This window comes from Phoca vitulina, unplaced genomic scaffold, assembly GCF_004348235.1.
Source record: "Phoca vitulina isolate PV1807 unplaced genomic scaffold, GSC_HSeal_1.0 scaffold4, whole genome shotgun sequence".
NCBI classification, from domain to species: domain Eukaryota; kingdom Metazoa; phylum Chordata; class Mammalia; order Carnivora; family Phocidae; genus Phoca; species Phoca vitulina.
Genome location: NW_022589707.1, coordinates 51543743 through 51610901, shown reverse-complemented (window position 1 = coordinate 51610901; position 67159 = coordinate 51543743). Strand labels below are relative to the sequence as shown.

At 35.3% G+C, this 67159-nt stretch overlaps 1 long non-coding RNA gene across 1 annotated transcript; it reads right to left on the bottom strand.

Annotated features, from left to right (window-relative positions):
- Nucleotides 1–12661: 12661 nt before the first annotated feature.
- On the bottom strand, nucleotides 12662–48261 carry LOC116630531. The gene is made up of 3 exons (XR_004298979.1): nucleotides 48250–48261; nucleotides 15078–15086; nucleotides 12662–12672 (listed from the first exon to the last, which is right to left on the bottom strand). It is a non-coding gene; the product is annotated as an uncharacterized LOC116630531 (long non-coding RNA).
- Nucleotides 48262–67159: the final 18898 nt, after the last annotated feature.

The following is a 67159-nucleotide window of genomic DNA, read 5'->3' as shown; positions in this document are numbered from 1 at the left end:
AGAACGAAAAGAAAAGAAAGAAAGAAACAAGTCCTTCTGTGGATTTCAGAGTGAATATTTACATAAGTGAGACTATTAGTCTTGGTTACTCTATTCATAACCACACACACACACACACACAAAGCAAATACAGTGTCTGATATTATCATCAATGCGTTAAGCTATTGGTCTCTGTACATTTTAGCAATAAAGTGTGCTCTTAGCAGTAAAATGCACATGAATATATGTGACTATCTTTGGTTTTACTGAAAGGCTTGTTGCTGGCTGACACCCTCTCTAATAGTAGAACCAACTCATTTGGCAAATTTCTTATTTTTATTAGAAATAGATACTCTGGAATCAAAACATGAAATACCGACAAGAAAAATTAAATAAATGCTTTTTCGCAATACTTTGGAAGGGACAAAAATAAAATTAGAACCAAAATAAAGAAAAAAACTTCAATAGATAATGTTAACGGTTACGTTGTTCAATTACAATGTTTTATTTCAGTGAAAAATGAAGCTAAATACGTTAGGAAAATTGTCTAGCATCATATTTTACTAAAACAAAACAAAAATTTCAACAGAAGATGTTTCAGTCAAATCTCTCATCTCTCTTTTTTTTAAATTCAATTAACCAACATATAGTACATCATTAGTTTCTGATGTAGTGTTCAATGATTCATCAGTTGTATATAACACCCAGTGCTCATCATATCACATGCCCTCCTTAATGCCCATGACCCTGTTACCCCATCCCTCTACCCATCTCCTCTTCTGCACCCCTCAGTTTGTTTCACAGAGTCAAGAGTGTCTCATGGTTTGTCTCCCTCTCTGATTTCTTCCCATTCAGTTTTCCCTCCCTTCCCCTATGATCCTCTGCAGTACTTCTTATATTCCACATACGGGTGAAATCATATGATAATTGTCTTTCTTCAGTTGACTTATTTCACTTAGCATAATCCCCTCCAGTTCCATCCATGTCAATGTAAATGGTAGGTATTCATCCTTTCTGATGGCTGGGTAATATTCCATATGAACCACATCTTATTTATCCATTCATCTATCGAAGGACATCTTGGCTCCTTCCACAGTTTGGCTAGTGTGGACATTGCTGCTATGAACACTGGGGTGCAGGTGCCCCTTCTTTTCACTACACCTGTACCTTAGGGGTAAATACCCAGTAGAGCAATTGCTGGGTCGTAGGGTAGCTCTATTTTTAACATCTTGAGGAACCTCCAGACTGTTTTCCAGAGTGGCTGCACTAGCTTGCTTTCCCACCAACAGTGTAAGAGGGTTTCCCTTTCTCCATATCCTCGCCAACATTTGTTGTCCCCTGTCTTGTTAATTTTAGCCATTCTAACTGGTGTAAGGTGGTGTCTCATTGTGGTTTTGATTTGTATTTCCCTGATGACAAGATATTTGCAAATGACATATCAGATAAAAAGCTGGTATCCAAGATCTATAAAGAATTTATCAAATTCAACACCCCAAAAACAAATAATCCAGTCAAGAAATGAGCAGAAGACATGAACAGACATTTTTCCAAAGAAGACATACAAATGACCAATTAGACATATGAAAAAAATCTCCACATCACTTGTCATCAGGGAAATACAAATCTCATCTCTTTTTATCTAAAATTTTGGCTGGGCTTTTGTAGCCTCTATGTTAGGGAACGTAAGCAATTCTGTAGACAGTTATAAATAACTTTTAATGAAAAAGAAACCTGATATGATAAAAAATTATTTTCACTGTAATGGAAACTATAAATTTCAAAGAAGACAATGTTTATAATGTATTGCCTATATTTTAAAAAGGTAAGAGTAATTCAAATAATCTTCCTAAAATAAACGATGAGGAGTTGTGTATACTTATGTATTCTGGTTAATAGAGAAATGTGACTCATATGAATTATCACTTTTCAAAGAATTAGACTGACATTGGCCACATGAAACAACACTGAGATAATTAAATCTTTCTCCATTTTTCAGAAAGCTCCTTCCTTCCTTCCTTCCTTCCTTCCTTCCTTCCTTCCTTCCTTCCTTCATTTTCTTTCCTTCCTTCCCCAGGGACCTCTTGGGGAGCTCTCCTCCTGTATAACTACTGACCTCTTGGAGCTATGCTCTTAGGGATGATTATAAGGGACTATTTTCACTTTCAAAGAGGATTTGTGGGCATAGTAACACTCTAATCTAGATGAGGAAATGAGGATTTTTCTAATAATGCAAAAGGCACAAGATTTTAAATGTCTCGAGTTCTAGTATAAACTAACACAAGTCTTTGCATTTCTTTTATTTGAATAAAAGAATATATATAATATATGTCATATATATATATTCAGTTTCTTCATTAGAGAAACACTGGTATTTTGGAAAATGTTTGTAGAAGTGCACTGTATCAATAGGACTTGCTATTCAGTCGCACAAACACTCTCATGCCTAGGAATAGGCTGGCTCCTATTTGGTATGGAACAGTTACTCCAATAACATTAGCCAGTAAATTTATATTTGAATATATGAACAAAGGAAAAAGGAGATGAAAAACAAAGAAAGGAAGGAAGGAAGGAGCATTAGCCAGTAAAATTTATATTTGAAAATTTTAACAAAGGAAAAAGGAGAGAAAAGGAAGGAAGGAAAGAAGGAAGGAAGGAAGGGAAAGAGAGAGAGAAGGAAGGAAGGAAAGAAGGAAGGAAGGAAGGAAGGAAGGAAGGAAGGAAGGAAGGAAGGAAGGAAGGAAGGAAGGAAGGAAAAAAAAGAAAGAAAGAAAGAAAGAAAGAAAGAAAGAAAGGGAAAGAAAGAAAGAAAAAGAGAGAAAAGAAAGAAAGAAGGTAGAAAGGGAGGAAGGGAGGGAGGAAATGAAGAAGAGAAAGAAAAAAAGATGAAACTGGTAATCAAGTATTAAATTTTATAGAGTTATTACAGAGTTATTATCTAAGAATTCATATCTTGGCTCTTAATTCTTCACTATAAGTTAAGGATTAATATCCTACTTAATTTTGTACATGGATCTCATAGCTTACTTTTGCTCTATCAAAACCAAAAATTAAATTATGTCCCTTTTCATTTGATGTGTATTACACAATTTGCATAAAACTTTTTCTTAATATCATCTTCTTTTGTTCTCCCAGTTATAAAATATTCTGGTCCACTAGTCCTTTATCTCACCTGGATGATAGTTCTAGTATATTCTTATTTCTTGGTGTACCTTCTTCTTACGTGCTTTCCTTGGAGTAGCTATATGACATATGTGTGTCACCTAGGCTCTTTACTTGTTTCTTTATTCTTCTCACTACTATGTATGCAATCCATGGACACTATCAAATTTTCACACAGAGAAGAAAAGTGGAGCTGCAGAAAGAGTGAATAACGTGCCCAAGGGCACAAATCAATATGGTGACAAATCTAGACTAATACTACAAATAATCATCTCTTACATAGATGTAACAATTTACAGTGAGCCATATGCTTCCCCATACTTTGCATATTACAATCACACTCTCAGCAAATCAACTATAATAGTCTCCAGAATTTCATTTCTGTGTCTTTCCCATATATCATATTGGATGTGGATGACATTTTTTAAATATTTATCTTTTATCTATCTCTCCGCCTGGACAATTCTAGCTCAATACTTTCTCAGTAGGATAAAATTCTATTAGAAGACAATGTTCTAGTCATCTCACTCTCAACTCAATTTGTTTCAATAAACATTATCTGTGCACCCTCTATTTGTAAAACACTGTGTTCATCCTACACTAAAAATAAGTCTAAATTGATCAAAGTCCTTCTCTGAAGAAGATACACAGACCAATAAACACATGAAAAAATGCTCAACTTCATCAGTCATCAGTGAAAGGCCAGTCAAAACCATAATAAGATACCACCTTATATCTATTAAGATTGTTATAATCAAAAAAGTAGACAGTAACAAATGCAAATGCACTTGTGTAGAGATTAGAACATATACATTGCTGGTAGGAATGTAAAATGGTGCAGCTGCTTTGGGAAACAGTTTAAAATTCCTCAAAAAGTTAGAGAGTTACCACAAGAGTCTGCAATTCCACTCCTAGGTATGCACTCAAGAGAACTGAAAATATGTGTTTACATAAAACTTGTACACAGATATTCATAACAGCATTATTTATAATATCCACAAGGTGGAAACAGCCAAATACCTCCCAGCTAATAAACAGATAAATAAAATGTGGTATATCCATATAATGAAATACTACTAAGCCATAGAAGAAATCAAGTATTGATACATGTGAATGTATCTGTGTGGATTAACCTAAAAACATCATGCTAAGTGAAAGAGGCCAGATGCAAAAGGCCAGATACCATTTACATGAAATGTCCAAAATAGTCAACTACATAGAAACAAAGTAAATTAGTGGTTGCCATGGTCTGAAGGGAGGGAGAATGGAGAGTCACTGCTAATGTATATGAGATTTCTTTTAGGTTGATGAACATGTTCTGGAATTAGATAGTTGTGATAGTTACACAACCTTGAGAATATGCCAAAAGTCACTGAATTATACATTTTCAAAGGGTAAATTTTATACCTAGGTCCTGGGGTGGAGCCCCATGTTGGGCTCCCAGCTCAGCGGGGAGTCTGCTTTTCCCTCTCCTTCTACCTCTCCCCCTGCTTATGTTCTCTCTGTCTCTGTCTCTCTCTCAAATGAATAAATAAAATCTTAAAAGAAAATATCCCCTCTAGTCTACAGAAGGTAAGGTTTGATATCAGGCACACTGGAGTATATTTTTATTCTATTCATGTGCTTGACTGATACTTCACTTAAGTATATGATTTCAGGCTGGGAATAATTTCCCTTCAGAATTTTGAATGCATCAATGCCACTAACATCTATTAGCTGGTGAAAAATCTCATGACATTTGTATTCCATTACTTTTGGATATCTGACCTGATTATTTTCACCTTTCTAGAAGACATTAATCTATGCTTTTATTTCCAATGTTCTGACATTTCATGATAAAACGTTTAAGTATGGGTATTATTTTCATTCACTTGGCTGGAGCATGCTAAATTTGGAAACTTCCAACCTCTAAGTCTTGAAAATTTTCTTGATTTATTTATTTGATGATAACTTTCTTTTCACTTTCTCTGTTTTTTTTTTTTTTTGAGAGAAAAAGTTGGTTAATCAAAACCACCCACAGATATTACAAGAAAACCACAGACCAATATTTCTCATGTGAAATCCTCACAAAATATCAGCAAATTGAATCCAACAATGTGTAAAAGGAATTATACACCACAACCAAATGAGATTTATCCCAGGTATACAAGACTGGTTCAGCATTCAAAGAGTAAAATAACCCATCATATTAACAAGTTAAAAAAGAAAAATCATATCAATAGATGCAGAAAAAGCATTTGTCAAAATCCAATACTCATTCATGGCAAAAATTCTCAGGAGCCTAGGAACAGAGGGAATCTTCCTTAACTTGATAAAGAATATCTACCAAAAACCCCTATAGCTAAGATCATACTCAATAGTGAAAAACTTGAAGCTTTCCCATGAAGACCAGGAATAAGGCAGGAAGTCCTTTCTTACAATTCCTTTTCAAGACTGTAATGGAAGTGCTATCTAACACAATAAGACAAGAAAAGGAAACAAAAGATACACAGATGGAGAAGGAAGATATAAAACTGTCTTTATTCACAGATGGCATAATTATCTATATGAAAAATCCAACTGAAATGACAAAAGAAGCTCTGGAACTAGTAAGAGATTATAGTAAGGCTGCAGGATACAAGGTTAATATGCAAAAGTTAATCGCTTTCAGATATACCAGCAATGAACACGCAAAATTTGAAATTAAAAACCCAAGGCCATTTACAGTAGCACCTCCCATAATGAAATAGGTATAAATCTAGTAAATTATGTACAAGATTTATACAAAGAACACTAAATAACAACAAAATCAAACAAGAACTAACTAAATGGAGAGACAGCGTTATTTCATGGGTAGGAAGGCTCAATATTGTCAAGATGTTAGTTTTTCTCAACTTGATCAATAGAATCAATGCAATAACAACCAAAATCCTAGCAAGTCCTTTTTTATAGATTTTGACCAATTCTAAAGTTTATATGGGGAAGCAAAGGACTCAGAATAGCCAACACAGTATTAAAAGACACTGTTTGAAAAATGACACGACCTGACTTCAAGACTTACCACAAACTACAGTATTCAAGAAAGTGTAGAATTGGTGAAAGAACAGACAAATAGATGAATGCAACAAAATAGCCCAGAAATGGACTCACATAAATATAGAGAACTTTGTTCTGTGACAAAGGAGCAAAGGTCAAACAATGGAGCAAAGATAGTTTTTTCAACAAATAGTGCTGGAAAACTGGACATTTACATGCAAAAAAAAAGAAAAGAAGAAGAAGAATCTAGGCTCAGACCTTACAACTCTTCACAAGAATTAATTCAAAATACATCACACACCTAAATGTAAAATATAAAGCAATAAAACTCCTAAAAGATAAAATAGGAGAAAATCTAGACAACTTTGGGTATTGCAGTGACTTTTTAGATACAACACTGAAGGTATGATCCATCAAAGAACTGATAAACTGGACTTCATTAAAATTAAAAAAATTCTGTTCTATATGAAAAACAATGTCAAGAGGATGAGAAGACAAATCACACTGGGAGAAAATGTTTACAAATGACACATCTGATAAACGACAGTTGTCCAAAATGTCGGAAAAAAAACCTCCTGAAACTCAACTATAAGAAAACAATGGGCCCAAGACCTTACCAGCCACCTCATAAAAGAACATATACAAATGACAAATAAGCATATTAGAAGATGCTCCGTATTACATGTGATCAGGGAAATGCAAATTCAAACAACAATGAGATACGACTATACACCCATTAAAATGGTCAAAATCCAGAACACTGTCAACTCCAAATGCTGGTGAGAATGTGGAAAAACAGGAACTTTCATTATTGCTGCTGGGAATACAAAATTGTATAGCCACTTTGGAAGACAGCTTAGTAGTTTCTTACAAAGCTAAACATACTCTTACCATATGATCCAGCAATTGAACTCCTTGGTATTTACCCAAAGGAATTAAAAACATATTCACACAAAATCCTGCACATGGATGTTCATAATTATAAAAATTTGGAAGCAACCCAAATATCATTCAGTAGGTGAATGGATAAACTGAAATATATATGAAAATATATGAAGGAAACTCACATACATATTAATAAGTGAAATAAGCCAATCTAAAAAGGCTATATTATGATTTCAGTTATATGATTTTTTGGAAAAGGCAAAACTATGGAGATTTAAAAGGATCAGTGGTGGCCAGGGGTTGGAGTGGGGCGAGGGATAAATAGGTGGAGCTCAGAGGATTTCTAGGGCAATGAAAATACTTTGAATAATATAATGATGGATATATGTCATTACACATTTGTCCAAACCTATATAATGTACAACACCAAGTATGAGCCAGAACATAAATTATGGACTTTGGGTGATTATGATGTGTCAATGTAGGTTCAAGTGTAACAAATGTACCACTCTAGTGGGCATGTTGATAATGGGGAAGGCTATGCATGTGTGGGCGCAAGGATTACAAGGGAAATCTCTGTATGTACCTTCCTCTTAATTGTTTTGTGAAGCTAAAACTGTTCTATAAAAATAATGCCTTAAAAGAAAGTTGATTACACATTAGGCCTTTGGGCTAATCCTCTATTTTTTTTTTTTTTAGCTTATTTCTAGTTTTTTTTCTTTTGTGTGTGTGTGTCTGGTTTTTTTTTTTTTTTTTTTTCTTTGGAAGATTTTCTCAACTTTATCTTCCAAACCATATTTGGAGTATTTTATATCTGTTCTCAGATATTTTATTTGCAAGAATTCATTTTTTCTTCTATATTTCTTTTATATAGCATTCTATTCTTGTTTCATAAATGCAATATCTATACTTCCTTCTTTAAAGACATTAATTATGATAGGATTTAAAAACAGTTTTCTTCTGCTCCTTGCATGTCTCTGTTTCCCCAATTTTCTTTCTTTCTTTCTTTTTTATCATTTGCAAATATCTTCTCCCATTCTGTCAGTTGTCTTTTGGTTTTGTTGACTGTTTCCTTTGCTGTGCAAAAGCTTTTTATCTTGATGAAGTCCCAAGAGTTCATTTTTGCCCTTGCTTCCCTTGCCTTTGGCGATGTTTCTAGGAAGAAGTTGCTGCAGCTGAGGTCGAAGAGGTTGCTGCCTGTGTTCTCCTTTAGGATTTTGATGGACTCCTGTCTCACATTGAGGCCTTTCAACCATTTGGAGTCTATTTTTGTGTGTGGTGTAAGGAAATGGTCCAGTTTCATTCTTCTGCATATGGCTGTCCAATTTTCCCAACACCATTTGTTGAAGAGACTGTCTTTTTTCCATTGGACATTCTTTCCTGCTTTGTCGAAGATTAGTTGACCAGAGAGTTGAGGGTCCATTTCTGAGCTCTCTATTCTGTTCCACTGATCTATGTGTCTGTTTTTGTGCCAGTAGACATATCAGATAAAGGGCTAGTATCCAAAATCTATAAAGGACTTATCAAACTCAACACCCAAAGAATAAATAATCCAATCAAGAAATGGGCAGAAGACATGAACAGACATTTTTCCAAAGAAGACATCCAAATGGCCAACAGACATGAAAAAGTGCTCAACATCACTCATCACCAGGGAAATCCCCAATTTTCTTTTGTTGCTACTGCTGTTTTGTTTTTTAGTTTGAACTCTATCCTTCTCAGACACTTTGAATATCTATAGGTCAGGGAGAAATCCTTTCATTGTTGGCCTGGAGGTTATAAGAATAATCCAGAAATTCTTGAATCCAGTGGAGAAAGATTGCCTCAGTTTTCCTGTGTTCAGTTTAGTTATTTTGCCTTCAACTCTACCTGCTATTCCCATGTCCAAGGACCTTCTAGTTCACTGCAATCAGAAAGTAAGCTGTTTGTCTTTTCCTGAATAAGGGAATAAAATTTGCTCAGGTGTTCTGGGTTTCTGGGGATCATAAAATGCTTCTACAGAATTTCAACTGATCCTCTAGTTCTGAACTCCAACTAACCACCCTCTTCAGATTTTCTTACTGTCTCTAATTCTTGAGACTTTCTAGGGTTCTCTGGTACAGACTATCTTTATATTCAATATTCAGTCATTTAAAAAATAAACTTTAATGTTCCAATGAAAGTTTGGGATTTTTTTATTTCAATTTTTTGGTTATCAATTTTTCCAACAAAGAATTTGAAATATTGATATTATGTTTCAAAATCAATGCTTTCTGAAGTCTACCAGCCATTAAGCAGTCAGGTAATTTTATAAATGTATACCCCCCTCTCAGAGATGCATGACGCTTATCAAGATAACAAAGATTCAGAGTAAAGAAACACATTTAACTTTGTTTCAACTTGTGTTTCCTAAACTTATCTCACAAATAGACAATGTTCCTGCAAAATTCTAAGTAGAATTGTAAAAAGTAGAATATTTGTTCTGTGAAATACATTCTGAGGAACTCTGTTGCAGGCTTAATATTTACCTTGTCATAGTTGTCACAAACATAATGTGTAATTAATGTTTATTTCAATTATTATCAATTCTTTTGGATGTGTTAGAAAAGAGCTATAGTGGATTAGCTTGCCATGGATATATAACTACAGTAGTATTATTAATATTTGGACTCCAGTTATCAAGCGTGACAGTTATATTTTATGCAGAACACACAATTACGAAGAATAAATTATGCCTGCCATCTATATACCTTGACCTAGCTCTATAGGTAATATAGAAATCATTCTCTTGCTGTTTTAGTCTTAAGCACAGATACACAAATGTTGAAAATCTAACCCACCGGTGATACTCAAAATTGTTATTTAATTATGTAGTCTATAATGAAGTAAACTGGGTTAAATTTACATAGTAACTATTCAGAAGGAGGAAAAGAAAGGAAAAGAAAAAGGTTATTTAGCTCATAGGGCTGCATACTCTCTCGCTTGCCTACAAGGAAGCGTCACTTGAATTACCAAAGTAGCTATTTTTCTGCTATGAGCTCTTAACCAAATATTGGCACCTAAGAGCACCGTCTCTCCTTCAGTGGATCAAGCCAAATACAACTACAGCCCAAAAAAGACATCCTGTCCCTCCTTTAACAGCCAGCAGTCTCCTCTCACAGTTCCAAAGAAAAACAAGAACAAATATTTGCAAAGATTTTTGTGTTGTACCAAAAATGGGCATTAATAAAATCATGCTTGGAGAAAAGCACTGAGAGAGTATATAAAAACGATACTGTAATGTCAAAGTGGGAAGCATTAATTCATAAGATGCAGGAGTATTTTTAGATGGTACTGACAGTTTGCATGAAGCGTGGGAGTGGTGTGACTTGCTTTCATAGGAAAGGAATGGCTTAGCCTGGGAATTTTATTGGCAGATAGCATAGCTTAAAAATGCACATGGGATGTCTGTCTTATAAAGCAATAAGTATAATATTTTATATTTTCTTATTTTATGAAAAGAATCAGTTATTATACAAGAGAAAAGTTTTCTTGCTTTTCTCATTATTCATCTTGCTTTTGCTAGACAGTATTAAACAGAAGTCTGCATATTATCTTGGATTTTATGGTTCTCTATGGTTTTCAAAGCACTTTCACATACGTCACCTACTTTAATCCCTGTAACAACTGTTGAGGGTGTTATTAATTTCTCTGCTTTATCTAAGAGAAGACTGAAGACCAAAAGGGATTAGTGAATTGCCTAAGACTACACAACCACTAAATAATAGAGCCAAGTGTGGAACCCCGAACTTCTGCTTCCAAATCCAAAGAGGACACTCCCTTCTACCACCCCTGTGACATGTTCTTCCTTCTTTTAACTAGCTTAACATAACTCCAAACTTTATGAAACATCGGCCTACACTGGGAGTTATTTTGCATCACATGTCAAGATTGAAGCACACAAAATTTGTGGGTTTTTTTTTTCAGGTCAGAAGCAGGTGAATATCAGCAATTTCACATAGTTCAATCTAATACATAAAGGATCCCTGTAAAGATATTTGATAATTTGCAACACTGCTCACATATAAGTGTCCTGCTTTAAAACTATACCATAAAAATTGTTTCTTTTTTTTTAAAAACGTCAATTCTAGCAATTGAAGCCATGTCTAATGCACACACACTAGTTTTGTCAGTTTGATTGACTTAGTTCAGCCGATGCAAATAAAATTGTCCAATGGGTTGTTTTGGCTAAAAACTATTTGTTTTTATTTTTCAATGAATAAATCAATAAAGTTAGTTGAAAGGGTTCATTTGTGTAAAAACAGTGTAAGTGAGGCAGTGAGAAAAGGTGCTTGCGGGCAGGGGTTCCAGGGAGTTCTCAGATGACAGAGGCCCTTTGCATGGCCTCAGGATGCTGAGAGGAGGGGGAGGGTGGTCATGTTCAGAATGCTCTCATTTCCTGCCCTCTCCCCAGGGAAGCATAGATATCATAAAAGGTCCTGGAATGAACTTTTCTGAATCCTAAAATAATTCTTTTTCAACTTTTAAGGGATGGGTAAAATTTAGGATTGATCTTTCTTTTTTAAAAAATGCGACTGCTGGTCATTTCAGAAAAAAAAAAATCATAGTGACCAAGCCATGAATTTAATAACTTGTGTCCATAGACTTTATAATGGTTCTAAACAAAGTAATGCTTTTTTTAAAAAATGTATAATTTTACTTGGTTTAAACTCAGAAAAATATCAGTAAGAAGAGCAAGATGCCTATATATCAAGCTATTTGACAAGGCAAACTATAACAATTACTGTTTAAGACTGAAGTGGTCTCCTTAATCATTCTAGATTCTATCAGATGGACAGCATGTTCTGTAATGCATGGCCAATACTGAATTTTAAACTGTGAATAGTGATTAGTATTTGTTAAGAATTTTCACTCATTATTTAATTCATTCACTGATTAAATTTTTTTGTTCATGAATAAATACCTCCTGAGTACTCACTGTGGCTACAGCAAGATTTTCAGGTACTTTACAGCCCTGGGGATACAACAGTGAACAAAAGGAATACATGAGGTTTTTAAGTAGCTATTTATCTAATTTCACTATTTCTTTTAGTGAAACTTGTGTGTCAAACCTTAGATGCAAGTCCCCATTTTTTAATTTTTTCATAGACAACCAACTTTTCCCAGTAATGTTTTCTTTATGAAGAGTCTCTGAAAAGTACAGTCATCATGATTATGGAAAACATTTTCTCTTATTTAAATTATATTGTGCTCAATTACACTTGCTATGTTAAGAAATGTACATGATGTAAATAGCTTTAAAAATAATTTTAATTTTAATAAGCTATTTAATGAGATCTGAGAAATTAAATATTGACCTAGGCTTTACGCCAATTTAAAAATAAGATTTTCAACTCTCATTGACATGATTTAAAAATAAGGTATTAGTCAAAGAGTAACAAACACACATAATTAGGAACTTTTATAGGAAGCTGACCGGAGAGATTTGGAACAAAAATAAGTTCTATAAGGAAGTATTTTAGATAAAATATGAACTAACAAGAAACGATTTATAACTCTAAATTGGAAACTGAACTGAGTTTTTGAGAAAGTTAAAGTAACTGATATTACAATTTCTAAAATAAATATAGATTTTGATTTATTAGTGTATAAGTTCTTTGCTGAATTATAATAAAAATATTCTAATAATTCATACAATAGACATTTATTGTGGGTCTACTGTGTGATGTACCCAGTGTTGAAGAAGATAGAGGTGGTCTCTGCTCCAATGGAGCCTAATATTGAACAAAGGAAATGAATGTTATTTAAGTGCCCAGAGGTAAGGGGCTATCTCCAGCTAAAGCCTAGGTCATCAGACAAAAGTCATTGCTTCAAAGTTGGAATTCTCTGCTACCCCATTTACTTTCTCATTATTACAGGGCTGTATGCTTTTGAGATCAGCATAATATTTCTTTAAAACTTTCTAATATCCCATTTTAACCCTGTTTTTGTAAAAATATCTTGATTGCCCCTTCTTGTTTTCACAAAACACATGTTAAATAAAGGTTGTAGAGAAACAGCATTACTCATATTTCCTCTCCATGTTAAACTTCATCTTTACCACCTCTAGATAGTAATAACAACCATAATGGGTTACACTTAAGGTCAAGCACAACAAGCTTCGGTAAAGAGCTATAGGATGTGGCGATTTACTTAGATACTAGGATAACCACGGAGGGCCTATTTTACCAGAGCCCTAACTTGTCTATATCTGAGCAGTAGGGGTTTTCATTAACATTCATCAAATCCTCCTGCAGAGAAACCTGGGCTGCTGGTCTCTCTAGAATGAGCATGTCTTTTGGCACTTTGTTGATCAGACCTCTGGGAGATCAGAAGGAAAGCATACTCAGTAAATGATTCAAGATCTTAGAATTCACTTTCCCTGCCAAGAAAGGAAGACCAGAGTTTTTGGGGGGCTGAGAAGCTCACATGTTTACACATGTATTTACTTGAAGAAGTGTGGTACAAATTCCCAGGACTCTCAGAAAAATAAGAATACTGTTTTGTGGTTATATCTGGCAAAAGAACTAGAGATTCAATGTCATGATAGACGAATATTACAAACACTGAAATAAATGAAATAAGACCTTTCCTTTATTTATGCACCACAAATGTTTCAAATAATTGACAATAGTTCTGCAAATGACCACAGGTCCACAACCTTAAGGCTGAGCGATATTAAGTTGGACTCAGAAGACTCCTACTTGGAAAAAGTAAAAAGTTTTCTAATGCAAAAATAAGACACAAAATATGTATGGTACTGTAGATCAATTTTATCACCTCCATCAACATAGAATTTCTAAGCAAAGTACGTTTTAGAGAATATCAGAAAGCTAATTTCATTGTATGTATTCCCCAGTACCCTAAATTATTCTTAACACACTATGTGAGTTCAATAAATATCAGTCGACACTGATGTATTATAAAATTTTTATAAGGTGAAATTACTCTTTTTTAATTTATTTGATGTTCTGAAAAAGATGGAAGGTTTCAAGACTATAAAGATAAAACAAGTATTTTATATCATTGTTCCATCAATTATAAGTCTTCAAGATTATTTATTAGTTTGCTGGAAAATCAATTCTACTAATGTCATAAATATCTTTCTATGGTACACTATCATTGGAAAATTCTACAAATTAAAATATATGATTAAGTGCTAAAATATACAAAAGGATAACTTAAAAGAAACCATACTTTCTATAGCTAAATAAGTCTTGACTACCGAACACTAAAATTAAAGTTAATAGGCACAGCTAAATCACAGTCATGTGAGTTACATGACATGTAGGAACTCTAGGTCTTTATCAACACTATCTAATCTGCTTCCTATGTGGTTCACTAACTGCTAAATACTATAAATTTCTCTTTATAGGACTCTATCACAGGTACAAGGAGAAATTAAGCTGCATCATGTGATTGGACAAAACATTCTATATGAACATTTTACATATCCAATCAGTATAATATAGAATGATAATGATTTATAAAAGAGTCCATGCAAAATAGGGAAAGAAAAAAAAATGAACTACTTTACAAACTGTAGTCAGTTCTGTCTCCTCCAAAGGATTCTTCTAAAACTCAGAGCCAAATTTCCTAGAGGGTAGAATGTAGCAGGCATAAATTGCAGGATGACAGGCTGTCAGATTCCCCGAAAAGGTCCACTTTCACAGAGCTTTACTATAGGATGTGAATGAAGTTAACTGGTGGGAACATCTGGAGTGTCAGATAACTATGAATTAGGTAACTGGAGTAAGTTATAAAAAGGAAGAACATTCCACTGTCCTTTACTTCTGAATCACTGGATAAAATTTTGATGTGCCTATTTGGGATGTAATCATTTACCATTACACAGTGAGTGTTTAGAGTATACAAAAAGAATAAATACAAAAGATTAGATTTCAGGTAGAGGTACTTTTTTTTTTTTTTTTAAGTAGAGGCAGTGGACATGGACTTCAATTAGGAGGCATATTAGAAGCAGTGAGAATATACTAGAAATTTGTTCATTATGCACAAATTACATAGTCTTACTTCATACGTACTTATCTCCTTTTCCTACTATAGTCCAGTAAGCTGAACTGTATTCACTTCACTACAGTTGCTTGAAGGAAAAGACCAGAGCTTCCTCCACCACCTATCTTCTACACCCACTCCTACTGGCAACACATGCGCGTGCGCGCGCACACACACACACACACACACACACACTAAAAATAAACTGGGTTGTCCTTAGGATTCTATAATTTTACTTTAGTTCTGTTTACTTTGAAGAGAACTATTAACAAGTATTTCTTGAACACATAATAGGTTCAACACTGGAGATCCAAGGAAAATAATAGATGGGGTCCCATCTCTTCCTCAAGAAGTCTATCTGGGAATATTTTCAATGGACTCCTTGAGCCAATGCCTCTATCTAGCTGTGTGAAATTGGACAATGCAATAATATTTTGGAAACAGTAGAGCTGTAGCCAAATTTGAGTTAAGCCTCTTTGTCAGGAAGAGAGGAATGGAAGGCATTCTAGATAGGGAGAAAAAATGAGCAGTGAAGACACAAACAAAAGAAACATTCAGGAAAACAAGAATAATTACATTTGTCTTAAGGATACAGAAATGGTAAAGTAATGAAGAAACTATTGTTTGAATGTGCAGGTATAGGAACACTATGACCATTTCAGACCATTGTGGCTAGAACAATAGTAGAAACCTCTCAAAGTTGTATTTGAACGTTTTTAGTTCTAAGTCTGGATGAAACTCTTTGATGCAAGATTGAAAAACCATCCTCAGAGTATTTCAGCAGAGCTGACTGAGTTTTAGGGCATAATTTGGCATACTGATCCATGGGGAAATTGTGCACCAGTCTCTTCCAATAATATGCTCCAATAATAGCCAAGGGGATTCCTTAATCTTTCTACTTGTTTGCTTGAAGAAGAAAAAATACAATCCTGATCACTTATACTTCTTCCACAACCCATGGAAAGCACTGGCCAACAAAGTCTCAGAAAGAGTTAGCTGATTCACCTAAGAGGAATGTCCCCTAATATAAAAACATTCAGAGAGATGGGCTTAGGAAATCTAGATGGTGGTACTGATTGTATCATGATCAGATGGTGGTACTGATTGTAGACAAGAGAGTAGTTACAAGTATTATGCATTGTGTTGCATTGATAAGCAGATTTTTTTCTTAACAAGAAGTCACCAACTATAGACTAAGCTAAAACAATCAATTATGGACTGTGGATCCCTAGGATAGTAACTCTTAAATCGAAATTAATAACTCACTATTTTGTAATCAATAACATAAAATGAGGCAACTTTGGCAAAAAGCAGCCCTCTATGTTTGTTGCCATTTGCAAGCACAGAGCAGAAGTCAAAGGACTACTTTACACATCACTGAATCCACATTGTCATGTCTTTTTTTTTTTTTCTATAATTAGACAAAGTAGCTCAGGCAACATTGCCTTTTCTTGTATTATGACCCCAGAAAAGCTGTCTTTACTTTTGGGTATTTTGGGGAATAAATTTTACAGGTAACGTAGTATAAGTTTAAGGTGTATAGCATTTGGTATTTATGTATTTTAATATGACTGCTGAGGTAGCAAAATTTATCACATTACACCATTATAACACAATATTATTTTCTATATTCATTGTACTTTGCATTAGATCTCCTTGGCTTATTTACTTCTCATTACAAGTTTGTACCCTTAAACACCATCACTCTTATCCACCCACCATGCCCCATCCTCTGGTAACCACCATTTTATTCTGTTTTTCACAGGTTTAATTTTTTTATTTTTAATTTTTTTTTAATTTTTTTATTTTTTAAAGATTTTATTTATTTATTTGACAAAGAGAGAGAGTTAGTGAGAGCAGGAACACAAGCGGGGGAGTGGGAGAGGGAGAAGCAGGCTTCCTGCCGAGCAGGGAGCCCGATGCGGGGGTCGATTCCAGGACCCTGGGATCATGACCTTAGCCGAAGGCAGACGCCTAATGACCGAGCCACCCAGGCGCCCCACAGGTTTAATTTTTTTAGATTCCACATATCAGTGATATCAGACAGTAAGTGTCTCTCTCTGTCTTACTTATTTTGCTTAGCTTAATGTGCTCAAGGTCCAACCATGTTGTCACAAATGGGAAGATATCTTCCTTTCTTGTGGCAGAATACTATTCCATTGTTTATGTACCACATCTTTTTTTTTTTTTTTAAATTTTTTTTTTTTTTTTTTTTTTTTTAAAGATTTTTTATTTATTTATTTGAGAGAGAATGAGATAGAGAGCATGAGAGGGGGTAGGGTCAGAGGGAGAAGCAGACTCCCCGCTGAGCGGGGAGCCCGATGCGGGACCCGATCCCGGGACTCCAGGATCATGACCTGAGCCGAAGGCAGTCGCTTAACCAACTGAGCCACCCAGGCGCCCTAAATTTTTTTTATTGTTATGTTAATCCCCATACATTACATCATTAGTTTTAGATATAGTGTTCCATGATTCATTGTTTGTGCATAACACCCAGTGCTCCATGCAGAACGTGCCCTCCTCAATACCCATCACCAGGCTAACCCATCCTCCCAACCCCCTCCCCTCTAGAACCCTCAGTTTGTTTTTCAGAGTCCATCGTCTCTCATGGTTCTTCTCCCCCTCCGATTTCCCCCCCTTCATTCTTCCCCTCCTGCTACATTCTTCTTCTTCTTTTTTTCTTTCTTAACATATATTGCATTATTTGTTTCAGATGTACCACATCTTTTTACCAACTCACTTCATCTCTGTAATTTTGATGGGTTGAGTACATGCCTTTGTGAGCCAAATCTACGAGGTGTGGGCTCACTGGGACTAACTTTGCTACTTCCTCTCACCATTGCTTTACAGAAACAAACAAACAAAAACCACTGTTTGGGATATTAAATCAATTAGTAAATAAATCTTCCCACATTAATTAGAGGTTGGTATGTTGGATCTGATATTACACAGGTAAAATATTTTATTTCACTTAAGAGTCAAAATATCACCAAGAGAGTAGTATGGTGACCCTATTTTACAGAAGAGTAAGTTGAGTTTCAAAGAATAAAATAAACCTAACAAGATATCCCAGCTAATAAATGGCAATACCAGAAACCATTCCCATGGCATGTGGTTACACTCTTTTTGGTTCGGGTCCTTTGTTAGGTTCTTGGCAATATTCAATGTGATTCAGTCAGGAGGCCTTTGTCAGTACCCATCATTGCAGTGATGAAGTACTGAACAGCATGACAGAAAAATAGAATCTGTGAAATGTCAACCTCTCATCATGATTTGAATGCTTGTGGAAGAGTCATCATCAAAAAGGGGCACAATGGTTAATCTAAAAAACTACATGGCTTAGTACTAGATGAAACAGCAATAATTTGATGTTATTAAGGCATATATGAATGTTGGAAAATACCACACTTCAATTTGTATCAGTCTCTATTCAAGACAGACCAAAGTTTTTCACCTTATCAATTCAAAGAAGGAGACTTAGTAACACTGAACTTTATAATTTGCTCCAAAGCATTCATTGTTAGCACAGGAAATACTCAGTCTCATATAGGTAGTAGTCAATCTATGCTACCAATATTGTTTATCTTTATTCAGAGATGTATCCTAAAGGTCAACCAAGACAACCATACTGAAAAATTGTTTGCTGTTGTAAAAATTACTCTGGACTACTGTAAAACCTCTCCTAAATCAGTATAAGATACACTTTCAAGAACACAAATGGAAACATTTACTGGCATTTTTTCTCTCATTTATCTAATCATTCTGAACATACTGAAACACCTATATGTTTCTAAATCTCCTTTATGAGTTGGAGGTACAACAATGAATGGAAAAGGTTGATTCTCAGTCCCCTCTGCTGTCATGCTCTACTATTCTGGGGCCTGTTTGGCAAGCACTGTGCTAATTACTGTGGGTGCGATGATAATGATGATGGTGGTTATGACCATGATAATAGCCAATACCTATTGATTGTGTCTCTTTTAATATTCAGAGCATTATCATCTTTATCCTGATGTACAAATGCAGAAATGGGGCTCAGAGAAGTGAAGTGACTTGCCCCAAAACACAGAGTTACTAATTAGTGGGGCCAGGATTCAAATCTAGGTAATCTGATCCTTTTGCACCTCTCCTACCCTTAAGGACTCTTTTAGTCTAGTGGAGGAGACAACAATTAATGTAAATAATCTCATAAATAAATACGGAATCTTAAACTATGATCAACACTGTAAAGCAAAGAGACATGAATTTATAAATGTGAACAACAGGGCGTACCAGCTTGAATGGTGCACCTCCCCACTTGGTTTCCACACTCAGCTTGCTTTATAACCTGTGATAGCCTATCTGTGCTCTTTCTGAATTCCTGAGGCTAAACTGCTGCTACCGCAAACACCTACAGCCCCCATCACACACTCAGGGTCAGCAGTGGTGGCTGCTTAGTCCTCATGACTCAAGGGCACATATGAACTGGGTCTTAGCTCCAGGTTTTGCAAAATACCTCTCACCCTTCACCTTGTGGATTTGATGTTACCTTTAAAGCAAGAGCCATGGTGATCTGCTTGGCATCCAGGCAAGCACACAAAAGCGTGGAGGAGTTAAAGCCTCATGGAGCATCGTTGCCTAGTGGGAACCAAGAGCCAGCTGAATCAATTCTTTTCCCTTCCTAACCCTGATGGACAACTCAGGGAGCTCATCAGGACTCTTGGAAAATGCAGTGGGGGAAGGAGCAATCAGCTTGTCAAGAAGCTGGGGCCAGCTGAGTAATATACTCCTTTGTATTTACTATCTCTTTCTTTTAATGCCTGGCTTTCATTTTCCTCACTCCCACTTCCCTAGGATTGTACTTCCTGGGGAAATGTCCAGCCAAAGTGAAAAAGCATATGTTTTGGCCTCAGGCTCTATTTCCTAGGGAGCCAAGGCTAAGGGGTAAGGAGCACTCACCTAGTGTGAGGGTCAGGAAAGGTCCCCTGAGAAAGCTACCTTTGTACTGACATTATCAGTGCATAGACTGATTGGAGATGGGGGAAGAGGGGAGAATTCGAGCTTGCATGCAAAGTTCTGACTAAGGCAGAAGCACAGTGCTTCTGAAGAAATACAAAAGGTCAGTAGGGAAAATGATGTGAAATATAACAATAGTTAACACTCAAGGCAAGATTACTGCTATTACACATCTAACCATCAAAGTCTCTGAACTTAATATCATGAGCAGTCCCATTTTATAGATGAAGAAAGACTGAGAAAGGTTAAGGAAATTGCCCAACGTCATAAAAATAGAGAGGCAATATAGAATGATTTAAGAAAGCAGACTTTACAACTAAACTGCCTAAGTTTAAATTCCTGCTCTGCTACGGAACTCTCTGTGACTCAATCTCTTCATCTGAGAAATGGACTGATAATTCCATCTCCCTCACAGTATTGCTCCAGGATTAAATAAGATAGTATCTGTAAAGCACTTCAAGCAGCTTTAAATTCTTCCATTTTAAGTACTGTGTAAACATTTGATAAAGGATAAAGTCAGTTTCAAACAAAATTCTGGATCCAGATCCCATACTTTATATGCACTATTCTGTCTTTTAATATGTAAATGGTTAGATAAAGTTAACTGGGAAATAGAAAGGAGGACAATGATTAATAATGATTTAGCAAGATAAGTACAAAGTACAGGTATAAAATCGCATTTAGTAGCATGGCCCTGTAGATTCTTAAATACTGTTGCAATAATATTTTCAAATATGGATAATACAGTTTACAGTCCCACTAAATTAAAAAACATATAACAAAGGGTAGAAGAATGTTAATCCTATTCAATGTAATAGTTTCTCAGGGGATTTTACATGGAAAGCATGATCCAGACAACAATGAAATGTATTCCTGCTTAACTAGTAGATGTATTGGATTTACTAGGGTTCCCCCAATTTCATGCGGACATGTGGAATACAGTGAGCAGCAAAAGGGCACAGTTCTGGAATGTTAAAGGCCTAAAAGTAAGGGGATTCTGTTGAAGCAAAACTTGGCCAGACACATTAGGCTTAATTCATGGCAGCTAGAATATTTGTCCTGACAATATAAATGGTTACAGTATCTTTTACTTGTTTGAATATAGGTGTTTCTTAATTAAAGTTGTTTTAACTGAAGGCATTGTAAGTGTTCTTCCTTTTCTAAACAAACAAAAAAAAACCCGAATAAAAAACATTTTAAATATACACAAAATGAATAAAACTTCACAACAGTGCATGGAAATTTAATAATAGCAGGATTCCTGAAAATATTTACACCCCAACACTGTGTCTATAATGGCTCTTCCAGGCAAATAGAAAATCCAGAATTTTACACAAGGTATTTGCACCATATTAAATAACAGGTATCTGTAGTTTTGGGATATTATTTCTGAGGCAGTATGGGATTTGTTAAATAAATTTATACTTGAATTCACCAAATCTTATTCATAATTTTATAATTTTAAGGAAACATAATTGAAGATAAAGATATTTAAATTTTAGAGGAGTGATTTTGTGTGTCCCTGTTTTAGGAAGTATTCATCGTTCACTACAGCATGACCCTGAGATGCTATGTGAAGGTTGTGTCCCACCCCTGACCCCTGCAAGGCCCCACCACCTCCCACACAAACTCAGCTTCTCCTTTGACCTCAGCAGACCTACTGGTCTGTTTCTCATTTGTAACTCTTCCCCTACCTCACTTAACAAGATGTTCTAACAGATCTGCTCACAACAGCTCTCCTCCTGCTTCCTGACTGAACAAGGTGGGCAATTCATTAAATTCTCATACACTTTTGGGATAACCCATCAAGAAGAATCTGAACTTAAGTGCTGGCTAGAGTCGCTAATCCAAAATGGTGATGGTAAAAATACTGTTAAGTGTTACACCCTTTGTAATATTCCAAAGTGGCAACACTATGCAAGGATTTTTTTGTTGCCCTGAATGATGACAGTACCAGATACCGGTACCAAAATGACCACACCAAGGATGTATTTTCTATATAAGAATTATTTTTATGAAGGTTCAAAGGCAAGCTCATTCTCATATATGAATGTGTAGTTAAATTTTCTTGTAAAAAGACAGGGAGATGGACCTTCTGAAAAAAATAATTTCCTATATTGCCCAATAATTCCACTGTCGGGAAAATGTGTAGTGTTGTCAATTGTATAACTATATGTACATGTATGATATATATGAGTATTGAACACATGCAACAATTACACATATGCATTCAGTATTTATGTATATACATAAGTGTGCATGTGTTTATGTATACAAATCATATATTTGTGTATATATAATTTATATGTGTGTTTGTGTGATTGTCTACACTTGATAAGATAAAGTTTCTTAGAGGTATAAATTCATATTATCTTTGAATATATACATATATATTACATATATAGGCACAATTCATATATGTTTTATATAAATAATATATGTGTATATGTGTGTATCTATTTATATGAATTCTTATCAAGTGGTTATATTTGACTTGCTTGTCAAATATTACCTGAAGCTTACACAGGTTTGGGGATTGTGTTAAATGGACAGAGATGGGTGATTTTAATGTTTGATTTTTTTCTAGTATCTCAATACTACTACTGTGAATTGAGGAGAAAAAATCACTAAAATGCTGCTTTGTTTATATATCTAATATCAATTTTTATATCAATAAAAATAATCACAATAATAACTGATATAAACTAAGAATTCCACTTGCATTACAAGCTGATTTCTGCTTTCCTTTTCTTCTCAATTATGTAAATGCAAACTCAGAACATATTTAGAGAGTAAACTTTTCAAGTAGGAATTTATGAGTTGTTTTCTTTGTATGTAACAATGTGAGGATATAATGATTGTGATTGTCTTCTCACATTTTGATAAATTATCACAATATAAAATCATGATGACCTTGACCCAAGTCTCACATATGCTCTAGAGCAGCTCTGTGCTTCTGGAAAGTACTCCTGGCAGCAAGAGCACTACGGTTGTTATGCAAAATAATGTTTTCTTTCAACTTCTCCATCTCAATCTCAATGAGAACTTTTACAAGACCCCTTTCATTAGCTATTTTAGTATCTTATCACTTTTGCTGCATCTATAGGAAGACTGGTTTGAAAGTTTCATATATGAATGTGTATTTAATTTTTCTTGTAAAAAGCTAGGGAGATGGACCTATGGATAAAATTATAAACTGGTATCACATTATCTTCATTTATGATAGCTGAGGAAAGTCAGCTAAAATTTTATCCATAAGGTCTAACACAGGTATTAATTAAGTAAAAGCATATGTAAAGACAACAGCAACACAAAACTAATTTTTTTAAGAATAAATTTATTTATTTATTTTGAGAGAGAGAGGGAGTACAAGCAGGGGGAGGGGCAAAGGGAGAGGGGAAGCCGACTCTCTGCTGAGCACAGAGCCCATTAAGGGGCTCGATCTCACGAACCAGAGATCATGACTTCTGAGCCGAACCCAAGAGTCAGTCACTCAACTGACTGAGCCACCCAGGTACCCCAAAACTAATTTTAACAAAATAGGGCACCTGGGAGGCTCAGTCAGTTAAGCGTCAGACTCCTGGTTTCAGCTCAGGTCATGATTTCACGGGTCATGAGATGGAGCCCTGCATTGGGCTCCATGCCCAGCAAGGAGTCTGCTTGAGGATTCTCTCTCTCCCTTTCCCTCTACCCCTCCCCAACTCATGTGTGAGCATGCACACTCTCACTCTCTAAAATAAATAAATAAATCTTTTTAAAAAAACCCACTAATTTTAACAAAATATATCAATGGTTTACGCTACTCATTATCTGACTAAATAAGTAGGAGTCAGAGACTCACTTACTATGTACCCTTGGTTGAACTGAGCTCCTCATGTTTTACGGCAAGAGATAGAGTCTGAATAGGACAATAGGAATGAAAAGTGATGGGAGACTCAAGACCATTTAAGTAGTAAATGGACAGGATTTTGGGACTGGCTGAATGTGAAAGGGAATTAGAGAAAAGAGTCAATGCTCTTTAGATGCTTATGAGATGGTGAGATCATTAATGGAATTATAAAACATGATGAGAGCCAGGATGGGAAAGGATTTCATCTTAGCACAGGTTAATTTTGAACAAGCTAGGGGATATCTGGGAAGAAATGTCTACTAGATAGAGTTACAGTTGGAAATAGAAACCTAGATCTCAGGAGAGAAAGGTCAGGTGAGGATTTGGATGACTGTCTTGTCCATCATACTTGGAGAGGCACTAAAGAAAACCAAAAGAATGGATGATCTCATTTGGGAAGAGCTGATTTACAGGGAAAGCTGACTTACAAATAACAAAAACCTAATGGAAGCAATTTTTAAGATCTAAGCTGAAAGAGAGGAATGGGTGAATGACTGAGAAAGGATGGTCGAGATGTCGAAGAATCAGAAGAGGTGTCACAAAATAGAAGGCAGACATTCAAGAGAGATGGGGTAGCATATAAAGAGATGAAATAAAATAAGGTTTGGAAATATGCTATATAATTTAATCATTAGGAGATTACATTTAACCTTCACAGGAAGAGTTCTGGTAGAGCTTTGGAAACAGAAGCTACATGGAACAGCTTTGAAGAGTAATAGCAAAAATTTGAAAGTGAGGGGAAGACAATGTTAATAATCAATATAGCCATATTGCAGAATTACAACTTCAGTTTTTTCAACTTTTTTTTCATTTTTCCTGTTACACTGGCTTATATTTTTTTAACAAAAAGAAATAATAGATTCAATCTATTTCTAAAATTTTGCAACTTTGGGTGTCCATTATTAGAATCTTAATAGATTGACTTTCACAAATTGAATCTCAATTTGAAGGCATAGTAAATTAAAGATGGAAAAAAGTCCAGAATAGTCTCATGTGATCTAAGTGGAGCTTCTCTTCTTGAACACAAGTAATACCAAAATTAAACTATCTGTGATCTTAGATCACTTAAAGATTTTGCTATTTTTTTTCATAATTGTTTTTTGTTTTGGAATTCTCAAGGACAGGAAACTATAGGAACATAACCATTTACTTTTACATGCTTAAAGAGTTTGACGGAAAAAAAAGTAAGACAAAATTCACATCCTTTTTTAGTACACCCATAAACACAAATATTTATTTCGAATGTACCCTTTTCTTTGTGGGGAGTGAATAGGTAATACATTTCTTTTTCTCTATTGTATGTCACGTATATTTTTTATGAATAAATATATCCATAATTTTAGACCTAAATTGTATGTTAAAACAACAACAACCACCAGGTCCCTCTGGGACAATTGGCTGCCTGTGAGTAAAAATTAAGTACTCATGGAGATACATTTGCTCTCTGGATTTAATGATATACTGCAACTCCAACACATTATGATGAACCCATTTCCCTAAGTGGTTTATTAATACCTCTAGAACAGTGTGTACATAAATCAGAATTGTACCCAATTGTCATCATTATCATTTCTCCATTTCCTTCATAATTCTTTGTATTGATATCACACACTGGTATGATCTCACAACTTTGCAAGCTAGAGATGAGATATTAAATGTCATGGTCATTAGTAAACAGAGATAATACATTGAAAATAGAGAGCTTTAAATTTAATATTTTCTGACTTCACTGTATAGTTAGCAATAAACTATGATGCAAATAGTAAAAAAAAAAAAGGCAAAATAATATTTATGGGTCTACATGGAACCTTTTATGAGCATATTCCATTCTGTATAAGAATGAGATCATTGCCCGGGATCTGTCTTTCTGCCTTAATTATCAATGAATAATGTCATGATTGTCATTTCTCAGCCATACTTGGCAGGGCATGGAGAAGAATCTGGACTCTTGAATATTGTTTAGTAGCTCTAACTATAAATGAGGATTACCCCACAATAAAGCAGCATTGTTTCAGAGACAATGTTAACTTTGTGATTAATGAGGTGATGGATGAGGAACATATGACTATTTCCAGGTTCATTCCAGCATTTTTCTTAACTTCAACCTCAGCCAAAACTGTCAGCACTAATGACAAGATGACCAGATAATGTTTCACCTGCGAGTGGGGATCTTGACTGCAATTTAAAATTTCCAAAACTTCCACAAGGCGCAGCTCTTATGTAAAGCCAAGATTTTTTTTTTTCTTTCAAAAAGCTTAAAAACAAATGGGACAGCAAATCTCTGAGGAGGTAAAGAAGCAGTTCAGTTTGCACTTTTGGAAGTTGTGGAAGTATAGACTGATTAGCAGGGTGACTTGGCTGCCCAGAGACTGGAACATAAAAACAAGTAATTTTGTATTAAGAAGAATCTGAACAATAAATATGAGCCTAATTCTAAATGATCTAGTTATTCAAAATGCTGGAGCCTACAAATTCAGCTGAAAAGGTTTTGAAAGATGTATTGAATTTTAGCAGCTTACAGAAGATTTTCAATTCTTTGAGGTTAAGGATTACGACTATTCAAATCTCTAAATTTAAGTAAATCTCAAGTACACTAACCCTAGTAGTCAGTGCTGTGGACCATCGTCAGCCTTCTTTGGGGGTGAAGTTCTGTCTCAGAGAAAACACATTTATGTTAGCAATAATTGTGGCGTCAAAAAGTCCCATACTATAATCAACTTTCCCATTAATTCATTAAGAATAATCATTTACTATACATCCCAGGAACATTTTCAAAAAGCTGAATGGAAATGTGTTTCTTAACAGGAAGGATCTGTACTTAAACTCAGATGTATGCAATTAGCAAATTATTTTAACCCATTTCCCCTCTGCGAAATGAAAATATAGAGCCAAATATGGGAGGTCCTTTCTAACACACTGAAACACTCTAAAATCATAATATTTTAGAACTGAAAGAAACCTTAGATGTCACCCAGTCTAAACCCTCAATTTTATACATAAGAAAGTAAAATGTAGTGCTGACTTGAGAAAGGTCACACAATCCTATTATAAAATCACAGTAAGAACCCAAAGCCATGAGTGATTTAAAAATATTTTTATTCTGAAAAAATGTATTTGTTTGATGCTTCAATAACTCAAGTGTGACCATATTTCTTGAGGACATGTAGAGGAACTTTGTCAAGGTGCTATTAGCCATATTCACCATACTGTCACATATGTCAAAAGCGAAAGTGCTTTTATTCTGTAAAAATATATTATCAAACCAAGTATTTCATCTTTCTATGTGAGTGAATTCTTTTATAAAATAATTAGGCATGTTCAATGTGATTAAGAGTAGGCCTAAAAGTCACTTTTGACTGTACATTTACAGCAAACATAAGAAGGAGACTGAGCAATAGAAAATCCTCCATCCTATTTTTATAGCTTCACACTGAACTTTTTATGTTTGTCATGGATTTCATTAACATGGCCAAACCTAATTTTCTTCAGTGTAAAATATCAAGAATCTATAAATATACAAGTATACTTACCAAGAAAAAAATAAGTTTGTTAAATGTAATATCAATGCCTTTCCACCTTATTTAGAATTTTTAATGTAACTCAGCTAGACATGAATATAGGCTAAAAAATAAAGAAGTAAAATGATTCAAGAAGCAGGATTTAAAGAGGACTTAAATGAGTTGTAAATATAAATGGTTGCATTTTCCATGTGTGCCTTAATTTTGCTGTGGTAGAAATGCTTCCAAGTCATCATCACATAATAGAGCATTAACAATGAACTGGAGTTTAATAACCAAAGTAAATGAAAGGTCGGGGGTATAGCTCAGTGGTAGAGCATTTGACTGCAAAGTAAATGAAAGGTTGAATCTGATTCAACTTGGACTTGTGCAAAACTTTTGGGCAAGTAAACGATGGAATGTCACTTTAAGTGGAAGCTTACTGATACAAATATGTACAAAGTGGGAATCCACTCTGAAGCAGAAATCTAATTTCACTTCTAGTTTGCTTTTATCCTTAAGGAATGGAAGATGACCTCACGTATCAAAAATAATTGCTGTTTGATGCTGTTTGAATAAGCAGAAGATATGAAGAAAGAACTGTTGAAACCAAGGTAACAGTTTTCCAAAACAGCATCTCAGATTTCAAAGATTTCTGTGAGGTTACATTAATCCACATATGGATTATATCATTCTTGACATTTTACTGAAAGTAGTAAACTACAACATCCATGAAAAATTCAGTCTCTGAAGATATTCTTTCCATGGAATGCTTCTTCATACACCAACATGCATTTATTTGACAAGAAGTTCGGGGGTGGGGGGCAGGACGTGGATAAGGGAGATTATTGTTTTGCCTTCATCTTCCTTTGGACATAAAGTAAGTAATTATCTCTATAGCTTTCTACTTCAAATTAGAGTCTCTTCAAACTTGGGAAAAATACAAATCTGGATTTGTAGTGGTGGGGTTTTATCCTTTTCTTTTTTGTGAAGAGATATTTCTATTTGTCAGTATGTAGTCTCCCAGAGGAGGCTAAAGTGTGAAAGAATCAAAGTATCCTTTTTCTTTCTATCAGACTTTGAAAGTTGCTGATAAAATTGTGTCTGTTGGACTTTAAAACATTTGAAACACATCTCCAAATATTGTAAAACACATGTAAACAAAATGGGTGAATTTTGCACCATCTGAAGGCCTTTACATGTCACAGAATTTAATTCTTTTTTTTTTTTTTTTTTAAGATTTATTTATTTATTTGAGAGAGAGAACGCAAGAACGCGAGCATGGGGGGAGAGGCAGAAGGAGAGATAGTCTTTTTTTTTTTTTTTTAAAGAAAAGGGTAGAATTTAATCTTTATTTATAGGAGAGATGGAGTCCATGCTTAGCTGTTAGTCCCTGACACAGGGCTCCATCTTACGACCCTTAGATCACGACCTGAGCCGAAACCAAGAGTAGGGCACTTAACCTACTGCGCCACCAAGGTGCCCCCGGATTTTAATTCTTAAAAATGCTTTTCTAGGTTAATTTTGTTATCATCCACTCAATTTTGTGGATGAGGAAATGGAAACAGTTGAGCTGGGACTCAAACTCTAAAATTCTGAGTCTAGAGACCACCTCTTAACTACCATGATCTATTTCTTACCTGAGCAGACACCTGCACAAAGACCCCCCCCAATAATATGGAAGTGCTTTTTATTTTTCATTGAACTGCATCAATTTGTGATAAAGTATGTATGTACAACAAAATCATTATTCTGCCAATAAACATCCATTCCAGAAAATGCCATTTTATAAAAAAAGACAAGTTCTCAAAACTGCTTTATAGTGTTAAACAAAATTGATAATCTCAGATTAAAGGAATGAATGAAACTTTGAAATAAAGCACTGAAGAACAAAAACAACATCTAGCAGTATATAAATAAGGAAAGATCTTTTGAATAGAGTAACTGGATGCCACGGAAACAGGTAACTAAATTGGATTATAAAACCTGTCCCTTAGACAATGCATATGTTCTCATCAAATAACTGTCACATATACATTCTCTGTCTTGTGAAAGCCTACCATGTTCCCAGGTGTTTAGCAAAGCATCATATAGTGAATGTAAAAGAATGAGAACTTGGGACAGGGGATATGAAAAGATTATATATTTTCCAGCAGAATCTTTTTTAAAAAGTTTTTCTTTTCTTTAGCTTACAAACTTTGAAAAAAAATTAGGCAATTTTTGTGGGCTACCTAGTATTTTTAGCAATTGATTTTAAGTTGTTTACCCATTTTTCCACAGTCATCTTCTCTTAAAAATAACACACACATTTGTTTAGTCACTCTCCCACCCTCTCCTTTGAAAGTCAGAATTCTAACTTGAAGCCCATGCCTGAAACTGTGGTGAAATGTAGGAATTATCATGAACAATATGTAAAGACATGTTTTTATAGATGATAAGCTAAAGTTTTGGTTTTCCAGGATTTCTGTGTGGTACTTCAAAGTTTGAAATTATTCTTCTACACACTTTTAAAAAGTTAAAACAGTTCCAAATGATGTTGCTGTCTCTCAGGTTAGGGCAAGAAGGCCAGAAGAGAAAAAGAGATTTTCTGCACTTCCAAGGTATGATTCAATCCTAAAATACACTTGTCTATTCCTGCTGGCTGTTTACCTGCATATTATAGAGATAATAATACTTTATGAATAAACCAGGAAAACATTACTATCTAAATGTATGGACTTGTCAGTGCAGAACAAGCTTTCCAAACTTTATTGAAAGGTGTTACATGTCCTAAACATTTTCAGTCATAGTGTGGAGTTAGAAAGGCTTATGCTAAAGCAGAAAACCACAGATGGCTGAGATCTCCTTCCATAAGGACTCTAAGTCTGAAACCTGCCTGAAAGTCAGACTCACCTCAGAACTAAATCTGATTCACTGATCTCACAACAGAGATTTTGATTTTGTTGCTCTGTCCTAATACTTGAGAATTATTATGAAAATATAAAATAAAACAGAAGAGAAAACTAAATAATCATATAACCCTTGGTGATTCTGATAGCCAGCCAAATTTTAGAAAGACTTCTGTGCTGGATATTTGTTTAATTTGGGGCCACGTTGCAACCAAATACTTCTCTTATTTGTAGGGAATCCCAAAATATGAGAGGGTGAACCTTTGTGCCTTTCCCCAGCGCATATTAAAGAAACACATACTCTCCAGAGAAATGCTCTGTCTTTGACCAGCTACCTACCATACATTCTTGGGTATAGAAAAATAAAGCCTGTTTGTACCAATGGTTTAATCATACTTATGATATAATACGGCTCTAGTCCTAATTGGAAAACAAGCTTAGAAGAGTAGGAAATCCCTAGCCCAGGAATAAGGAAAAGTTGAATTCATGCACCTAATACATTCCCTAATCTGATATGTGACCTTGAGTGTGTCATTTAATCCCACCAGCCTTTAATTCCCTTGTCCATAAAATGAAAAGATATGATTTGGTAATCTCCAAAGGTGCTTCTTGGAAAATAAGGACCACATCTCTCAAGCATCACTGAAAATATACTGAAGTATAGGAGAAATGTTTAACTGCTTTCTCCTTCCCAATCTCACCATGGATCAGACTGTAAAGTGATCCCTGAAGCAAACCAGCTAATACACTTTACAAAAGCCAGGAGAGTGAGTCCAGCACATGCACACAACCTGGCTGTGACTTTCCTGTCTGCTGACAGATACAAGATCTTGTCACTAGTACAGTCAATGGGGTGCAAAATCCTGTGGAATTCGCTGAACTGAACAGGACACCACACATAACGATGGGAACCTCAGACACCAGCCATGTCATGTGTTGTCATCACTGATCGTGTTCCTGTTCTCACTCCAGGACCAGCCAGAGAGTCTGTTATTTACATTAAAGGAAAGGCTGTTCAGATTAGATCAGATCTTAAGCAATTATTTTGACTTCATCAAGAAGGTCTCTTTGATTTTCAAGTTAATGATTTGGCTTTTGAAAAGTATATACTCCAGATAACCAGCTTTATCCTGTATTTGGTGCCCTAGAATCCTAATCTATCATGCCGTTCATCATCTGGAATAGGTACTGGAAATGTAATCTTGCACAGTAACTTTATATCGTGTTATGTCAGACAAATGAGCTAATAAACATTGCACCTGCAAGTGATACAGCTTTGAGGCTGAAGAATTTAGACACATGATTGCTCATGCATAGTTTTCAGTGGAATTAATATAAAAATCTGCATAGATGGGGGTACCTGGGTGGCTCAGTCGGTTAAGCATCTGTCTTAGGCTCAGGTCATGATCTCAGGGTCCTAGGATTGAGCCCCACATCGAGCCCCACATCGAGCCCCACATTGGGCTCCCTGCTCCTTCTGCTCCTCCCCCTGCACATGCTCTCTCTCTCTCTCTCACTCACTCTCTCTCAAATAAACAAAATCTTAAAAAAATAAATACAATCTTTAAAAAAATAAAAATAAAAATAATTTGCATAGACAAAGAGAGGATGCATTGTTTTACTTAATTATTTGCTATGGAGAAATGATAGACATTAAAACAGCATGTCATTAGTATGAAAAAGAGGGGACATCTTGAAATAAGAAGCTCTTTTATGTTTGTGATAAGAGTTTAAAGTGACAAAAGTAAAATGAGGCAGAGCCTGAAAAGAGAAGAAGCCAATGACAGTGCAGAAAGATAGAATGGATCTAACACAAACATAGGTGATGTGAAGATCATTCTATGTCCATAGGATTCTACAGTTGACAAGACCTGAGAAATATAACCTGCAAGGAAATGAATCACTGAGAGATTCGGTAACTTTCCTGAATTTCATAATAGGACTAAGATCTCCAGACTCCTGATCCAATGTTCTTTCCACTGTGTCCCATAGCTACAGTTTTGGGTTATTTAAATATTGCCCTGAGTATAGATGTTTCAAATTTGAAAGAGATTATCATCTTTTTTCATCATCTTTCATGGGATGAAAATGAGATGCTGTGGTGGTTTAGGTTAACACTTGCAAACATTATTTAGTAAGAGTCATGAAATAAACACTGACCTTCCTTCTCATACATCATGCATTCCTGCATCCCATCTATACTAAAGGCCTACCCTATGTCAGGCTGTTTCCCCTCTGGTAAGGGGGCCAAGCATATAAATATGGTTTAAAAATATATATATATATGGTAGGAGTGGCAATGAGAGGCTAGTAATAGGGCTGGGACTAAGGTGGAGCCAAATTATAATGAATGTGTTCTTGGTAAGGATTTTAAACTATTGTACAGCAACCAAGAGTCTGTGGATGACTTTAAGCAAAAAAGTGACATGAATGGGTTTATTTTGGAAAATTGCTCTAGTTTATTGAGGTAAATTAGTAAGAAAAGGGGAGAGAGGGTGACCTAATCAGAAAGTTATCATAGCTTGAGGAGATGGTGAACCTGAAATAAAACAGTCATAGAAGTGTCTGATTTACTAATTATTTCTGAAACAGAAATACTAGTCTCAAGTAGTAATTAGAAAGTGCTTATAAATTGCTGGTGCATATAATAAAGGATTACTCAGCTTTCCACATTAGAGTATGGGGGCCTAGTCATGTGGGAGTAAGTATGGGTTTATGAGTACAGAGAAGTTTTGCTCAAGACATCTCCAGTTTGAAATTCTATGAGAAAGATAAAGATGTCTTGATCAGTTGACTCTAACTTTCTGAAGTTTAAAATGGAGGATGGAGTAGAAATGGGGGATTGAGTAGCCCTCAGAATATAGGTGATGCCATGGTGGGGCAGGGAAGGGGAGAGCACTAAAAGCAAGATAAGGATAAAATCATATAACTTCATAGAAAAAGGACTTGTAGCATTTCCTAACACTAAGTAACAAATCAGTAACAGGATATCATAAGAAGGGTGTGATGAGATTTGTTCCTAAACTGACCTAATTTTGGCTGGAATTCTCCTTCTGGCTCTATTCTAATTCAGACACTTACCAAAATTAGCTGACATCTTTAGCATCAAAGTGCAACACACTTGGCACGGATTTTTCTTTATCCCATTCCCCCCATTTCATAAGAAAATTTTATAGTTTGGGTGGGTCTTATAGTTCATAGTTGTCTTTGTTAGTATATGAAGAAAATTATTGGAAAAGTCACCTGTTATTGCCACAGGAAAGTGATGATGATTGGTTGAAGCCCCACCTAAGGTTAAAATGAGTGAGAATTAAGTGTGTGTTGGCCATGATGATTGACTAATGAATAAGAAACACTAGCAGCTATAGGTTCCTAGGTGTGAGAAAGAATGGAAGAGCTATGGCATTAATATTTATCGCCACATCATTATAGGACTGTGGGGTCAAAAATATTACTTCTAGATTGTAGCAGTCTCTCTTCACTGCTTTAAAGAGAAATAGTGGCATAAAAAAGGAAAAGAAAATAAGAGATGATAATTCTTAATACAAAATATTTTATTGGAGAAATCCTATCCATAGTTCCTAATAATGGGGTCTAGAAAAGTGCAGTGGAATCTTTGTCAGTAGAAAAGGACTTTGGGAACACTTTGAGAGTGACATAAGTGTTGGGAGTTACTACCACCCAGTCCTTGAATCTCTGCCAAAGATATCATAGCTTAACATGAAGAAGAGCTGGACAGTTTCTTTGATTCTGGAAAGGCACAAAGCATCTCTAACAATGAAGAGGAATATTTCTTAATGATAAAAAAGATCAATCTGTGACAAAACTCTGTCTTAATTATATATACCTAATATCATAGCTTCAAAAATTTGAAGCAAAAAATATGACAGAACTAAAGGATAAATTGATAAATCCACATTCTAAGGAAATAACATATCTCTCAATAACTGGTAAGACAAGAAGACCAAAAAAAGCTAGTGAGGATACAGAAATTAGGATAAGTTTGTTAATTGTGTGGTTTATAGAATTCAATTTTTTTCAAGTATTCCTGTCACAATTTTTTGAGCTAAGTGCGGGACTATTATCAAGTTTAATAAATTTCAAAAGATTGAAATACTTCAGACTATGTTCTCTAAACATAGTGGAATTAAGCTAGCAACCAATAGGAAAAATCTAACTAGAAAACACCTAAATGTTTGGAAATGAAGTGATACACTTGTAAATAACACAGTGGTCCAAGAAGAAGTCACAACAAATTAAATGATAATGAAAACATGACAAATTGCGGGATGCATATAAAGCTGTGCTTTGAGGGTACTTTATAGCCGCAGCACACATATTTAAAAAGAAGACGTTTGAAAAATCAATGATATAAATGTGAATATTAAAAAGTTTAAAAAATAAAATTAAATCTAAAGAGAGGGGAAGGAAGGAAATAATAAAAGAGCAAAAATAAAAGAAACAGAAAACAAATGTACAATAGACTCAACCAAAGATGGTTCTTTGAAAGAACTGAAAAAATTGATGCACCACTTATAAGACTGATCAAGAAAAATATAAGGAAGGCATGCATTACCTATAGAAGAAATAAAATATAGATATAATTATAAATCCTACAGGCTTAAAAAAAAGTTTATAAAATGATATTATAAACAATTTCATGCCAAACATTTGAAAATTAGGTAAGTTGGACAAGTATCTACAAGCAAAAACTTATAAACAAGGAAACAATAATTAGAAAATCTGTATAGTGGTATATTTCCTAAATAAATTAAACTAGAAACTGTCCTAAACTAAATGTGTAGACCCAGATGTTTTCATGGATGAATTCTTCCAACCAGAAAGGAAGAAATAATGCCAAATTTAAACACTTTTATATACTAGAAAAAACAAGATCTCTCTATTTTGTGGCTAGCATCTCTGTTATACCAAACCCTGAAAATGAAATTATAAACAAGGAAAATGATAGGGCAGTATCTGTCCTGAAAATATGAGATGTCTCAGAGCTGGAGAAAAGAAATCATCACCTACTTAAAACTGTTACTGAGGACCAACCTGTTTAAAAGGTCTTATGCTTTCTGTTCAGCTAGATTTATACATGAATGAAATATGCAGGTGAATAAGAAGTTTTAAAGACTGGCAGGTCAAAAGAAGTAAGTGAGATGTGGATATAAGATAGTGATAAGCACGGGGCGCCTGGGTGGCTCAGTTGGTTAAGCGACTGCCTTCGGCTCAGGTCATGATCCTGGAGTCCCGGGATCGAGTCCCGCATTGGGCTCCCTGCTCGGCAGGGAGTCTGCTTCTCCCTCTGACCCTCCTCCCTCTCATGCTCTCTGTCTCTCATTCTCTCTCTCAAATAAATAAATAAAATCTTTAAAAAAAAAAAAAAAAAAGATAGTGATAAGCACAGAGAAGTAAAAAAAAAAAAGTAATTAAAAAAGCTGTTTTGTCTTTAAGTATGGGAAAATGAGAGAAAAGTTTTTAAAAAGAGAGAGATACAAAAGTGATAGGAAAAATGTTGTCTCGGAAGATAGAAACAGAACCAAGAAACCCAAATTACTTGTGTCTGTGGTCATGAGCACATGAGCAGACTTCATCAATTTTCTCATGTTCAGTTGAGGTCTCTGGGGTGGCTTGTACCTTGGCGGTCAGGGAACTCTGCTCAGTGTTAACAAATGCACATTGTAACTCATTTCTTAAAGCATAACAGAGACATTTCTCCCAATTTGGTGGGGGGTAAGCGAGAAGTTGGGGCCTGATGGAGATTGATGGCAGCCTTGGAAGAAAATGTAGATGACGGATTACAGGCTTCACTTTCTTCACACTATGCCCTCGTGATCATTACCAGGATTGTGTTACTCCTTCTCACTATTTTTATAATCAAGGAGGAGTAACTCTTTGTTTACAAACAAGGCTACCTTTTCAGGGAAACACGCTTTATTCCTCTCTATCAGTTTCTCTTTTATACATGGGCCTTATCTGGGGCTCCCAGATCCGAAATATTCTAAGGCTACTGGTATAGTTACGGATTCATTTTTTGGTAGTGTTATTAAATGAAGCTCTATTCTACTTCACTGCATTTGTACCATTTCTGTGTTTTGGGGTTAAGAAATGCTTGTCAGCAGCAGTTCTGGATTTCACATTCAGAAGAGATGATTGCAATTAACTGCTTTTTCTACTGTACTATGCAACCCACGCATTGGACTTTTGCTATGTCTTCTGTAGACAACACAAACAACCCTTCATGTGTACACAGGTGTTGCTATTAAATATTTTCAAGCAGATATGGGGTCCAAGAGTACTGTTCAGTATCTAGACTACATCACCCAAGCTTAGTGGTCTCTAGGGCCACATCAACACAAAATCTCTAGAAAGCCAGGGTATAATTTGGATTTAGGAGACAGAATATTATTTCTAGGAAGTGATGTGGTCTCTGTCAAGTTCAAACCTATCACCCTGGGCTTATGAAAAATACTTTCTCATGAATTGAAATAAACAAGCTTGAGAAGCTGACAACACTTAGTAAACATGAACAAATCGAGATTTTGCTTGACAGAACAAAATATTCAAATGATTCCTGATTTTTTTATAAACCATCTTAAATAAATATATAAGGAGAAAAAAACAAGTTTTGTAAAAAGGAAAAGCTAAATATAGAGAGACTGACAAAATGTAGTAGTTTAAAAGAAATAGTCCTGCAATTAATTTAAGGAAACTTAAGCTAAAGTATAAGAACCCAGGCACAATACACCCTGCATTTAATAGTGATTTTATTGTCATGGCAAATAAAATTTAGTGTTCAGTTAGGATTTCTGAAAAAATATGATAAAACTACTTTACATTTTATTTTATTTAAAAACTTATGGTTATTTTGACTAAAATATGTTCTTAATGAGGAAAACTTCTTACTCACTGGGGAAAAATGGGCAGAATTATTTTGTTATAAGTAACATTTTCTCTATCTAATGCTTCACAAAAAATATGCAAATGAGACAAAAACTAAGAACCACTAGCAACAGTTTCTTTGCTGCCCTGTTCTCTTGATAACCGCCAGGCACCTCCCCCATCCCTCCCATCCTCTACAGAAGATCTGTCAAACCCCAGTCAACCTGAATAAATGAAGAAAAGTAAAGACTTAATGAAAAAAACATGGAATTATTTATTCCAAAATTGACTCTAATCTATTACATTTAAAATAATGGTGGATTAAAGTTTTTTTACAAAGATTTTAAATATAAAATTGTATTTTATTCTCCAATTTGGTAAAAAAAAAAAAGTCCAAAATAAATTGTAAGAAATAATTAAAATGAAAAAATATAAGTGTGAAACAAAACAAAATGACTGGATATGTAAATTATAATAGGAGTTAGAAGCCATGGAGTGGATACACAGAGAAGCAGGTCAAAGCCATAGACAGTTACAGCTTTGTGACTGTAGCATCTTATAACCCCTTGTACTAGCAAATTTAATTTTGGGGATAAGTGAATATACTAGATAAAACTAAATAATATACTTAAATTGATAAAGATGAAGATTATAATTTTATGTTCATAATAACTTTGATATCTGATCAACTGGACAGTGATTCTGTTTATACAGCATGTTCTCAATTTACTTAGATATATGACTATTTTAAAAAATATATTTAAAAATTGCTAGCTTCCTAACCATGCACGAGTCCATTCTTTCCCTGAACACTATGAAAACTGACTAGAAACTTTAGCATTTTATTTCAACATATTTCATAATCACATCTTTTATTTTACATTCATACTATTTTCCAAATGATGTCAGACATTTTGAGGAAAAAAGTACATAAGATGGGCATGGTTTTCCAAAGTAATATTCAAAGCCCTTAAAAATATTTGAGAACATTTAGAAATTCTTGGAATGTCAGTGACAACAAAAATATATTTTCCCCTACAATGTGATTAGAACAGACACACTTCAGCTTCTGAGGACGACTTAACAAATTAAAAATCTTAAAAAAAATAAGAATTCAGAATTAAGTCTTCAGTGGTTTCCTTCTTTAATGATATACGTATAATTTTTCCCTAGATCTATTTAGAATGAAGCTCTGTTTCTAAAAAGGAAAGGAAATGGCACATTTTATTGCTGACCCATAAGCAAAGGGAGCAAGGTATAAAGCCACTAAGTTTATTGAAATGTGGAACCTATTTTCCCCAAACTTTTCAAAAGCTATTCAACCTGAGTTTCAGCTTAATAGAAGGCAGTTTTTTAATATCATACTCCTAGTGAATCTGGTTAGCCTTCGTTATTAAAGATGTTCTTTGGAAGTGTAGTTTCCCAGGGAAATTACTAAAAAAATAGTTTTGACTCTTTGATCATTACAATGTGTAGAGAGCCAGATACCGTACTGCAAAAGAAGAATTTTGCTTTGTTTTGTTTTGCTTTTCCAGGGAAACATACTAAGGGACAGCTGACCTGTGTCATACTCTCTACCTTCATGGTAATATTTGAAAATGACTTTAAGCAATCAGACTCAATAAATTTTAAAGAAGCCCATTCTTGACATTATCATGGATCATATAACATAGACCTTATTTTATCACCTATTTGGCAAAGCATGGGAAAATATTGGGCTTTGATCTAACCCTAGAAAATCATTAAGGTTCACATCACATATTTCATTTATTTTTTTAAAAAAATATTTATTTTATTTTTTTTACCTAATTTTATTTTATTTTTATTATTATTATTATTTTATTATCATGGAACACATATTTCATTTAAATCACAAAACACCTAATAGTGTTAAACAGTTGGTAGGTACTTAATAAATATTTAAAGATCATTGAACTTTGATTCTCACAAACTATTCCCAGGACAGTTTAGAACCACCAGCAAGAAGACTGTGTCTTTGACCTCTTCATGTCCAACAATAGGTACATAGAAACACATTCTATTGTGACCCTTATATATATGTAAATAATAAAAGAAATATGATTTGCACTAATAACTTGTTATTTAAAAAAACAATAGAAAAAATGACAATATTTGATAAACGATTATATGTTGAGTTGTTAAAGACAAAGATTTCTATTCAAATAGAATAGTTTGGGAAATGTTACAATGTAACATAATTTATCCTTACTTTCATTTGTAATAACTAATAAAATATAAAGATTCCAACAAATTACATACTCTGTAATCAAACTATGACCACTGCTCTAAAAAAAAAGTGAAGTCTATAGTTTTTTAATGATTGTTTTTAAATTTAGGAAAGGCTCTTGAATATGTTCAATATAAATAACTGAAAAATATTACTTTTATAATGACCATAACAATAAAATAACTAATAATCTGTTATAAGACTTGTAAAAATCATGGGGAACATTTTACTGGTGGAAGAAAACCCTAAACAATGATAAAAATTGTTATAACTTTAAGAATTTTCTTTAATGCTGTAGAAAAAGAAGACTCTAAAATTAAAACTGTTATTAGAAGCAGTTGAAAGCAAGCAGGAACTGAAGCTGTGCCTTGCAGTCTTGGCTATTGTTGTATTATTGCAAAGTCCCATAGGCAATCCTCACATGTACAGTACATCCTGGATCTTTTGATTCTTTTGTCCACCCTCCAACCTGCACGGCCAGGAACCTTCAGCCAGGAAAGATTTATGGAGCTCCTACTAACAGGGTCAACTCTGTTTTATCACCAGAGGCCTTCTTCATAAAAATAATAACATCCATCTATAGCTCTGTTGGGCCAAGTCTCCTGGCACTAACATTTTGTGTTTATCTTAACAACCAGTGCACATTCAAAGCCCCCATTTGCAAGGAGCGCCGTCATCAATTCTACTGGGCACAGTAGCCCAGACTCCTGTGGTCTTTCAACCTGATGTCATCTAAGGTAACGAATTGGTCACATTGTTCACTTCAAAAGGTTGGTAGGGTTTGCATTTCAAGATTAAGATGATGAGTTTTAAGAAGAATGTGCAACAAAAAAAACATATTTCAACAGAATCATAAGTAAATGACCCCAAAGCACAATAGAGACAAATTAAAACACTACAAAACTCTGAATTGAAAGAGCTCTAATTTGACAATACTTATTAATAAGTTATTAAAATGTAATATTTGTTCGGCTTTTAGGAGTCTTCCCTAAGCTATTTAAAAATATTAGATTTATATAAAAATAGACTTCTGAGTTGTAAACTTACATAATTTTTCATGGGAAAAACTCACTCTACTTTTACCAATTTGGCATTTAGGATACTTCATGAATGAACTAAACTATTGTGCCTGAAATGTTGATAATTTGTTTAAATCATTCATTTTCTTTTCTGGTAGTATAAATTTGTAAGATTTTACAAAATGTTTTTGGATTTCCTCTTGGAAAGGAATGTGCATAAAATCCAAAGAAATGCTCAATATTTTATTGTAATTGCATAAAGTAGTTTCCTCAGAAAGATCATTCTTAACAATCTTAGTCCCCTGTGCTGTGATGAGAGAGTCTTTTCATGGGTATTTGGCCAAAGATTTTTTTTCTAGAGTTAATACTCCCACTCTTCTTCCTTAGGTGTCTTGGGATTTTTAACATCCGCAATACAGACAGGAACTTGGTTTTATGCCTCAAGAAAAGAATAGATCTTTTTTCATATAATAATCTGCAGTGCAATTACCAGTGAAAAAGTAATATTGTGCACCATAAACTGAACAATCTGCAAGGAACATTTTAGTAATAGACAATTCTAAAGGCATAGACCATAAGGAATTTAAATCAAGGGAAGAGGGAAATCAATACAAGAAAATAAAAAAAAAAATCTCACTATTTCATATACAAAAGAAGTTGGGGGGGATAGAGAATATCTATTGTCTGCCATAAACTTTGAGCTCATCAGAAACCTATGCTTTTAAACATAGGTTTAAATATTGAATATTACAAAATATTGAAAATTACAATATTCAATATTGAATATTACAAAATGCTTGAGGGCATTAAGTAATCAGCTATATTGGTGAAACTAGTCATCAATATAGCTTACTAGTCATCAGCTCAAGAATCAATATTTTGATAAGAATGTCACCTACTATTAGGATTTATGTTAGGTGGAAGTATAGAAAAGAGTCCTGATGGTTTAGCATCTGGAAGTCTGAGGATTCTAATCTGTTCAATCTTATAATTAGGTTGTATTACATGTATTTACTGTTTTATTAATTTCTCAGTCCATTAATCAACAAAGATGTATCAAACAGCTATTGTACGTCCAGTCCCTGGAAGATACAGAGATGGTGGAGAAAAAGTCCCTACCAACCAGCACGTTGTGGTCTAGTTGGGGAACAAACATGTGAGGAAGCAATAATTATTCAATGTCATGTGTGCAAATATAAAAACAGAACAAAACAAAACAAAAACTCTACTGGGAGGTAAGAGAGAAGCATTGCCGAGGAACAGTATTGGCCCCACAATGATCTTAACATGACTTGTTGAATTAATCTCATACTAGTATTTATTCTATTTGCTCTCCATTTGCTCCAAGACTGAAAATAAGTAAATTCACTCATATTTGTACCATTAAACACTTAAATATAGTACCTACTATGTGCCATACCACAAAGTAAGCACTATATAAAATTCCCCCCAAAATTTAACAATATTAACTCTTTCAAATCACTTCATCATACTAGTAACAAAAAATAAAGTACCATGTCCTAAGGCTCCAGCACAGCCAAGGATGAAATCCCAAAGACAAAACAGATTATCATATGGCACATTTTAAAGACACGGCATTAATCAGTTCCTAGAAAATTCACACTTCTGTATTTGTGAGGACCACAGAGCATACCAAAGGAAACCTACAAGATGGAGACAAAAGACTTTTCTCAGGACAATTATTTTTTTTTTAAAGATTTTATTTATTTATTTGACAGAGAGAGATAGCGAGAGCAGGAACACAAGCAGGGGGAGTGGGAGAGGGAGAAGCAGGCTCCCCACTGAGCCAGGAGCCAGACGCGGGGCTCGATCCCAGGACCCTGGGATCATGACCTGAGCCGAAGGCAGACTTAACGACTGAGCCACCCAGGTGCCCAGGACAATTATTTTTTATATACTTGTAGTAAATAGATACTATACAGATCTTACAGCAGAACTAACTAGCCATTTCTGAATCCTAAATTTTAATTTTAATTTATTGTTTTAAATTTTGAGGAAACTGAAACTCTGTGAACTGAAATGACTTGCTTCCAACTGTCATAGAAGTCCAGTCCTTTTTTACACTCTACTCCGTGCCAGGTCCTTCTGCTGGGCTACTAAAGCAGATAAATGCAACTTACTGCAAGCCACATAGCAGGTCCTTTTGAGGCCCATACTACCACTACCACCACTACTACTATTACTAAATTCACTCACTAGGTGGAAATGACCTGATTTTCCACAGGGCTATACAAGCTCTGTGGAAGCCAGAAACGAAATCTTCTAGAACTGTAGTTCCCAAATTGTGTCCTTAGGTACCCTGGTGCCCTTCACAGCTATGCTTGATGTCCATCTAAAACTACACAAATTACTAGCTCAAAGTGTTCACAAGTCCAAATTACAAAGCACTGCATTTATTTCTATGACATCCTGTCTTCGTGAAGTGGGGGTTTCATAAAACACCATGGTTAATGCAATGCAGGAGAGGAAATGAGAACATTGGTGTACAATCTGATTTCCAGATTTGAGTAACTGTGCAGTGCCCAAAAGACACAATATCCCATTAGGAAGTAATTGTGGTTGTTTAAGAATGAAATAAATGTTTTCAATTTATATGTCTTATTTTTTCAAACAGCTACTAAGTTGTTAGGACATAAATAGTTTTAAGTGGACTTGACCTAACTGTCTAATACACAGAACTGATGGATTATTTCTCCTGGCCTAGGATGCTATGAAAAAGTATTGAGACACTAAGAGCATCATAAACCAAGAAAGTTTGGGAATTTTTACTTTAGAATAAATTATCTAAATGTCTCAGTAAATGGCTTCTTCAGGTTCCTTAAAGAGGATACCTTTGCAAAATGAAGAACAGAAGAGCTCTTGCTTTTATTACATTATTTTCTATTCTTTCATAAAGTACTAGATGTTGGGCTTGTGAAAAGCTAGATTATCTTTTTCTTTTAACAAAAATAGAGTATGTTTATAAAACTTCAATTCAAATGTACTTGCAGTGACTACTCCTTCCTTTTTAATCCTGCATGCCCCCTGAATGGGTTTGAACACAAATACTTCTGATCTTCTTTATGTTCTTTCACATTCAAAGTTTTTATATAATTAAGCACTCTTTATCACCTCCTCCTTCTGTTGTTACTATTGTCATTATTTTACTAGACCATAAGCTCAGTAAAGGCAAGGACCTTCTTTACCTAGCTCATCATTATTTCCCAAATACCTATAAAGTGTTGGACTTAGTAGGTATGCAATAAACACATGAATTCATAGATGAAGGAGGAGGGAAGGAAGGAAGGAAGGAAGGAAGGAAGGAAGGAAGGAAGGAAGGAAGGAAGGAAGGAAGGAAGGAAGGAAGGAAGGAAAGGAGGGAGGGAGGTACAAAGAAGAGATTACTTGTACAACTCTGTCTTTATCCTCGTCCTTTTACAACTTTTCCTTCTGCTCCTGCTTTTGTTTTTTTGTTTTGTTTTGCCAGCAACTTTGCCTTCTACATCTTAAATTAAGTTTGCCATTTCTGACCTCATCACTTTCTTCTCTTACTTTGAGATATGTAGGTGTTTTAGAATTGTTTGCTATGATAACCAATGCTGCAATAAATAATTTTCCAATTATTTCTCTAAGATAGATTCTTAAGAGTGAAATTTTTGCTTCAAATTTCATGTAGAAACATCTGAAGGATCTAGATTAAGATATTGCCAAATTGTTCTAATACAGGCTTATATCAGAGCTTTATTTACTTCTGTTTTTATATAACTTCAAGCTTACTTAAAAGTTGCAGACAAGGTACAAGGAACTCCCATATAATTGTTACCCAAATTCACCAATTTTTTTTGTGCATTTTGCCCCATTTGTTTTATTATTCCCTTTCTCTCTTCTAGATACACATGCACACACACACACATATTAAGGAATATTTTTTGACTATTTGTTAGTAACTTGGAGGCCTCAGGTTCCTTTACTCCTAAATCCTTTCCTGTGTATTTCCTAAGGACCAGGATATTTACTTACATAATCCCAGTACAATGATCAAGATCAGGGCATGGTTTTTCAGATATTTATTTGTAATGTATATTTCTTATTTCCTCTTCAATACTAAATAAAGGCTCTTAAGTCCAATGATTAAGTCCCACAGCACTTTATACATTCAGAATCTGGCTCAGAATATTACACATAATGGCGACTAAGTAAATATTTCCTGATAACTTAAGACGAGGACAGGGTTTTCAGGAGGTGCTCCTCAACTAAGTTTTGATTTGAAAATAGAGGCTTATCAAAATTAAAACATAAGTTCAGGATATTTGAACACAGCTATTCATTGACTGAAGCACATACTAAAACTGAGTTTAGTACTAGATCTAGTGCGTTATGGTTGATCATATTCATGCTGCACAATTAAAGTAATTACTTCATTTTAAAATTAATGCACTCTAAATATGTTTAATGACTGAAATTAAAATGTGCAATTATAGTATAAATACATGAAATGATGTTGTAGAGTGTTTATACTAATTATCTTGTGTCAGCTGAAACAGCTGTAGTGAACGTTTACACAAGTGCCCAGTAAAGCTGTTCACAGCCCATCTAGCAAAGGAGCTCCTGGCCCAAGTGCCATGTGGACTCACTGCACTTGAGGGTCTGAGCAGAGAAAAGGTTGCCTTTTTCATCATTAGTCTTGATAATTATGATAAGCAGCCAGTTTATAGAAAATGCCTCATGCATGAATACCCTCTTAAGTATTATGGGAAAGCCTTAACTCAAGAGCTCCATTTTATAGGGACACAGAATTACAGCCACAACTTACCAGACCAAACACAGTGTCCTGAAGAAACTGTCATACTGATACAGTCATTCTTGCAAGTCTATTAACCAGTATTCACAAGGTGGATGAACAGGCAGCTGTCACTAATTATAAATACCTTCTAATTGATGTTGCCTTGGATTTGATGACCCTAGAACCTTAGAAATTTTACCATGCCAGTATAACCTAAAGTATGACTTTTTCATTTTCCTTGCTTTAGGGTAAAAACAAAACAAAACAAAAAAAACAGAACAAAAGACTTTGCAAATACAACTTTCAGAAGCAAAAGTAAAATCTCCCACCATTGAGGCCTCTGCCAGCATACACTTGCCTCACAGCATTCTGCCTTGTGCTTTAGATTTTTAAGATTCTATCACCTTAAATTCAAGGCTCAGAAGGCTCTCGTTGCCCCCTTGGAGCTGTAAAATGCCCCTCTTCTTCTCAAACTAACTTAGGTTTGGCAGTACCAATAGGATTTGGCATCCTTCCAAGTACTACCCTTTCTCCTTCATGTTCATGCTCTAAAGTATTTTAGAAATAATGTGGCCCATATGTTTCTGATTCCTTTAGCCTTATGTCATCAAAATATTGTTTGCTTAGAATTACTTGACACCCAAGTTGTCTTACCAAACACGATCTTACAGCATTTTTCTTTACAATGGAGGGGGGATTTTATAGGCCTTACACAGTATCTAAGGGGGAAAAGTAGTTTTGATTTTAAATTCCTATAGCTCATAGCTTCCTAATACCTCTATATTTATTTTTTCTTATTTTTTAAAAAGACTTTATTTATTTATTTGACAGAGAGAGACACAGCAAGAGAGGGAACACAAGCAGGGGGAGTGGGAGAGGGAGAAGCAGGCTTCCCGCCGAGCAGGGAGCCTGATGTGGGGCTCGATCCCAGGACCCTGGGATCATGACCTGAGCCGAAGGCAGATGCTTAATGACTGAGCCACCCAGGCACCCCAAATAATACCTCTATTTTTAAAACACACCTACTTAGTCCGCTTGGGATGCTGTAAGAAAATGCCATAGACTGGGCATCTTAGACAAGACATTTATTTCTCACAGTTCTAGAGGCTGGGAAGTCCAAGATCAAGGTGCTGGCAGATTCAGATATTGGTAAAGGCCCTCTTCCCGGCTTGTAGACAGCTGCCTTCTTGCTATGTGCTCACATGGTCTTTGCTGGGTGCATGTACAAAGGAGAGGGAGGGAGGTCTCTCTCTTCTTCTTATAGGCTTTAATCCCATGATAAGTTTCTACCCTCGTGACCTAATATAAACCTAATTACCTCTCAAAGGCTCCACCTCCAAAAACCATCACATTAGGGATTAGAGTTTCAACATATGAATTGGGGGGGCAGGGGGGAAGCAACCACATTCAGTCCATAATATCTACGATACACTAAAAACACATTAAAGAAGAATACTATTAGATATTGTCTTGCATAGCCTGAGCAGCACTACAAATATCATCACACCTATCCTGAAGATGACTGGAAAGACTTCAGCTCCCATGTGATCATACTGCTATCTCAAGAGGGTAATAACATGGGCAGTGAGAAAAGCATTTGACAAAGCATAACTGAGATATGCCTGATCAGTATCGCCCCTGTTCTACCACTGGATAAATGATTGACTTTGCACATCAGCCTTGTAGGGCATATTGTGAGTCAAAGTCAACAAAATGGCAAATTACCACGTCTCAGATAGAGATTCTGTTTATAGCGAAGGAAAGGGATGCTTACTGTCTATTATATAAGACATGGGTGTCCTAAGATCAAGGTTTCTGTCCTGTAATGGAACCCACTGTTAGTTCTGATGTCACCTTACTCAATCTTCCTGTTGTCTTATAAGAATAGAGTCTTAAGAAACCAGTGAAAATGCTGATATTCTGCCTAATGCAACTGCTGTGAGGATAAACAAATGGACAGATATGTGATCAAATTATAACAAAAAGTCAACTGTAGGATCGAGATGGTAAGTGGATGTTTATGTGGATGTTCACTGGGCAATTCTTTCCATTTTTCTAGTTGATTGAAAATATGTGTAATAAAATACTGGTTAAATATTTTTTTAAAGATTTTATTCATTTGAGACACAGATACAGAAAGAGAGAGAGCATGAGCAGGGGTAGAAGCAGGCAGAGGGAGAAGCAGGCTCCCCGCTGAGCAGGGAGCCCGATACGGGGCTCGATCCCAGGACCCTGGGATCATGACCTGAGCCGAAGGCAGACGCTTAACTGACTCAGTCACCCAGGCGCCCCTAAATATTTTTTAATTCAATGAAATTAGCAAGACACATTTCAGTTACCTCAGCCCTTGAGTAATACCCATTATTCATAGTCACTCACATTTTTATTAACGATCACATTCCCAGTTACCCCAAACTTCATTGGTATCTAAGTTGTGTCCCTCACAATGTCCCTAGCCATGAGCCTATTTCTCTACTCTCAAAACTTCTCTGTTATATTCCGTTCTTGCCCAGCTCTCTGCTAGCTGTAACATCTGGAATGAATCTGATGGAAAGTATCTAAGGCATGCTCAAGAGGAAAGAACAATGAACTCGATGTCAGAGAACCACCACCCTTACCTTAGTAGTCCTACATCCTTGGCGAATAGTCCCTGTTTATTGAGCACCAAGTTGTTTATTAAAATCATTTTAACATATTTACTCCTCACAGCAACCCTATTATTCCTATTTTACAGATGAGAAAAGGTGAGTCAGAAAAATTAAGTATCTTGCTCAGGGTTGTATGATGTAGGCAAGATTTGAAACCCGATCTGTCACACTCCAAAGCCTCAAACTGTAACCACTTGCTTGTATTGTCTTCCAATCCCCTTTACCTCTTTGAGTCTTTGTTTCTACAATACAACTATCGTATTTCACATGGATTTGTTTTTAGCATCAAATAAAAAACATAGTTGAGTAAGTATATTTTAAATAGTACAGAACTCTGGTGCCTGGGTGGCTCAGTTGGTTGAGTGTCTGACTCTTGATTTTGGCTCAGGATATGATCTCAAGGTCATGATCTCAGAGTTGTGAGATCAAGTCCTGTCCAGCGTGTAGCTTCCTTAAGATTCTCCCTCTTCCTTTCCCTCTGTCCATCCCCACCATCTCACTCTAAAGATAACTAACTAACTAACTAGTAAAGAACTCTATAAATGCAGGTACAAAGATCATCAAGGGGTAAAGAATCTCTGAACTGCTTTTGACAAGTAAATAAGGCATCATATCTCATGACAGGGAAGGCTCAGAAGATATATCCTTATTTAACCATTAGATATCCATTCTTTTGACATTCCCATAAATAGTGGGAGTATACACACATTGAATTGTATTAACTCTAAAGCTCACGATTATTAGATTCTTTTTAAAACCATGTCTTGATAATGGAGAGAAATCATAAAGAGACAGGATACTTATAAAAACACAGAGAAGCCAGAAGAACTGCAAAAAAAAAAAAAAAAATCTTTTCCATAATCATAATAACACTGTGACTCACCTGACTTGTGAATCCCAATATATATTCTCTTTACAACCATAGGGCAATTTCAGTTTAAAAGAAGAATGTGAAGATTATAGTTCCTTAACTCAGAGGTTCCCCAAACTTAAAATCTATCAAATCAACATTTAAAGCAAAGAAAAAATATTCTTGGGTCTTGAGTCCATCTCTAGGAGATTCTTAAAGAGTAAGCTGGTGGCATTTGAGCAATGGAGTTTTAGAAACTTTACTAAGAGATTTTGACAAATATATTTAAAAGCCAATGCCTTAATCAAAAGAAGTATGTTTCAAAAATTTTTTTTTCTGGATACCATATCAGGTTTGGTGGGAGAAATATTTGGTGGTAAGAAGGCTCTTCAAATTATTCTATATAGGCTGTCCTCCCCCAAGACACACACACTTAGCCTACCTATGTAGTAAGTTTACTTGAGTCCCCTCAGTGAATTAGATCAGACTAATTAAACATACTATGTCAAAAGCTTATAGAGACTACTAATTTGGCTATCTAAATGTTAATTGTACCTACTATTACAGAAAAAAATATAAGCTGTCCAAAAATATCATTTTTAAAAAGAAATAGTTAAGATTTCTTATCGGTCAAAAAATAAGTTGCTATAACTTCTTCCTTGCAAAAGTTTTTCTCTGGTGGAAAAATGTAATCGCAATAATTTACTTTGTATATTAACAAAAAAGGGTAGTTAATGGGTCTATTTAATGGTTTTGAGTGTAACTCTAATTTTTGCATAAGAAAACTGACGAATGCCTTTTTTTGGAGACATTATTCTGCTTATTTATATTGTTTAAATTACTTGTATACATAGAAGCAAAGAATGACTTTTCCATACTTATGTTTCTGCAGTTTGTTACACATGAAAAATAGTTTAATTCTGTGTGCTCAGAATAAAAGAGGTTAGAAGGTTACAAATCATGTTTGTAGAAGGTATTACAGCATCTCTCTAGTCGATTGGAAAATTAAACTTACTGATGCATTGACCAAATCAAAACAATGTGCTTATTTTTTTCTCTAAAAATTTTCCAGCCCAAATAGCAATTTGGTTTCCTATTCCTTCACTTAGAAAATATATTTTGATTTACCACAAGTGTCTAATTTAATCAGAGGTACAAACATGTAAAGGGTGTCTGGTTCTTGTTTCATTGTATTTTTGGAATATAAATGAGAAACAGTGAGAAATGTCCTTTTTGAAGACATCTACTGTATATTTTCCCAGCACTGTTTATAAATTTTAAACTCTTCTGCAACAGTTATCTAAACTGTAAAAAGTTTTATTTGATAACTAAATAAAAAATCAGATTGATAAAAAAAAGTCTTGTCATCCTCAAAGAAGAAAGGAAGTTGCATGAATCATGAAGTGTTTAGAGTGGAAAATATGAAGGTACATAGAGTCACAAGTATTCTTCTATTCTTGTGCTTAAAAATGAATAACATAAAATTTCAAGTCATGGTTCTTACATCTTTTCAAAGAGGATCATTATTAAGTGGTCACCTAGGAAGTGATCAATAAAAATACCAATGCAACACAGTTAGACCTCCCCCCCGCCCCCAATCTAGTGGTGAATTTGAGAACAATGCAAATAAGGCTTTTATTCCACTGCAGCCATCTGTAAAAGAGTTTATTCCAGGCTCTCCCTTTATGTGTGCCCTCTGTGTTACACAGAACTGAACATAGCTTTGAAGCAAATGCTTATCTCAGAAAGGGTTTACTGACAGGTATGTGTGCATAAAAAAATCAGAGTATGCAGGATTGCTCCAAATGGGTCTCTATGCCATTAAAATTACACTGAGATGCTATCAGATGGGCCAATATTTAGAAGTTTGACAATACGCTCTTTTTGGCGAGGCTATGAAGAAACATGTTCTCATACAAGGCAGATGAGTATACAAAATGGATCAATGCCACTGTAATGGAATTTTGCAATAACTATCAAACATACATATTCATTTTCCCTTTGTGGTCCCCTTAAAAAACTATTTTAGATACATACTGCCAAAAAATAATAAAGAATATATGGACAAGGCTATTGTTGCCAAAGACTGAGATAATCCAAATGTCCAGCAATAGTGAACTGCCTGAATACACGATGATACATCCCACAATGTATTTTGCAACTGTAATTGAACAAAGCAGATCTCAATAAGCTTCTTCAAATTGACCTCCATTATATATTACTTAATGAAAAAAATGTACAAGATTATGTTCACTGTAGCAATTTTTGCAAAGAAAAAGAGTAGAGATCATATGTGTAAACACACACACACAATTTCTTTTTCCCAAAATGAAGCAATTGAACTTTGAAAATAAGAATTAGTAAAAATGTTTAGTTACATGGGGAAGGAGAGAAGTAGGTGGGTGTATGCATGCATGGGGTGTATGAAAGCAAATTCTTTCTGAATATATATTATTTTACAGTTTGACTTTAGATGCAAATGTTTTATCTAAATAATAAACATGCTTACAATTTTAAAAAGCAAAGCTTAGAAATTGAAAATAATTAACAAGTGGGCTTAACTCAATTTCCTGTTAATGAAATACCAAAAAACCATTCTTTCTAATTATTTTAAATAGTGTATTTTGCATGTTTATCCCTGGTAGGACATATCGAAAGGACAAAAAGAGCCACAAAGTAGTTTAAAATTATTCAAGATTAAATTACTTTGTTTTTAGAGAGAATATAGTAGATAAGTAATTACTTTAATGTCATTAGGAACCAAAATTTTCATTATAAGTAAAAAATATTAAAAAAACATAATCCAAGAAGCAAAAATGCTATAATATTTATTTTTATTTGCAAGTATCAGTATAAATTCATATATTTGTTTGTGTGTGTGTTACTTTTTATTCTAATAATATACCAAATTCATAGAAAAAGTCGAGTATAGGACAAGGAAATCCCATCAATTTTTTACAATTCCCCATATTTCTTTTTTTAAAGAAAGAAAAATATTTCATAGTTCTTTCCACTAAAATGGCCTGTAAACATTGACACTCTCCTAACAATGTACATCCGAGCACCTGGAGTGTGACCCCTAAAATTAAATCAGAACTTTTTAAAGAAATAGTTAATTCCAGGTTTGGGTCAGAAAACGTGCATGATGAAGCTAGTACAGCTTATCTTGCCTAAAAACAAAAAGGTTACCAGACTAACAAGGTCACAGCAAAGGTCATAGGATATTCAAATATGGAAACAAATGATCAGTCTAAAGGGTTTAACACAACAAATACATTTTTGAAAGCTCATAAAGCCAAGATTTTATTATGATATTCCAAAAAGCAAAACAGACTCATGGATCATCTTTGCTAAGATACCAATTCATGGGGCACCTGGGTGGCTCAGTCAGTTAAATGTCTTTGCCTTAGGCTCAGGTCATGATCTCAGGGTCCTGGGATCTAGCTCCACATCAGGCTCCCTACTCAGTGGGGAGTCTGCTTCTACCTCTCCCTCTGTCATTCCCCACCCCCCGCTTGTGCTCTCATGTTCTATCTCTCTGTCAAATAAATAAATAAAATTTTTAAAAAAAGATACCAATTCATTAATCTGAAAATTTCCAGGAAAGAACCAAGCCTTTACCCTGCCTTTCCTAAACTAATTCACTAGCTGGTTAGCTAACTGAACATATAGTGAGGGGAAATTTTTCTTTATAAATATTAAATGCAGGAGAAATAATGTATTTATAAAATTTCCATTTTGCAGTCCTGATAAGATCATGAGTTAAGAAAGTTTTGTCACCAGGTACTACAATCACTAGATTGAGAGTTAATGTGGACCTTCATAATAGACGGGTCAACCTGATACTAGTCATGATATGTTAACCTAAGTGTAGATAGCACTATCTTGGAAGTATCTTTGCCCTCTTCCCACTCTCCCAAAACTCAACTTGAACTTAATCAATTCTCTAGAACTAATTATGGCTTTAGGAAATATTACAGTGATGGAAAATAAAAGTTAAATGTCATTAAGAGAATTAAATATGGGCAGGTCTTCAGATAAAAAAAAAGATAACATGTTTTTTCAACAGATAAATGGAAAGAAAAAGAGAGGATTGTTAGATAGATTTAAAAAGAATATAAGACATCTGATGCAAATCTACTGTTTGACCTTGTTTAGATTCTAATTCAAACAATCAACTGTTAAAAAAAAAAACTTCATTAGATGCTATTAAGGAATTATTACACGTTGTTGTGAGATAATGGTATTGTTATTATTTGAGGGTTTTTTTTTTTTTTTAGTTTTTGTTTATTTTTAGAGAGAGAGAGCCCGCGCTTGGGCGGGGGGGGGGGGGGGTCAGGGGCAGAAGGAGAGGGAGAAAGAGAATCCCAAGCAGGCCCCATGCTCAGCCCAGAGCCCCACTCAGGGCTCGATCCCATGACCCTGAGATCATGATCAGAGCAGAAATCGAGTCCCATGCTCAACTGACTGAGGCACTCAGGTGCCCTGGCATTGTTATTATGTTAAAACAAAACTATTGTTATAGTTGCAAATAAATATTCAGAGTTGAAATACAATGTTTCAGATTGGCTTTATCATATTTCAGGCAAAAAAGGTTGTGCTTGTGATAGGTGAGGTAAGAATGGCAGAAGGTTGGTAATCTTGAAACAGGGTAATGAGTTTAGTGGTAATGGTGTTTATTACTGCATTCTTTCCACTTTTGCATATATTTGAAATTTTCCATAAAACAATAATAATAATGATGATGTATGTGACTAATGACTCAATCACTTTAATCATTGATTTTAGGTCCAATTAAATTGATAAATAAGAATTCCATATTGCATCCTATAAAGCAAGGTGTGAGATGAAATAATGACACAACAACACACACTGAGAGCATTAAGTGGCAGACTTGTAGGGACAAAGGGACAAGATAGGGTATCAGTAGCATTTGCATTTTTAAAAATCAAGAATAGACTGAAGATAGTAATTCTGTGTTTAATAGGAAGGTGAGTATAATTGGACAGAGTAGAAAGCATAAAAGAAGAAAGACAGGAAAACTCTGAAAAACAGGGTCTGTCAAAATGCAATAATCCAAGAGTAAATAATCCCAAGGGAATAAACCAAAACGAACTGCAGAAGAACCTAAGTGGTTTCCAAAAGCTTTCCCTATAAGGGGGGCTAAATTAATTCTATATTTAGTTAATATTGTAATTTAAGTTTGCATTTAAAATCAATTTTGTCAAAACTATTCAGCAAGTATTAAATGGAAAGAACAAGTCAGAGGCAGTAAGATGTTTCAAGTCTTGAAGTTCACATATCTAAGCATATATCAGATTTTGGATGACAGATTAATCAACTTATCCTCTCTGGGCATGCATTTTCTCATCTGCCAAATGAGGGTTTTAAATCAAATGATCTCTTAAGTGTTTTAGAATTGACATTCTATAATTAGATGGCCAAGTTTATTTTTTCTCACCTCTCCAGAATTCCCTGATCTTTTACACAGTTTCAGACTAGAAGAGTCTGTGTCCAGCCCTGCCCCTCCTCCTTCATCTCTAAACATTCTTTCACTACCCACCCCCACCACCTACATACATTCTGGCAGCATGGGTGAATGCCAGAGGCAGGATGCTGGGAAGCAATTTATAATTATATATACTGCTGCTGTCACCTTGGAGAAAAAGACAATTTATAATAAACAATGGGCCTCTTAAAATTATCAAAGCAGTGGTCCTCAGCTCACAGGTCAGTTCTCCAGAGAGTCACTGATGGCTTCAAGGTTCTGGCTAACATTTGCATCCTGTGTTGCTCCTCATAAAGTTCCCCTCATCTCTTCCCCTGGATTCTGTAAGGGCCACCCTAGGAAATGCCAGGGCAAATTATTCTAACGAATAAATGATGAACTGCAGAAAGGAAGACTTCAGTTTGGCAAGTAAGATGAAAAACAATGGTTTAGGTAAGTCGATGTTAGGCAGAAACAAAAAAAATGTGGAAAGCAAATCAGGCAAAGATATTTAGAGAAAAAGAGTACATTATTTTCTTTTTGCATTTAGTCACTAATGGGCAGGGCAGTATAAGTGTGATAGAAAAAAAAAAAAACATTGAATTTGATGCCTGACGGTATGTGTTGAAATTGAAATTCTACCATGTATTATATTTCTGACTCTGTGCTAGGAATAGAGGTTTAAATGTAGGGACATAAAGTGATGATAACAAGACCAACTTTCCTCACATGCCCTCTCTCGCCTGTTCACACCAGTGCCTTACACCATCAGTGGTGTTATTTTTGGAATTGAAGCATTGATTCAGAAAACCAGGACAAATCAGAGCCACCATGGCCCACTACTTCTAAGTCATTCATTTATTCTCTGAATTTACTTATTCATTTAGTTCTTTGAGGCAGGTTAGAAGGTGTATCTGTTAATCTGGGATAGAGACCATCGACAAACAAATTGCTGGTGGTAAACATCCAATCCGTTGTTTACTGTTCATACAACCTTGATAGCAAAGATTTATTACCATGATTTTACACATGAAGAAAGTAAGATAAAAGAAGTTACAATTGTTAAGTGACATAGCAGGGATTTGAGGCCAAACTCACTTATTCTATCTAGTATTTATTGACTGAATAATATAGTTTTCAAGAACTGTATCTCTCAAATATTGTATCTGAGTATCCTTGAAACACTTACAATAGAAACATTTTTGATTTGTACATGAATCAGGGCATGCAAGGAACGTAAACACTGATTAGTATTCTCTGACAACATCACAGAAATTCTCTAAAATCAATGATAGCAAATGAATCACATTTCTTGCCCCAATCAAAAAATAATAATAATAAAAAAAGAACTATATTACATTTTCTTTTCTAATAAGTAAAATAAGCATACTTTCATTTCTCACATTACATAGGGAGCCTGGCTCTTTGTAGTCTTAAAAATCATTCTTTCCTTCTGTAATCCTCCCCAAAGCAATCATAGAGACAATTTACACAGTTTGTGTAAAAGCCCTCTAGCCCTCCTAGAAGAAATTTAGGCATCTATCTGAATACCAGCAGAGGGAGTGGAGATCTAAAAAGGATATGTTTCTGGATGGAATATAAGAAAACACTTTAAAAGGCAAAAGTTATTTTCTGACCCATCATATCAACTATAAAAATGATGCTTTTTACGCATAAATTCTAGTGTGAATACATCTCCTTCCATAATCAGTTGAATGCATTAAAAATTAGAAAGTTTATAAAGACAAATGTGAGGGGGGGAAATTAGTATCACTACTTTCCACAGAACATTTATGTTCCAACCCTGGGCTTCTCTGATAGTTTCTACAGTGCCACGTGTTAAGAGGGAAGGCTTTAATCTGTAAAGATGAATTTCAACTTCAAAACCCCCACTGGTTTTAATGGGAGTGACACAGCTAACATGTCACAACAGACTTTGTAAAGGTACCCCTGAGTGTCCAATTATTTTAAGTGCTTTTCCTATTCACTGTCGCTCAACTGATCATAGTGGATTTATTTGGCAATAACATTCCTCTGACATGAACTTCCGGAGGAATTGCTCCATAATTCAACCCTAGTTAATGTTGCCTTAAAAATTAAGTGTTTCCGTAAGTTTTAAATAGATAGCAGTACTTTCTAATAACTACATTCTTAGATACAATTTTATTACTTAGACGGGGTTAAAAAAAATCTGGCAAGAAAGATTTTCCTTTTCTAGTTAAAATGGAAAAAAAAAAAAAAAAAGGCTAAGAGAAAACATCCTGTCACAGGTCCTAGAAAAAAGTCCCCAACCTGGAACTGGAGAGCAATCATTTTCTAATATTACCTCAATAAATGCAAAATACTCAGTTCACTATTCATCTCTTTAAAAAAAAGATTACTGAGTGTTTAGTATTATTAGTAAGCATTCCTTCTTCTCTGAAGTGGTTCTTCTAGGATTATTATGTGTTCCACGACCTCAATTTTATAATGTCAATTCTATGATTTTTATATAAGACATTAATATAGTTCCCCCAGTATGATCCCCAATGGGCACAGAGCTGTATCTCTGGGTTATCCATGCTTCAAATCAAATCCCCGACTATCAAACTGCTACATTTGTCATGTCATGATGAAGACATCAATAAACAGAATCCTTTATTATACTCAGTGTAAGAGAGAAAGTGTCCATCTAAAATAACAGGAGAAAAGGCTGTTCACTCTTCTTTTTGTTCTTCTCAAGGTCAATAGGATTTATGAGCAGTATGGAGGATAGACCATACAACCAAGCTACATGTAGTAAGACACAGACCTGGTATTCACAGAAGATAATATAAAGCTAACATGTGTTTTGTCTGGTTGAAGTGCAATCAATAATTTGGCAGAATTTATAGATACCTGTGCTTACTCAAGACTATAGCTAAAACTACTCTCTGCCACTTCACCCAAGTAGGCAGATGTTATTTCTATATCATCTGAACCAGGACTATGTCATTCCTCCTTCCAATTAGCTGCTTGTGGTACTAAAATAAACAAAACCAGGCACCAAGCAGCTACTTGTGCTACAGAGTTGTAAGATGGAGATGAGGAGGAGTTGATAGAAACATCATCAATACGGCTACTTCTGTAAAAATTAACTGATGTTAAATCCCCATGTAGTATGTAACTTTACAATGTCTTGCATAATTCCCATCTCTTCATAATTTTTGGAAATATTTTTGTTTAAATTATTAATAACTAAAAGTCTAAGAACTCCGAATAAACCCTTTATTTCTGTTTTTAAAGAAGTAAAATAAAAATGACTCTCAGATGAGCTGTCTGATGACTTTTTAAAGCTTAATAACTTCAGCATGATACAAAATTCAGGATTTTAAAATGAAGTATCCACCTACATACTGGCAAAGTTGCCAAAGTCTAGACTGCCACAATGGCAAATTATAAAAGGACAGGAAAACACAATTTTAATCTTGTAAAGATCAAAACTACCTAGAAAGAATTTCATTTCCATTTTCACTGTGTTTTGTCTGATTTTTATTATATTCAAAAGTAAAGTCAAATTACGAAATTTGCCTGGAAAGAAATTCTGAGTTCAGTGACTTGAATTTACCTCAAAACTTGCCCAAGTTGCACAGATTCTGAGTGACAGAGCTGGGATTCAGACGCCCGGAGTCGGATTCCCAAGTCTGTGTGGGTAACCAGTCGGCCCCTGGTGCTCTAGATAGCGTGTTTCTGACACTACCCCTCTCGGTGGCCAGATGACTGGAAAGCATGCATTACCCCCTCCGAGACTTGCTAGGAACTACAGATAATACGAGGTGGTGTGTTTCTGCCTGTTTTTGTTCTGAAATTTAATTCACTATTTACTCCTGTATCTTTGTTTGCAGGACAAAATCAAAACTCAAGTTTCTCAAGCAATATTTGGTACTAATATTGTACCTGAAATCATCTCCTTCATCTGCATATTAACTTCAATACCACTAGATATAGGAAAATGCTGTAAGAGCACAGGAAATGAAAAATTCAGGTAAAAGTGGGAGAAGAAAAGTTGGGAGTTGGGATATCTAAGAAAGTATAAAATATAAAATTATAAAATTATATGTACATAATTATATAAATCATATATATAAAATGTTAATATGTTATATAAACATATAAGAAATACATGTTACATTAACATTTAATTTAAAAAAAAGAGAGAGAGTGCTGTGAAGTTAAGAGAGCTACTGTAAGAAAACCCTTCCACCTAAATTTAAGGAAAACTAATATTCCATAAAATGAGTAAAAGGATCATGGTCTCACATATCAGAGATTTGACTGGGTCACTTGGGAAAGGAAATAAAATTTCTGTTCAATTTATTAAAAGACCCACTCTTGATTTCTCTCATTTGAAGAAAAAAGAAAGAGAAGGAAAAGGAATAAATAAATAAACATATTTAAGATACTCAAGGAAAGAAAATGTGAGCCCAGAATTTTATAGGAAGCTAAACTGACTTCCAAGTATAAAAGCCAAGGACACACTGTTATCAGCATACAAGAAGTCAAGAAATATTGTTCCCAGAGGAATCTACTGAGGAACTTCAGAAAACCATTATGAATGGAGATACATTGATATTAAGGACTGGTTGTGTGATTCTCAGGGCTACCCTCACAAAAAGAGAGAAAATACAACAGCATGCTTCTCCTGACAATAGAGAACAATACCACTTATAAAGTAATCTTGTCCCCAAAACCAAACTTGAATCTTATCCAGCCTTTAGATTCTACCAGTAATTCACAGGTACTATACCTTGGCTAAGTGAATTTAAATAAATAAAAATAAATAAGTAAGTAAATAAATAAATAATAAGGAATTCCAGAAGACAAAGGAATATGGTACAGTTTACCAGGGGGATGCAATCAGCAAACTCAGACAGGCATATATGTGGGAGGAAGAGACACAATTCCTTTGACAAATAAATTGCAAGGGAAAAAAAGGGGGAGATAAGAAGTGATCCTTACAGTTAAATGAGATTTAACAAAGTAACCCCTGCAAGGTAAGGACTTTATTGCATCCTTACTAAAAAACTAAGCTGCAAAAATGGTATGACATTTATAAGACAATGAGAAATTTGAACATTGAATAGACTGTGATATTAAGCAATTCTTTTTTTTAAATTTTTTATTATGTTATGTTAATTGCCATACATTACATCATTAGTTTTTGATGGAGTGTTCCATGACTCATTGTTTGCGCATAACACCCAGTGCTCCATGCAGAATGTGCCCTCTTTAATACGCATCACCAGGCTAACCCTACCCCCACTCCCCTCCCCTCTAGAACCCTGTTTGTTTCTCAGAGTCCATAGTCTTTCATGGTTCGTCTCCCCCTCCGATTTCCCCCGCTTCATTCTTCCCCTCCTGCTATCTTCTTTTTTTTTTTTTTTTAACATATAATGTATTATTTGTTTCAGAGGTACAGGTCTGTGATTCATCAGTCTTACACAATTCACAGCGCTCACCATAGCACATACCCTCCCCAATGTCTATCATCCAGCCACCCCATCCCTCCCACCCCCCACCATTCCAGCAACCCTCAGTTTGTTTCCTGAGATTAAGAATTCCTCATATCAGTGAGGTCATATGATACATGTCCTTCTCTGATTGACTTACTTCACTCAGCATAACACCCTCCAGTTCTATCCATGTCGTTGCAAATGGCAAGATTTCATTCCTTTTGATGGCGCATAATATTCCATTGTATATATATACCACCTCTTCTTTATCCATTCATCTGTCAATGGACATCTTGGCTCTTTCCACAGTTTGGCTATTGTGGACATTGCTGCTATAAACATCAGGGTGCACATACCCCTTCAGATCCCTACATTTGTATCTTTGGGGTAAATACCCAGTAGTGCAATTGCTGGATCATATGGTAGCTCTGTTTTCAACTTTTTGAGGAACCTCCATACTGTTTTCCAGAGTGGCTACACCAGCTTGCATTACCACCAACAGTGTAGGACGGTTCCCCTTTCTCCGCATCCCTGCCAACATCTGTCGTTTCCTGACTTGTTAATTTTAGCCATTCTGACTGGTGTGAGGTGGTATCTCATTGAGGTTTTGATTTGGATTTCCCTGATGCCAAGCGATGTTGAGCACTTTTTCATGTGTCTGTTGGCCATTTGGAGGTCTTCACTGGAAAAATGTCTGTTCATGTCTTCTGCCCATTTCTTGATTGGATCATTTGTTCTCTGGGTGTTGAGTTTCATAAGTTCTTTGTAGATTTTGGATACTAGCCCTTTATCTGATATGTCATTTGCAAATATCTTCTCCCATTCTGTCGGTTGTCTTTTGGTTTTGTTGACTGTTTCTTTTGCTGTGCAAAAGCTTTTTATCTTGATGAAGTCCCAAGAGTTCATTTTTGCCCTTGCTTCTCTTGCCTTTGGTGATGTTTCTAGGAAGAAGTTGCTGCAGCTGAGGTCGAAGAGGTTGCTGCCTGTGTTCTCCTTTAGGATTTTGATGGACTCCTGTCTCACATTGAGGCCTTTCAACCATTTGGAGTCTATTTTTGTGTGTGGTGTAAGGAAATGGTCCAGTTTCATTCTTCTGCATGTGGCTGTCCAATTTTCCCAACACCATTTGTTGAAGAGACTGTCTTTTTTCCATTGGACATTCTTTCCTGCTTTGTTGAAGATTAGTTGACCAGAGAGTTGAGGGTCCATTTCTGGGCTCTCTATTCTGTTCCATTGATCTATGTGTCTGTTTTTGTGCCAGTACCATACTGTCTTGATGATGACAGCTTTGTAATAGAGCTTGATGTCCGGAATTGTGATGCCGCCAGCTTTGCTTTTCTTTTTCAACATTCCTCTGGCTATTCGGGGTCAGAAACGCGGCAGGGATGTTCACTATCACCACTGCTATTCAACATAGTATTAGAAGTCCTAGATACAGTGATCAGACAACAAAAAGAAATGAAAGGCATCCAAATCAGCAAAGAAGAAGTCAAACTCTCACTGTTTGCAGATGATATGATACTTTATGTGGAAAACCCAAAAGACTCCACCCCAAGACTGCTACAACTCATACAGGAATTCAGTAAAGTGGCAGGATATAAAATCAATGCACAGAAATCACCAAACAATTCTTTTTTTCTAAAGATTTGTTTTATTTATTTATTTTAGAGACAGAGAGAAAGAGAGAGTGCATGTGTGTGCAGGAGTGGGGCAGGGTGGGGAGGCGCACAGGGACAGAATCTCAAGCAGTCTCCCTGCTGAGCTCAGAGCATGATTTGGGCCTTGATCCCTCAACCCTGAGATCATGACTTCAGCAAAATCAAGAGTGGGACACTCAACTGACTGAGCCACCCAGGCACCCCTAAGCAATTCTTTTAAACCATTTTTTATATGTGACATTTGCCAGGTAAATATACAAAAGGAAAAGAAAGGCTTGTTCTTTACACAGTATACTAAATTATTAGGGGATCAAATGAATGCACTGATATAATGTCTAAGTCTTGCTTTACACTAATTATGTGGTGTGGACATTGGTCTGAAAGGGATAAGATCAGTCATGGTTGATGGCTATTCATGCAGAGGATGGGTATGTCTATTTTTGCCTTTGTTAAAAATTGACAATAAAAAATGGAAATAAAATAAAGACCTTTTCAAACAAACCAAAGCTAGGAGAATTCATTACCTACAGGTCTGTGTTAAAAGCAGCACTGAAAGAGTTTCAAGAAGGAAAGTTATCCCAGATGAGCAGACAATAATGCAGGAAGGAAAGAAAGTCCCTGGGGAAGGTAAAAAGTGAGTAAATCTAAATGAATACTGTTTAAGATAATTCTCTTAAGGGGTTGAAATACATGTAGAATTAAAATGCCTGACAAAAAATGAACAAAAGATAGAAGGATTAATGGAAGTATTCTGTGCTTCCTGCATTATCTGGGAAGTAGTAAAAGCATTAATTTGTATTCAGCTGTAATGAATCAAGAAGGCAAGCTGCTATCTGTAGAGTAACCTCCTCTTTTCTTTGGAACATATTATAGTGGTTATTTATTTATTTATTTGTATAAATAGTGTAACTGTTGAAATGCATGTAAGGCAGCTGCTTGTTGCAGTAAAAACCCCCTTTTGTCCTGTTCCCACATCCCGTTAGGAAGTGGGTGTAAACATACATAGGGAACTAAAAATGAATGAAGAGATAAAAAAATAGAGTACCAAGATTGAACTCAACCCAGTCTCCAAGGGAAGAGATAAAAATGCCAAGGAAAGCCCACCAGCAAGAATGCCAACACCAAGACAGAGCTTGTGCACATCTCACACAACAGTAGATTCTTTACACTTCTCACCACCCTCTTACTGGACTTGACTTAGTACGGTAGTGTCTGTTTTTATAATAGAAGAGCAAACAAATATTGATCACATTTTTGGCATTTCTATTTTCTTATGTCATGTAAATAATGCATGAAAATTTAACCTAAAAATATGTCTTAATACATACTTCCTAGATTAGCTTCTTTGAAGAACATGGAAGAATAACAAAAGGAAACTTAATCAATAATGCTAAAAATTGACATAACAGCCTTTCTTATGAGGGAGCTTCAGGACTTCTGCGTGGAACAAGGACTTGTAATTGCAGAGCTCTTGCCAGTCTGACACAAATTACCTCATTTGTTGAGGCTCAGGATAATCTAATAAGGTAAAAGGGGACAGTTTTATTATTTCTAATTTTTGGATAAAGAAAGGGGAGCTTTGAAAGAATAAGCAACTTAAGGGCAAACAGATACTACTGATGAAGGAAAGGCAATGAACATATGAAATAAGTTAAATGGAACTTCGGTGGCCGCAGTGTGCATCATTCATCCGAATGTTGCATGCCCAGAACAACACACTATTTAATGCTCTTTGAAATATTTCTGTTGTCTTCTCAAATAAAATTAGCATCAGTCTCTCTCATTATAAATCACTTATGATGAAATTTGATATTTTTCAACTGAGAAATATGTAAACTAGAGGTTTGCCCGTGCATTTAATAAGATTGACTATTCTGGGCCAGTATTTCACAGGCCCATCATTAGACATTATTTTCTAAGGCCTTTCTTACTTCAATAATGCTTTCATATGCTCAGAAAAATTTTGGAGTAATGCTAAGATTGGGCCCAGGCACTAAGGAGTCCCGAAGAAATAGGGTTCTTCAACATACATGAAATTTTTTTTTTTTTTTTTTTTTTAAAGATTTTATTTATTTATTTGAGAGAGAGAGAATGAGAGACAGAGAGCATGAGAGGGAGGAGGGTCAGAGGGAGAAGCAGACTCCCTGCCGAGCAGGGAGCCTGATGCGGGACTCGATCCTGGGACTCCAGGATCATGACCTGAGCCGAAAGCAGTCGCTTAACCAACTGAGCCACCCAGGCACCCAACATACATGAAATTTTACTCTTTTGCTCTGTTCCATGTTATTTATTCTTTCTCCCTTAATTTCCATCCTTTTTTTCCCCCTCTAGCCTTCATTCTGTGGAGTTACTTTTGATCTACTATTGAAAAATTTTCTCTGCTGCTTTATGCAATCTGCTATCAAATCTAAATAGTTTGTAATTTCAATATTTGTATTTTTCATTTCTAGAAATTCTATGTATTCTTTGCAAATATGCAATGTCAATTGAAATTATTTTCCTAATATGTCTATTTATTTGCATGATTTTATTTTTTTAAATATATTAAGCATAGTTGCTAAAAGCTGTGTCTGATACTATAGATGTCCAAAATCTCTGCAATGGAGACTCATTCGTCTCTTGCTTTTGCTAGTTGTTAAATATAATTACTGTTTCCTTGTGTGCCTGATTTTCTTTGATGTGTGCTGGTCATTGCTTTTGAAAACATAACTGAGGCATAGGCAAGCATCAGTATTTTTCCAGACCCATTTGTGTTATTTGTTGTCAGCTATCCACAGCACCACTTTGAACTACATTCGTGGCTTCAAACGTCTTAGGTAAATCTGGCAGGGTACATTTTGGCTATGATTATCTGTTTGGGTTGGTGTGTGATTTGCAAATGCTTAGAGACTAATTTTGCTTTTATATTTCTTGATTTCCCCTGTTTCCCTGCACCAAGACAATTCTCCCCCATTCTGGTGGGTGTGTGAGTGATGGTGTTGGTTCATATCTGTTTGACCCTGACTCTCTGAGGTCTTAGGTTAACTTCTACCCCTTTGCTCCCAAAGAAAACCAAAATCACCACTCATTTTCACACTCTCTTCAGGACTACCAGATGCCCAAACAATAAAAATGGATTGGAACGCTACCTTAATTTTCTGTGTCCTTACTGTCTTCAAGATTCGGCCTAATGATTCTCACTATTTGGATATCTCTCTGAAAACATTAAGACAGCTTCTATATTCATCCAGAAGTTTTAAGCTGCCCTCAGAAAAGAAGTTAGTCCCAGTAACCTGGCCTACTGTTTCTAAACCAGGAATCTCTCAGAATTTGACATACTTCATCATGAGCTTCTCCTTGATACACCTTCTTCACCTTCTTTTAGGACCATAAACCACACCCTCCTGTGATTTTTCTGTTTCTTTTCCAGTCTACTTTGCTGCTTCCTCCCTAGTACCTCTAAATACAAACAATGGAATACCACAAGTCTCAGCTTTTGGAGATTTTTCTCTCTCTAGACTCATTCTTTGGATCTCAGTCTTTCTCAGAGTTTAAAATACCATCAATATGCTAAAGATGTGCTCATTTATATCTCCAGCCCGGACCTCTTCCCTGAATGCCAATCTTACATAAAACTTGCTCCTTGACATTTCTACTTGAGGGTCTAATAGACATCTCAACTTTAACATGTCCAAAATGGAACTCAGAAACTCCTGGCCCACTAACTCTACCTACCCTGCTTCTCTTGACTAGATATTCAGAAGTAAAAATATATCTAATTTTTTCATTGTAATGAAAATACCATCTCTTAAATCATTTAAAAAATAAATATTATTTCATTTAAATTAAATATCTTAAATCAAACAATTCAAGACCAGAAGGTATAAGGGAAAAGCATTATTTTAATCTTTAAAGAAACATAAAATGGAAATGCAAAGTAGTATAATTATTAGTACTCATATAGAATATTAGTTCACAAAATACTTACAAACATATAGAATATACCACCTAGTACTTGATGTTGCCCTTTCAAAGACGAGTAAGACAAGATCCCTTCTCTCATCTTTTTATATTCTTGTAAAGTGTCAGAATGTAAGTTCCATCCTTGGAAGTAGTTATTTACAGTAGCCTGTTAAGAAAAAGTTCTGAGGCTATATGGAATCAGTGAGACAAAGCATCTTAATCAATGAGCACTAACTCTTACAGTCTGGAATTCTGGAGCTCTTGGAATGGTTGCCACATTCTTATTGTATATATGAGTAATAACAATTAAAACAATTATCACTGCTATGTGCCAGCCTTTGAACATGTAATTATTTCATTGGATCTCACATTTTGAGAGGTACGTAATATTAATGCACATTTTAAAAATTAATAAATTGAGACTCAGAGAAATTAGGTAGTTTGTACAAGGTCACAATAATTAATAGATGATAGAGTCAGAATTTGAAATCAAGTCTGACTTTAAAATCTCTCCTCTTATCCTCTTGATGAAACTGCCTCTCTGGAAAGTAAAGGCATCTAAAGATCAGGAAAGAAACTAAATGAATGTCTTTTTTTTTTTTTTTTTAAAGATTTTATTTATTTATTTGACAGAGAGAGAGACAGAGAGAGAGGGAACACAAGCAGGGGGAGTGTGAGAGGGGAAGCAGGCTTCCCGCTGAGCAGGGAGCCCGATGCGGGGCTTGATCCCAGGACCGTGGGATCATGACCTGAGCCGAAGGCAGACGCTTAACGACTGAGCCACCCAGCTGCCCCTAAATGAATGTCTTAAAAGAGCATATGAATATGTGAAAATGTTTTTATATCTTGACGAGTAAAACCTGCCATATGCATAGCTACTTAATATCAGTGAGGGAAGAAAAAGACTTGTAGTGGTATATTAGAATAACTAAACTAACCATCCCTCCCTATGGCCTTTGGAGGTAGTGATTGAAATGTAGACACTTTTCCAGAAACAGGTCAACTTTTTTGGCAGCTTGCCCACCCTCCCCGCCCCCATCTCTGAACTTAAACACAATCAAGGGAAGCAACATCTATGTTACATTAGGAGGCTGTCCTGGGAGAGGGGAAATGTCAATGAACCCCCTGATGCCTGAACATCTTACCCAGTTCTCAACTCCTCTTTCTGTAGTTTTCCTCCTCACTTCTTGCTCCCACCACCGGTCGGAAATAGGAGGAAGTTAAATCCTAGAGAAGTAGCTCCTCCTTTGGCTGTGTTTACAAAGGATGAAAAGAAAATGCTGTGAGTTCTAAAATTTCTCTTCCAATATGAAGAATCACTTTCTGTGCTCCTGAGACTACTATAAGGTAGTCCAACTAATAGTCCGACTGGTCCAACCCTTAGGTGAATTTCCATCGACAACTTTCTCTTTATTAAAGATTGCCTACTTAATTCATTTCAAATTAACGTTTTACAATCTGAGCAAGACGTCATACTTTTACCTTGGACATCATTTTTCTCTCCAGAACTACATGAGATGGAGGGAAACACAGAACCCAAATGGCTTCTTTCTTCTTCCCAGTTCAGTTGTGTGCTGGAGCTCAGCCAAAGAAGTGTCGACTTTAAATCCCAGAGGCCTTTAAAATTCCCGAATTAGGATGTGCTGTGTTGTCATTCCCATGGACGTATGTTTTGGCTTCTAAGAAGCATGCAAGGCATGGTAACCATTTAGAACAGAAAAGAATATTTTGATGTATATGAATGAATATTTAAATGAGGGCAGTATCTATTCTAAACTGGAGCATTCCAGTATAGTGCTACAATAGCTCTCTCATGTAGAAAGGACTCC